Source organism: Melozone crissalis, unplaced genomic scaffold (assembly GCF_028551555.1).
Source record: "Melozone crissalis strain CALT ecotype California unplaced genomic scaffold, PUWL_Pcris_2 ptg000081l_1, whole genome shotgun sequence".
Classification (NCBI taxonomy): Eukaryota; Metazoa; Chordata; class Aves; order Passeriformes; family Passerellidae; genus Melozone; species Melozone crissalis.
The window spans coordinates 4,822,285-4,883,232 of NW_026535858.1; the positions used below are offsets into that span (position 1 = coordinate 4,822,285).

The 60,948-nt window shown below is 43.2% G+C and overlaps 1 protein-coding gene across 2 annotated transcripts; it reads left to right on the forward strand.

Annotated features, from left to right (window-relative positions):
- Nucleotides 1-15,152: 15,152 nt before the first annotated feature.
- Nucleotides 15,153-60,413, forward strand: EFEMP1 (EGF containing fibulin extracellular matrix protein 1). 2 transcript variants are annotated; one of them, XM_054290368.1, is made up of 11 exons: nucleotides 15,153-15,248; nucleotides 15,704-15,791; nucleotides 18,692-18,740; nucleotides 18,919-19,179; nucleotides 47,496-47,618; nucleotides 50,982-51,101; nucleotides 53,703-53,822; nucleotides 55,245-55,364; nucleotides 56,793-56,916; nucleotides 57,033-57,228; nucleotides 59,233-60,413. In XM_054290368.1, the coding sequence occupies exons 2-11, from the start codon at nucleotides 15,711-15,713 to the stop codon at nucleotides 59,389-59,391; spliced, it is 1,353 nt and encodes a 450-aa protein (XP_054146343.1). In that variant the 5' UTR covers nucleotides 15,153-15,248; nucleotides 15,704-15,710; the 3' UTR covers nucleotides 59,392-60,413. The 2 variants fall into 2 exon arrangements, with proteins under 2 accessions (XP_054146343.1, XP_054146344.1); XM_054290369.1 differs by lacking the exon at nucleotides 15,153-15,248 and adding an exon at nucleotides 15,515-15,588.
- Nucleotides 60,414-60,948: the final 535 nt, after the last annotated feature.

Consider the following 60,948-nt stretch of genomic DNA (forward strand, 5'->3'; position numbering starts at 1 on the left):
CACCCTGGCCACAGAAAATTGCTCTGACAGAAAGATGTATTGCCATGCTCCCTTTTTCAGGGAAAGGGGAGTGATTAACAACCCATGTGTCAGCTACCAAGGGAAGCATTTCCAGAATATGTGCTATGATTGATCAGCTTCTTTGACCTCCCCACCGTACTGAGATACCCTCGGAGCAAAGCTGCTTGTGTTTGCAAAGGGAACACAAAGGAAGGCACTGGAAATGCAGACCCAACTAGAAATCTCCTTTTCCATCATTACTGTTGTTTGCCTGACGACACAGACACAGTTTTGGGTGGTAATGTACACAGACATAAGTAATATCCCATCTGGATACATTTTTCTTACTCTGCTTATTTGGTATATACACCATATAAATACCAAATACAAACTTCTTTTTTTCCTCCTACCATTTTCCAATCCATTCTGGCAGCCATGTTATTTTTAAATGTATATCACATATTCTATTGGTTCTCATCAATGTATATTTTAGATGAACACTCACATTTACAACTACACCCCTAAAAAACAATGCTGAAAGAATGTTGAAGTTGTAAAGTCCAGGCTCCAAATGTCACGAAGTGGCAAGATTCAACTTGTACATTTTACACAATTAGGAAAAAAGTTGTTTCTACCTCAATGGTGTCCACAGAACATGAAGGGGAAAAACATCAAGGTTATTTAGAACCCTTTGATCCAAATAGCTGATATAATATAATATCTATTCACTAAAAAAAATGTTCATCACTTAAATATTTTTTTTCTAACAAATTCTCCCAATGCAAGATATTTTAAGAAAACTGAAGTGTTTTTTCTTTCTCAGTGCAGTACCTACAGTTCATAGGGTACTTGTAAATTCTGAGAGACAAAACATGATGGTAAGACATGGTTTTAGCCAATCTACCCAGACTTGATAAAACTAAAACCTTCCCTCTTTGCCATCTGAATACATCGTGTCTGATGTCTCACCAGAGGAAAACACAAACAGAATTTAGAAACTGTCATCTAAATATTTCTGCAGGAAAATCACAAAAAACATATTCTCATTATTTGATAACTTGACTTTACTTCCAATCTCCCTCCACATCAAGACACTTCAGAGAGGTTTCCAAACTCACTGGTTGAGAAGCAGAATTTATCATCTCCCCAAATCATTCTTTTTAGGCTCCAATAAACGTACAGGGTCATCAGTGATGTGCTAGATTATATCAGATCCCTGAAGCTGCTAAATCAACATGAGGGACAAGCTCCAAATGAGCCTGGCCAGAGAGCACCAGGTTTAGAAGCGGTGCTGAGAGCTCATGAGCACTGAAGGGCTCCAGGAGCTGCCTGTGCACTGTGCTGGCTGCAGCTGCAGCCAACGACAGCCCCGGCCGCCTGAGCCAAAGCCCTTACGCAGATGCACAACTGGAACTTGGAAATTACATGGAGAAACAGCTAAGGCTCATGAAACTCCAAAACATTTCTGCTTCGACCAGTGTGGTCAGCAGGGCTGTAATTTCTGTGAATCCAGTATTTGGGCTTCTTGGAATTTACCAGCCCTGCTGGCAGAGCAGTCACGTCTTGTAACTTCCATGTGGGCAGGAATGAGGCTCGAGGAACTTGCAAGCTCCCCAGGACAGCCGGAGGAGCTGGCAAATTCACTTCGACAGATACCTGGTGTTCGTGGGGATCTGCCAAGGCCGTGGGGAAACAGCTCCCGGCTCCTGTGCAGAGCTCTGCGCTGCTGGAGCGGCAGGGAGCTGCGCTGCAGGGGCTGCGCTCCCCCTGGGGCAGAGAGGGATTGGCTGTGCTGGGAGCAAAGCGATGTCCTTGGCTCTGTGGCTACGGGGCAGCAGAACTTCCTGAGAAACCCAACTGCAGGTAGTCTGGCAACATCCGTGACACAAATTGTAACGCACACAAAATAAAACAGACACCAGAGGAGCCGGCAACTACTTCACATTCCAGCCTCGGAGCGGTTCTGCAAGGCTTGATGAAAGGTGAAGATGGCCCTAGGCACAGAGCAGTTGTTTGCTCCTCTGTTGAGTGTTCTTCTGTTTGAGATATCCCACTCTACCTGCTGAACTAAAATCTAAATGAGAAGCACTGAACCAAAGTAACACAAGGGCAGCACTGAACCCTGGAGGGCCAGGTGGGGTTAGGGGGATGGGACAGATGGGAAAAGCAAGGAAAACAACATCTACTCCTGGATATGCTGTACCTTGTGATGTGGGACAAAATATCCCACATAAAGGGACAAATGTAACAAAATATTAACAGATTACTGTTTCACTGTTGTTTCATATGTAGCAGCTTCAGCTGTTGTGTGCTTCAGTCTAATCCTCTATGCTCAGAAGTCTGATAAGGTTTAAAGCCCCAGGCTGTCATTATAAGAATATCACATGTACATCAGTGTGGTGGATTATGAGCTAACATCTATATGAATTAACAACTACATGAATTGACATGATATTTTACTCGCTGCCTGTAACTGGGTAACTGGACTTAGTTATCCCTGGAAGTATCCCTGGAACTGGACTTAGTTATCCCTGGAAGTTTCCATCCAACTTGCCTCCAAGTGTCTATAAAATCACTAAGCAGCTTCTGCAGAGCATCTGCATCTCTCTCTACATCAAAATCCAGCATCAGACACTACAGTCAGCCTCTGAATTCAACCTGATTCAGGACAGACCAAAGAATACCCTGCCCAATGGAACAGAGCCACAATGTCTAATCTTACCTTAACAGCAGGGAGTATTCCTTAGAAAGGAACAGCCATGGAGGTGAGTCAAACATCAGCCCACCAAGGAGAAGACTTTGCCTCATTCACAGCAACCTAGAGAAGGCCAGGATTTTCTGGAGTGAGGTCTCTGACTGTGGACTCCAGCACCATACTCTGAGTTGCCGGCTCCATGTTCAGAGGGGCTCCTCCCACCTCCTAATCCCAGAAATAACCTGCAGCACCTGCTCTGTGCAGCTGACAGAGAAGCCTCTGCAGAAGCCATGGAAGCAAAGCAGGTGCCACCAGAAGGGCCCTCACACAGCTGCAATGGCTGTGTGTGTGTGTGTGTGTGTGTGTGTGTGTGTGTGTTCACAGGTCTGTCCACACTTCCAGGGCTTCTGCACCCTCCAGAACTGATTTTTGTCTTCCAAGCAGCAGTGCTTTCACTAAGAGCAGAACAAAAGAGACTGTAGGAAACATGAACAGGAAGGAGATGTGCCCCCACAAGCATGGATAAAGGGAAGCTTGATTCAGCAGTGCTCCTTAGACTCTGCCTATTACACTGACTTCCCCAGCAGAAGTCCAGCCTCTCATTTGGGTCTTTGAAGACTCAGCACAGGCAACAATCATTGATGAAAACTCTTTGCCATCAATGTTATCTGTACTTCTCCTTTTATCTGCACTGATATTAATAAACACAAAGAAACTTTTCAAGAGGAGCCTTCATACCCTTCCTCTCTGTATCTCACTCTTTCCCCTCACAATATCCATTGCCATCTCAAGACACACACTGGAGTAACACAGCCCCTCCCAGAGTCCCTTGTGGGGCACTCTGGGAATCTGAAACACTCTGGTATTCCCAGAACCTGAACCTTAAGACAAGTGGTTGTATTTAGGATTCCTAGTCTTGCCAGACTCAGATTCTTTTCTTGACTTTGTCTTACACAACTTTAACCAAATGGAAACAGAAACCATATTTTGCACAGAAGATGAAGATAGAGCAGCAGCCTCAGAAACACCACACCAGGACAGAAAAGTTTAACCCTCACTAAGTAGCCCTGTGCTGCTAATATCCCAAGGAAAGACCTCTGTAGTCATTCCCTAACATTGTGCTTCCTGTGCTCTCCCTAATATCAGAGAGGGACTGGTAATGCCTTTGGAAAGGCAGCTGCTGAAGCCTCACACAGACACACTGTTTGTAGGTAGCAGCTTGCTACATGACTTATACAACTTATTCTTTTCTCCTTCAAGCCATGTTAAAGAGGCAAACTGACTTAAGGGGTGTGGAGTTATTACCACAGTTTAAGCAAGAGGAAAATTAGTTTAATTGCATAGGTTAGACTCTGCTGGCACTCTCCACAAAGACATTATCCCCCTTTTTAAGATGAGCCTGCTCAGACAATTCATAATTTTAGCCCATTCCATCCATGAACTCCTTCCTTCACAAACTAGAGCAGAGGACTGCAAACTAGAAGTGAAGAGGATTAATGAATGCAGCCTGCAGGGAAGAGTTCTTTGCTCTGGCTGAGAATAACCTTGGACAAACCACCAATTGAGCAGTTCCAGACTAGGGCAACTTGGGCTGTGGCTCCCATCCCCTTCTCCACCGCTGCCCTGACATTTGAGCTGTAACTACGCAGTCCTTTCGGAAATATTTGCACGTTTCTGTTTGCCCTCCAGCCAACATCTGCGAGCACTGGAGACAGACCCGCTCCTGGCACCACTGGAGGGCAGCACCACATTTCCAGATCCTTTTCCTGATCTCCCAGAGGAATGAGTTTCATCGGATTCCAACACAATGGATCCACAATTTAACACTTCGGCTCAAGACTCTCATAAAAGTCTTCTTTGTTTTACAGCAAGCACGGTGATACCGTTTAATTCCCCACTTCGCTGTGCATTTTTCTTTGGGAAGTTTGGAGTATCCCTTCGTGCAGGGTTCATAGGGAACTCAGCTGAGCTTTTTAATGGGGCTCCATTGAGGAAACATCTCTTTATTTTGCCAGGGTGCTGTTTGTTTCCATGGTGCATTCCCAATCTCACAGGCTTATGGTATTTTCTGCTGCTTGTAAGTGTATATACAACAATAGCAAATCATCCAAACTCACGTTTTTAAAGGTCAGCATTCTTTTAATGTGCACGTTTACTTAAAACCACAAATCTAAGTTAAGCAATTTTCACCCGAAAATAACTGGATGGCTCAAATTTCCTCGTTTTTTTCTTCTTTTCCATTTTCCTGCTATCAACTCCCCTATCATTAGGATAAATCTCCACCAGTGTTAGATGTGAACATTTGCATTTAGATTTGTTTGTTTGCACGTTCTCCTGCCTGCTGCCAGGGGGGAGCCCAGTCCCACTCACCACATCCTCAGTGCCATTCCCAGACAAGGATCCAGGCATGGCAGCTCCACAGTGCCCTCACACATGGCTTGAAGTGCAATTTCCATGGGGGATTAGCCACAGATGTGCATGGACAGAGCCCAAAACATCCACCAAATAAACACCACACAGAGGTTTTGCCACCCCACCTTTTCTGCTGAAATGACTGAACAGACAATGCATCACTTACCACAACTCTCACTCAGTTTATCTGATAAGTTCCCCTAATTCTGCTCTGTTATTTCTCAGAAAACTCTGCCAGGCTACAAGGATTACTGGGGCTCCAAGGCCAGCTGTTGGTTTTATGCCACCACAGTCTTGGGAAGCATGGATTGAATTTCCAGCCTCACTCAGGGACCTGGTCCCACTTCTGTCCCCATGCACACCCACCTCACACAACTGCATGGCACTTGGTACAAGGCAAGAGGGAATTTTTTCTGGCACTGCCATATTAAATTTCTATGAGAACAACCCACTAATAAAAACAATATGTTGTACAAGTTCCTTTTCCTATTAGAAGCCCTACAAGTCAAGCCCCATAACTAAATACTTGTACTGGAAATCTTCCAACCATGACTGGAAAAACACGCTGACACCAAAGTTTATTTTATAAGACACCAGAGGGGTCACTTCCAGATTAGACCAGATTGAATTCTCCTCACATTTTGTGAAACTCTTCAGGAGATTTGTTGTGGCATTCCACAGTTCTCCAGGCAAAAAAAAAAAAAAAGGAAAAAAAAGGAAAAAAAAAAAACAAAACCAAGCATACTGTATAAAGGCTGCAGATGCAAGAGTTGAACACTTCTTTTTAGAAAATACCAACCTACAATAACAAATAATTTTGTTATTCACAAGAGAATCATTGAGTATTGCAAAACTTGATAATTACTGATTCATGACAGATTTAGGAAAAACATCAGCTTAAGTAATCAGGTCAGGGCACTGCTGTTGACCACAGTGTTGGCAAAAGAAACAGTTTCTGTCTTCATATCTTTCATCAAAGTTTAACATTTTACAGTATTTAGCTTTTAGCACTTCATTGGTCCAGACCAGTAAACAACTGATAGCTTGAGAAGCAGAAGTTAAATTGTGAGCAAACATCTCTAGTTAGTATTATCTTACACCATTCACATACTTTTAAATTCAGGCTAGTAAAATCATTGAGGATCCCTGAGAGCTCTAATTTATTACTGCTGTTAATAAATTCACCAGATGATTAATCCCTTTTGCAGCCTGTCACCAAAGGTATGCTCTGTCACACATTGCCAACTGGGAATAAGGATTTCATTCAGATCTCCAGGTGGACAAAAAAACAACCCTACCTTTTTGTGAAGGAAATGTGTGTGAGCTTCATTTCCTCCTGGAAAATTAGGAGTTTTTCTCTACTAAAGATTGCTGCAAATAAATCCATTCCCCTTCCATCCATGCCTCCATGATATTTTTGCCTGACACTGCAAGTCATTCTGGAAAGGCAGCAGTGCAGTGCAAGGAGGCCTCCTGACTCTAAGTGAAGCATTGGAACAGCTCTTCTTTCCCTTCTTCAGGTTCACACTAAAACCCCAAATTTCTAACAGTGAGAAACTGTTCATCCACACCAAGTAAAGATGTGTTTTGCAGAGGAGAGGATCCTGTCCCTCCCCTTAGCCTACCAATACTAAATAAAGTGTGTTCTAGCACTTGAAAGCCATTTTGAACATCACACCTTGCCACACTTCAGGCCTTGCTCACAGGTCCATTTCCTGCATTGTAGAAGGGTTTCACCAAATAATGACTGCCCTGCTGGAGGTGAAAGTCAATTAAATGAAGAATCTGGAGTAATTCTATCCAAAAATGCCACTGACATTCTCTACATGGCAGTGTTCTGTATACATGCCATGTGACTGTTAACTTTGAATCATTATTAGCTCTAAAGGAATGTTGCACACCCCCTCAATCCTCCACCTTCAGAGAAACAAAATTATATTTCTCTTTGTGCTTTTAGCTAATGTCCTTTTGAATCCACTGAAGGAAAGCATGGGGAAAACATGGAAAGGCCCTTCTTAACAACTGCAGGGCCACAGTCCTGAGGCCAAAGCCACCTCCTCTGGTTTTGTGCAATTCCTTTTAAAGCAGCAAGGAGGAATTTAGCAGCAGCTACAGGACCTGTCCCCAAAAGCCACAGGCACAGCTGCCCACAGAAATGGAACAGGCTCCCAACCCACTGCACTCAGACCACACAAGTTTTGATGCATCTCCAGTGCAAGGCAGAGAAAGAATCTGACCCTTAGTCCTACAGCAGCAAGTGCCAAAAAAGCTATTTTACAATCACACAATCTAACAATCTGCTTCAACAGACTTAAATCATCCATCTTCAGGATGACATATTTCTGTGTGTCCACAGCTTCCTCAGAGATACCAGGCAGGAGCTCCAGCTACATGTAGAGATTTGTATATTAAAGGCCTTCCTGAAAGATTTACAGATTCCAGGTACTTACAAACTGAGACAGATAATTAATAACTCAGCCACAATTTGCTGACAAAATGTTGAACCAAGGGCTCTCCTTTGATTTAAGCTCAATCAATTTTGCTGTTTCTGCCCCAGTGTTTTCTTGCAGAAGTGGAATTTCTATGGTAAAAGCTCTATTAAGAGTCTACATCTGAAAAATGAAGGATGAATGTGAGCAGAAATGACCAAGCCCTAAAACTCTGACACATTCTAAGTATTGCCTCTAGAAGTCAAATTTTTTTTCAACCACAGCTCACTGTTTAAAGTGCTGTCAAACATTACAGTGAGAAAGGCAATTTTTTTCCAAGAGTAAGGGAGCTGAAAATCAAAAGCCTTTTCTACATCAAATGGGATAGAAAGTAATAAATAGGAAGTCTGGAAGTAAAAACAGTGAGTAGGTAAATGCAGTCTTCACTCCCCTCCTCTGCACTGATGCATGTGGCTCTTGCCACACGCCTCTTGCTCTTCTAGTTGGGATTTTATAAATCCATGAAAATAAATAAATAAATAAATAAATGGAAAGCCATTAATTTGCACGGGCTTTGGGCTTGCAGAGAATGAGAACTTGAACCAATTAAAAGAATCCCTGTGTTACATGTGACATAAAATGAATATGCAGTAAGTGAAGTGTTAGTCTATGACACAAAGGACATGCTGGGGTTGTTCTGCAGCCTCTCCCCCTCAATGACTTGGAGATGTGGTGCTCCCACTGCCTCACTCCCAAAACTGAATTGTTCTCTGATGTGGGTAAACTCCTACAGAGCATATTTTGGGAGCATACAGGGTAATGGGCATTTCTGTGCCAGCTTTTTGTGGCATCATCTTCCAGAAGTTTGATCCCTTTCAACCACAGGTATCTGCAAAGAGGGGTGAGAGGATAACCCCATCAATCTCACAGAGAGGAAAATCCCCACTGGCATTTGCATTCTGCTTTCTGTGGGACAGCTTAAAGACAAGCACTAAGCCAAATATTCCAGGGAATTCAAATGCTCTGATATGCATCCTGTAGTATTAACATGCAGATATTGAGCAGAAAAGTTGTGTCTCTGGACAATAATTATAAGCAGGTTGTTTGCCAAGTTCACCCCCACACAATATAAACAAGGAATATTCCTGCTTTTCCCCTATTACTAACTTTTTTCCTCAAGAAAGGAAAATTCAGAAAGTTCAGAAGATGCTTATGGAACCAAATTATTGTTTAATATATCTACTGATCCTGATGTTCCTGAATTGTAAAAAGCAAAGTGGTCCTTAGCAAGAGCTCTGCCTCACAAATCTGTTACTGTGAGGCTCTCCTTCACCACAGCATTTCTGAGAGGTCTCAGTTTGGTTGTGCTGAAAGATCACAGCACTGTCACACTCGGGTTTAGGCCCACAAGGCTCTGCAGAAAGTTTTGTGTTAAGGGTTTCAAACATAAATGTCTGCCTTGAAGGCCTTTAGCACTTTCTGACCATCAGGAATACTCTAAATCCTCTTAAGAAAGGTTAAACTACTCACATAAATTCCCAAAATCTGCAGCTAAATACAGTGCTGGGAAATTGCAAAAATGAAAAGTAGGGCTTGAACAAGCTGCTGGAGCTGAGCTGCCAGTCAGAAATCCATGCTGGTCACACAAAGGTGTTCCACTCATATCAACCCACACTTGCCCCTCTCAGAAGTGACAGAGGAAGGGAAATGGATTTCCTGCATGGGGGAGGATAAACAGAGGGCACAGAGATTTTACTCATCCACAGCCATGAATGTTGCAGTGGGTGAGTTCTGCCTGATTCTCCTTTCAGCTGAGGGGATGCTGAGGTGCAACAACCTGGGAATGCTGGGAAATTGCAAAAATGAAAAGTAGGGCTTGAACAGGCTGCTGGAGCTGAGCTGCCAGTCAGGAATCCATGCTGATCAAAAAAGGTGTTCCACTCCTATCAACCCACACTTGCCCCTCTCAGAAGTGACAAAGGAAGGGGAATGGATTCCCTGCATGGAGGGAGGATAAAGAAAGGACACAGAGTTTTTACTTATCCACAGCCATGAATGTTGCAGTGGATGAGTTCTGCCTGATTCTCCTTTCAGCTGAGGGGATGCTGAGGTGCCCACAGCCTCAGAGACAAACATCCAAACTCCTGGACTGGGAATGGGATCTGTGCATCCAACACAATCACTGTTTTGGAAATCCTGGACAGGTAAGTGAATGCACCCACCCCACTTCCCTGGGCAAGAGTCCCAGTGACATCTTTTCCTCATCTTTTCCTCATTTCAGAGAGAGTGCACCAAGAAATAGATGAAATTATTTGTACAGAGCTTCACAGGAAGCCAAACCTAGAGCTGAAAGCTGTCTCCAGCATATTCTGGGTGATACTGGATTTGAATTCTGGCATTTCCATGTTGCCTCTTAGCCAGAGCAAGGAACTGCCCAGACACAGCTTCATCAGACAACAGTATACATTCAAGCTAGGATTTTGAGTATCAGAAAGGCTGTCTGCTCCTCAGCTGGGTTATATTTCTGGGAAAAAGTTCTCATTTTAACCAAATCAGTTGAAACCTAGTACAGATCAGACTTCAACTCCTATGTGCAGCAATGCTGGTTTTCCAAAAGAAAAAGGAGAAGAAATGACAACTCCAGTGTACAAAAACCACACATCAACACTGATGAATGCTTTCTGGGCTGCTGTTTCTCTTATCTGGCATGAGAAAGACAAAAAGAGAGAAAGAAAACCACTGCTAGAGAATGGAGAAGAGTTAAAAATGCGCAGTATAAAAATGGAATAAATCAGAAACACAAGCTAAAGAGAGGAGGAATATTTAAATTTCAGATCATCACAGTGCAATTTAAGCTACAGCCCAGATTTGCCATATCTGAAATTCCTACCACATCAAAGGGTAATTAACCTGTATGGTCAATCCATAAAAACAGATATTCTGGGGTTGTGAGTACACTTGTGTAAGATGGATCTCAAAGTTACAATTGAGAAAACACCCAGTAACCATATCCCAGGAGTGTCACCAGCAGAGGTTTGCAGGCCTGGGAAATCCTCATTCCTGAGATGCAAGAGGTGATGAACCTCACATGGAAAGTGAAATGGCCTCATCCTTCCCACACACCATCACCCCTCACTTCTTGTGCTGTTTTTTGCTGTATCTGCAAATCACTCATCCTTCCAAAGCCCTTCAATTACCAATTTATTAGGGCTGCACAACTGCACCAACAAAAAAGATGGAAAACCTCTGGGAAATGCCTTTCCCACTCCCTCACTCTCTCCCTCTTGTTTCTTTCACTGACAAAGGACTCCAGTGGGAATAGTCACCACCTTATCTGGCCATCCAGATTTCTGCTGGAGTCCACAGAAACACACAAAACACAGGATCACGTCCCCATAAAATGCAGCAGACAAACAAATTGCATGCTTGACAAATTGCATGCAGACCACAGGCTTGATCTTTAGCAAAAATCAAAATAAAAAATGGCAACAACATTATACTTTAATATCCTCAGAGCATTGTTAGACATTTAAAAATGAAACACTGGTTTGACCAAGTTAGCCAGAGGCCTCAGCATAACAAAATTCATGCAAGATCTCTCACACAGAAGAAAACTTGAAGAAAATAAAGGCTGGGATTCTACTGCTACATTTTTCTAATCCAGCTTTTGTATTTTTTCTCTGTCAGTTTTCTGTAATTCTGTGTTTGCATCATCTGTCACCTATGAACTCTACTGCAAAGCAATAAACAAAGAACAACAATAAATATACGTTTAGGTTGAATAGGAGGATTAAGCAGAGGGAGAGAATTTGTTCTCTGTCCCTTGCTACTGACATTTTGGTCCTTATTAAATTTTTGTCATTTCAACACCTGTGATAAGAAACTGATATGGTGAATTTTTACCATATGAAAAGTGAGAGCAATTCCCTAACACAGACCTTTCAAATTAAGTTTAGATTTCAGTAACACTTCATGGTACATACAATATACTCAGGATTCCTCCCTTGAAGATAAATAAACTTGTAAAATATTACCTCAAATAAAAGTTTACATTTGTCATGTTCAATCAGCAATAAAAAATCAGACACCTAATTCTTCACAGTTTATCCTTCACCAACATTATGTCACTTCCAAGCTGAAACATGGAAAAGAATTTGACATTTGCAGGCAGCGTGGCAGAAAGGCAGCCTGCCATGTTATCAAAATAATTTATGTTCTAAAATTCCTCTGAGTCCAACATGAAAATAGCATCTCCAGCACTCCAGCTTTGAGTTCAGACAACTCCAGTGTCACTGGATGTGACACACTCAGGGACAGAAACCTCTTCAATTGACACTGATGGTCCCCTGGGCTGACAAACACGAGTTGCTGAAACTCTCCATGTGCTTCATTTTCTGTTCTAGGGAGGGATGTTTGAAACAGGAAAAGGGGGTCAGATCTGGGAGTAGAGGAGATTAAACTGCAATTTTGTTTTCCTCCTTTTTGGGCTGGCCTCTAGTATCAATCTCAGCCTGCTCTAAATTATGTCCAGCTGTCTGCTGTCCCCAGGGACAATTCTAGCAGCCAGAATGAGTTGGGAGTGCAGTGACATTTTAACCACACACAGCTTTCCTTCAGCCTACCTATCCTTGGGTTTTTGAGGACAATGGGGGGTGGCAACACATCCTGCCAGGAAGAAAAAATGTGAACATTGAAGTTGTAAACACATTTGAGCTGAAGAATTTATGAAAACTGTGGGGTTTAAAGGAAGCAAAAACTGAGATGTGACAGAGTTCACCAAAACAGTAGGGAATAGAGTGCACCATTTTCAGGAGGAGCCAAAAGTAAGGAAAAATAGGAAAATTAGGAACCAGCCTGACAGGGCTTCTTCCATTGTTAGGGGTTGGCCTCAGCAGTGCCAAGCTGCTCGTGGGCAGCATGGAAGGAGGGAGGTGTGACCACAGGGACATCCTCAGACACCCCAGATCTGTAAATATCCGTCCCTCAGCTCGTTCACATACCTCACACTCCCATCAGCGTTTCCAAGTTCTGCTCTCCCACACCAGGCACGTTTCCAGCTGTCTCAGCAGGGAACAGCTGAACCACCAAACCATGGACTGAGTCTCCCACCTCCATCTGAAGGACTGACAGCCACCCTTGGCAGAACAGGGCATTTCAGCACATGTGTGACACTGGCTGAAGCCAAGGCAAGGGGGTCCCTGCTCAGCCAGTGCTCAGACCCCTCCAAAATGATGTTCCTGCTCTCCTCTGCTCTGCAGAACATCTTTCCAGAGGGAAAAAATCAACTGCAGTCCTGTAATACAGGCAGTGCTTTCCCATGTGGTAGATTAAGACAAGACTTTTTACATTTTTTACTTAATCCAGAACCCAACAACTTAAATTTTGTTCTCTTTGCATGGCATGGATGACAATGCCATAATTCAAATGGCAATTCAATACTCACCAAGTAGTGCTGCCAAGTAGATAAAAGAATTTATGATGTTAATTTGCATTCATTAGATTATTAGAAATACCTGCATTTCTTTCTATAAGCAAGAAACAGGAAAGTTTGAAATATATGAGGCAGCACATCAAACAGAAATCCAATTTAAACCAACAGAAGTGAACAACTCAGAGTCAATCTAACACTATGAGGCTGTATTCCTAAAAAATGGAATGTAGGCTTTAAAGGAATCATTTTGGAGCAGGAGAACACATGTCAAAAGACAGCCTGTTAAATATGAAATTAATATGCACACAAAAGTACACACAAAATGTCCTGTAATGCAGTCAACTTAGATTTTCTCTATTCCACCATGTTGTTTCTTCTGTTCTTTATTTACCAGTGAGGTGTGTGGATTGTAAGTACATTTTCAGGAGTTCCACTTACCTGCAAGCACAGAACCTGCAATGAGGGAGGGAAAATCCTACCTTCTCTCACCTAAAAAATAAAAGATGGGCAACATATGGTTGCAGCTCCAAGTATTCTAAAACTACCAGCTTGCCTGATTCTAGAACAGATAAGAAGTGATTTGATCCAGAGACAAAATTAATGAGCACTGTATGGCTGTCCAAAACAGAACTCATGCTTTATGTAAGATCAACTATAATTGAATGTTAAAAATTATGGGGTTGTATAGGAAAGCCATTCTCTAGGCCAGCAGTGTCAGAGGTCTGCAGCACAGTTAGACATTTTTTTTCAGATTTCCAGTTCTCCAGGCCCTTCATGGTCTACATTAAGGAGACAAAAATTTATTTTAAAACTAAAGACCTCCTGTTGAACTATAGGAAGAGAACAGAGGTGCTGTACTGTGCCACAGGCCCCGCAGAAGCCAAACTGGGGAATTAAATAAAGATCTAATGAACACATTTCTGGACACCTTCTCCTCACCCAAACCCTCCAAAGCTTCTAAACCCCTGCAAGGCCTCCTCATCCTTCCTTCTGTCCATGAGCTTTCCCTGGGTGGGGAAATAACAGCATTTCATAGCCTGGAATGATTTTTAGAAGTGATGATTGCTGAATTTGGGCCATGTCTGAGGAACAGGCACTGCCCTGTGGAGGGCTCCTCATGGCTTTTAACTACCAAATTTTTAACAGCCACAACACATCAATAGTCCTGATATTTTAAAATTCATGGGGAGGTTTAGAGTAGATATTACTGAAAAAAAATTCAAGGAAAAAGTTGCAAAGCACTGAAAGGGGCTGCCCAAAGCAGCGCTGGAGTCACCACCCATGGAAATGCTCAAAAATGTGTGGATGTGGGACGTGACGGCAAGAATATTGGAAGTAAGCTCTGTTTGCAACCAAGTGAAGTGTAGGAGGTCTAAAGGCCTTTTTGTGAGTTCATTTTCTTTTTTATCTGCTTGTGTTCAGTGTTTGCCTTGCATAATGCATGTCATGGATGGAGAGGAAATTACACAAGCTTGGACTGGGGAAAAACCCAGTTTTCCATTCTCATTTCCACATCTGGTTACGCTTGCAAATAAGACCATGGCAGTGATGGACCCGATAGCCTCAAAACTCTTTTTTCCCAACCTTAAGGATTCTACAGTTCCATGACTCACGACAGACACCAAAACGATGGCCGTGCTGCGCTTCCTCGAAGATCCCAACCGGGACACGGCTGGGGCACCGGAGCTTCGTGAGGGAGCGACTCCCGGGGCTGGGGTACCGGAGTGGCGTGAGGGAGCGGGGCTGGGGCACCAGAACAGTGTGAAGAAGCGGATCCCGGGCCCGAGGGAGCGGCTCCCAGGGCCACGGCCGCCCTCCCCTCACGGCTTCCCGCGCTCCCGCTGCCCGCGCCGGGGCCGCGCCCGGGGCTGCCCTCACGGCCCCAACATGGCGGCGGGGCCGCACCTGCCCCGCGCGCTCCCGCGGCGCCGGCAGGGGGCGCGCGCGGCGCCGGCGGGACAGGCGCCCGTTCTATTTAGCCCGGGGCCGGCACCGGGCACGCACCGACAGCGGTGAGGGAACGGACGGACAGACAGCGGCTGACGGCAGCGGGAGAACGGGCACCGCCGGCCGCCGGCGCCGCACGGCACCGGGGGGAAGGATAGCGAGCGGCCGCCGGCACCGCACCGACGCCGCGGGAAAGGGAACGAGCGGCAGCCGGCACCGCATCGGCACCGCACCGGCACCGCACGGGCAGCGGGGGAAGGGGAGCGAGCGGCCGCCGGCAGCGCAGCGGGGGCGGTGCACGGCAGCAGAGACCGGCGCTCGCCCGGTCCCGCAGGTAGGAGCGGGCAGCGCGGGCGGCTCCGTGCCCGCCGCCCCCCGGGCACGGCTCTGCCCCAGCGGGTCCCGCAGAGCCCGGCAGGTGGGGGGTGTCCCCCACGCCTCGCTTTGACCGAAAAATCACTTCTCTGCCCCAAAGCGTGCGGCGGGCGGGCAGTGCCGCTGCCCGCGCCTCGTCCGGCGCTGCTGCCGGTGAGCGCTGGGGTGTTTTAAACTCCATTGACTGGTTATTTCCGCCCCTCGCTCCCAGCTGGATAAAATCCCCGGGCTGGGAAGCGCGGCCAAGCCTCAGCCTCTCCTTGCGGGAGCGAGCGGGCAGCCCGGGCCGCCCGTCTCAGGTAGGGCTGGGTGGGCTCCCCCGGCAGGACCCGGTCCCAGGGGTGCCGCAGCCTCTCCCAGCAAAGCAGAGCGCTAAAAGCATTCCTGCTGGATTTGTTTTTCCTTTCTTTCAAGGTTCACGATGTTGACAGCTATGTTCTTGGCCGCGCTCGTTCTTACTACAGTACATTCGCAGGAAACTGAGGAAACCATAACGTACACGGTAAGGTTTAATAGACTCGGAGATAATTACTGCTTTGCGGGGATTCTTTGCTCAATGACCCTTAAGAAAAACCGAATTTCTTGCCAATGTATAGCATGTGCTACAGAGTTTGTATGTTAACCATAAAATAAGCTGTTCCTGCACTCTAACAGTGTTTAAAAGTTCAAGTTGACAAGATTGAGCAAAATGCATTACAACTGCTTGTTTGGAAAAGTTTATCTGTGTACTCAGTTTGAGGGATTGAACAAAATTAGGAGATTTTAATAATTTTTTAATCCATTTTCATAAAGGCAGGGTCCCTAGGACTTTCATTTGAAATGTATGGAGTTTGACAGATAATTAGGTCAAACATTCTTTTGTGTTTTCTTATGGATGTTTCAAGCTGTTTTTAACAAAATGTAAGTACTTCCAAATCTGGGGCTCTTAATGAAGCATCTGAATCCTGGAGTGATCATGGGACTGTTCTTTTCTGAGCTGGATTTGAGCAGTGGCTTTGCATGGCTTGATAAAATTGTTCAAGAATACTGGAAATAGGTTCTGCTTGCAAGCAAGTGGCAGGCTAAGAGATTTAAAGGTCTTTTTGTCAGGCTTTTTCTTTTCAATCTGCTTGTGTTCAGTGCTTGGCTTGCATAATGCATGTCATGGAAGGAGTGGCAATTACCCCAGCTTGGGCTGGGGAAAAACCCACATTTTCACATCTGATTACAGCTGTAATCCCTGCAACTTGCTTCATATGGGTGGACCTCTGGATATGTGCACACACATCAGCCCAATGCCACACAAGCAGAAAATTCTGCACACATGCAAAAAGTTAGAGAACCACAGCCAAAGCCCAGGATTGTGTCTTATACAAGTAATCCCACTGAAGTCAGTGGGATGGCTCAAGCAAGTAAATATTGCAGAGTTGGACCTTCTTGTAGAAGTCAGGGCTTAAAGAAGCCTCAAGTGAGCATCAGGAAGTCAGTAATAAAATACTTTAACACTGGGCTTTAGAAGCATTAGGGTTTTGAAGGCTGGGAGTAGTTTTATTTAGAGGCTTCTGTGATTTACTTTTGTTTTAAAGTCTCTGTATGTAAGTGGAAACTGAAGATGTAAGTACCTTTTGAAAATCTGGACTAAACAGGGATCCCACCCTCCTCCTTCCCCACAGTTATTATATGAGGGGGGGTTTAATTATGCAGCATTTCACATAATTCTGATTATACCAATTGAACATTTCTAGTAAGATTTCTATGTGACTTGGGCACCTATGCTCCCTTTTCAAGGAGGTCTTATCCCTTAGTTGCTTCACTGATGGTTAAATGCTGATCATGTAAAATGAAACAAAAAACCGCAGCTTTGGGAGATTTTTCTCGTGGGATGCTACTGTTTCTCATGCACACATTGTATCCATGGAGGGCCAAATCCTTTGCTATTGTAAAAGCCGTTGGCTGCAGTAATAGATGGACTTGGCTCCTTGCAGTTAAACAGACAGTACTTCTGTTGTGCATTAACAGGAATTGGGTGATTCAGTAAATGCATGAATTAGCTGTTTTCCTTTGGGTTTGCCTTTTCATAGCTACAGTAACTTTGGAGTTGTCAACTCAGCATGTAGTCAATCCTTTAGAGAGTGTCCACTTACCCCTTGGGGAGAAAAACTCTTCCAAGCTGCAACTCGCTGCCACATTTGACAAATCACTGGTGTCACCTGCAAGAGAAGAAAATATTTTCAATCCTCCTGCTGAGTCAGAGTCTGTCAGTAACAAGTCCCTTAAAATAACTTGAGGATAGGGCCTGCAACAAGTGGATCTTGGCATCAAAAAGTCAAGTTTGCCATTTGAAAGTCCCTCAGCAGCAGAGGAGTTGCAATGAGATTTAGCTTGCTTGACTGTGACTAATTACATTAGTCAACTCCATTCCTTTTTTGTATGGGGCCATTAAAGTAATACCCTGAGCAGCCCAAGATGCACCTACACAGCACAGTCTGGTTGATTCAATGATATTTTAATATTTTAAATGTTCCTGCTGCAGTTGGTAGCACCATGATCCTTTGCTAATCAGTCTCTGTAACTGTGACCTACGATTAAAGTGTCTGCCCTCTGGATAATTTAATGTTTTTGGGCAGAGGAATAATGAAGATGCAGAGCAGACTATTTAAAATCTTTCCTGAACTTGCTGGTGTGCATTGATATGAATAGCTGCTGAGTGTAGCCTTGTTTGAGTTCTGCAAAGTCTTGTATAAATAAGTAGTCCTGCTGTTATAAACTCTAACCGTTTATTGTGTGTCTCACAATATAAATTGTCCTTCCTAGACTGCAGTTCCTGGAGTCATATGATTAAAAAGCATGTGAATGAATTTCCAGCTGTCATGGGATCCCTCCCCATTGCTAGAGTGCTAATGGGAGAGAGGATGAAGTCCAGGGGCACAGAGTCCTCTTGGTCCCTCTGGCAAACAGAGCCTGAATATGAAAGAGGTTCACCTGTTGGAAGGCAGGGAATGAGATCCAAATTCAGAAAAACTTGTTGCTTTTCATAAAAAGATTTTCCTTCTGGTCAGCTTGGTCACACCAAGGATCATCCAAGGATTCAGCTAAGGAGAGATGGTATAGCACAGGAACAAGGGAAGGAGAAAGCAATGGTTTTCTCACTTTGCTCCCCAGCCTGCTCAAAACAAACAGTATTTTGGGAACTTCCCTAGACCAGAGGCACTCTCTGTGTGTCAATGGAGCATTCTGAGTGGAAAGGAACCACAAGTTTTGCTGCTCCTGCACAGCAGTGATGTACCAATGGCCATTTTTCTAGCCTACCAAAGTATTGCATTTCCCTTTGTGTCAAACTTTGAACTCACTGAATACACTCAACTGTTTTTCCAAAACAAAAAATCCCGAGTAACCAAATTATTATTATTTTTTTCTCCACAGCAATGCACAGATGGCTATGAATGGGATCCTGTTAGGCAACGGTGCAAAGGTACAGTAAATAATTTTCAAAGACAGACTTGTCACTGGTATTCTTTAAGTATTCACACTGCACACCCCTGTTTTGGACACGGAGGTGTGCGTGCATGTCTCGTCGTGTTCTTTGTGTTAATGGCTGTTGCAGAAGGTTCGACTGTTAAAAGCATGACTTGTGTTGTTGCTAACCACAGATATTGATGAATGTGAAATAGTCCCAGATGCATGTAAAGGTGGGATGAAATGTGTTAACCACTATGGAGGATACCTCTGTCTACCCAGAACAGCGCAAATTATTGTAAATGAGCGAGAAGAAGCAGCAGCAGAATCCACAAGCGGTCGGAACAGCGTCATTCGCCGGACCCCGGCCGACCCCCAGCGCGCCACTCCCAACCCAAGCCACCAAATCCAGTGTGCAGCTGGGTATGAGCAAAGTGACCACAACGTGTGCCAAGGTAAGCCAGGCCTGCCTGCCTCCTTCTGCTCCCGTGCAGCTGCAGTGGGGGTGACCACAGAGCCAGGGGAGGACAGCCTGCAGCACTTGTGCTGACTGCAAGGGGCTGGTGCTCCATGAACACCTTAAAGATATAAAAATAAAATACAGAAATGTCACTGTTGTTGTTGAAGGCATCAGAATGTGCAGTTTGTTGCAACTTTTACAAGTCCGTTCCAACTGCTTTTGGGCTAAAAAGTTTAATTAATTCCGTTGTCTGTAGCTCCTAAAAAAAGTCTCAAAATTACTCTAGTGAAGCATTTTGTGTTGTATTAAGTATGTCTAGGAAAGAAATGAGTGGGCAATGCAGCAAGGCATAAGCAATTTGGAAAGGTTTGCAGAACTCTGTATTTTTCAGTCAGTGAATGCTGAACGAACAAAAAAAAACCACAGGATGAACTTTTGCTTCGAGCAGGCTGCAGTGTAGAAGGGTCCTGTATTTTTACTGTGGATAAAGAATATTCCTCCAGCAGTAGGAACCCAACTTCTGAGCAGCCTGTGCTCTTGTGATCTCTGTGGAAGCAGCCCTAGGCAGACCCTGCCAGTTTGCTCCCAGTCCCAGCCTTGCCACTCTTTGAAACTATGGCAATGAGGAGCTTTCATCTGAGTGTACATACACCACACACAGTGCCAAAAATTCTCAGGGCATTAGCAATGTTAATTGTATGCATTCAGGAACCAGCCTCACAAGCACTTCTGTAAACTAAGACTGTTTCATTTATTATTTTATATAAACAGTTTACTCTTCTACTTGCTGAAGTAACAAATGTTTTGGCCATTGTTTTGTTTTCTTTCATAGAAATATATTCTACCCCTTGCTCACAAACTTGCTTTTCAAGCACATTGGAGAGACACCCGTGCAAAGAGAGGGCAAAACTTGACCTCATGGTTCATCTTTTCCACTTTGTGGCCTGTAGCAGTATAATCACAGAAAATAGTACTTTAGGGACTGTAATCAGGGCAGGCTGTAATACACAGTGGTAGTTTCCTTCTCCCTGGTATTCATGTACACAGGACATTATTTATCACTAGTAAGTAAATTCCCTGTCATTCTGGACCACAGTAATCATCATGGAGGCTGGAGGAGTTATTTTTGTAGGCAAAGCCTCAGAGTTGCATTTCTGGCTTATCTGCTCATGTCCAACATTTCTGTCACTCTGATTCAAGAATGTCAAGTACAGAACCTACCACAGCAGGTCAGATCTCCTTAACCCTGGGCGTTCACTGGGGGTCATCAGGGGAAAATCAAAATTTTCCTTAGATGGAAAATGGCTTTTTCCTTAGTTTAACTTGGCAAAGCAGCAGCAAAGCCAGGAGCAGAACTGCTGGGTTTGGCCTGGTACTCCCTCCTTCAGGTGATGCTGCTGGCACTGCTCTTGACTGGTGAACTGTAATAAGCTGTTCCAACTTCACATAACATTATTATTTTGATAAAAAATGCAAGTCATGCTAGAAAATGTCAAAACCATGACTGTCCCTTTTCTATGCTGGCTTTAGATGTGTAAATTTGGGATACAGTAGGGCAGTTTGACAGCATTTAGTACCCACAGTTTGTGCTCCAAACAAAGGCTGAGGTTTAACTGAGAGACTGACAACTGGTTAAGGTTTCTGTTTTGTTGAGAAGAGATTGGTGGTGATAGATTACTATTACTTTACTCCATGCTCTGGCTTCCTGGAACTTGCAACTAAATATTTCTGTTCAATTCCCAAGTCTTTGGTTAATTTATAACAACAACAAAATGTTGTTATAATACCAAAAGTTTTAACCAGCAGGCACACAAGCTATGGTGAAATCTTGGGCTTGACTGCATCAAGCTACTCATTTCCTCATGCCAGCATTTCAATCTAAATGCAGAAAGCATGGAAATATTAGTGTTTAAAAGCTGAAATGTATTGGATTGAATGCATTCCAGCTGGAAAAAGGGTAGTGGACAGTGTGCTTGAAATGAAGGATGAAAGAGTTTTGGAGCACTTAAAGCATGCATTCAGCTTCATGATCTTCATGCTTTTCACTGCTGAAAATATCTTATAAAAGATAATCTTGATCAGCAATGGTCCCGCTGCGGATTTATTTAATTATGGTTAAAAGACTTTGCTATGATAACTGCTCGAGGCTCCTAGGGAGTGTAACTTACAGATATAGTCACACTTAAGCTTGTTTTATTGTTTAGTAAATCAAATATGAAGTCCAGCTCCTTCTAATTGTTTGCAGATGTATGACATTTTCCTTCCAGTCCAGCAGCACTAAGTATTTTATAACCAATGTGAAAGTGTGGAGACCTCTGTTTCAAACAATAACATGCTCCAAGGAGCTGAATTACTGACATCATGCTGCAGTGTGAGGGGCCTTCTGTTTTAGCACAAGTGTCCACTCCCTTTTCAAGCATGGAACAGTGTGGGAATGACAGGCCAAACACACTCCTGGGCTTCCTGTGCTTGGAATAAATGCCCATAAACGACCTGGTCCTGGTGGATTTCACTCCAGTGATGTGCTGATACACATTTTTATAACTACTGGTGAGCAGAAAGACGTTCTAGTGTGTTAGAAATGGGGGTAGCAAACATTTCCTGGGACATTTTTAAGATAGTCTTTACAGCAGTGATGCCAGGAACCCCCAAAGTGAAGCAAAGATGAGGGAGGTTATTCTGGAGAAAGGTCTCTGATGTGGAAAAAGTTTTGCTTCAACATAAACACTTGAAGTGTGCTTTAAATTCTGAGTTTCTGACCTTACCTAATCCCCCCCCATCCCCAGCAGTTCCCACTTCACTGTCACTCCTAAATTTGGTCCCTAAGGGAGATTCCCATATGTGGCACCTGGTCCCACTTTCAGGAAGCCACTTGGATGTTCAGCCCTGTCCCTCTGAGGGTATCACTGTAATGGGGAAGAGCAAAAAACAGAGTAAGAAATAATTTAAAACAAATTACTGAATTAACTCAGGTTCCCAGATATTTTTTCCCTGCTAAAACCCATGAATAGCTGCACTCTGTGCCTGCACTCAGGCCTGAGTTTTATTTTACTTTGTTGTCAGGCTCTCTGTGATTTCAGTCTGCTCCTATTGAATTCAAAAGAAAATCACCCAATTAATTCAATTTTGTCAAACCTAGTCTGCAAGAAAGTACTGGCTTCTCCTAGAATGTTAATGACACTTGAATGCAAAAAGGGACCAAAAAAGGTACCAAATAACCTGTAAACTTGAGAAGGGAAAGGAACTCATTTTCCTTAATTCCTGTCATGTTGGCAACACAAGCAATAAAGTAAGCAAACATTTTTGCTCCTGAGCTAGATTAGCTTTTGCTGTTTCTCCAGTCTGTTTGTAACCCTTTGAGCTGCTGCAATGTCAGATTCAAGAGGCAGACAGATTGCAATATGAGAGATCAGTGCTTGCTTCTGTGGGAGAATGACATTTTTCCAGAGTTCTGTTCAGACTTGGAGGACATTGGTTGCTTTTTTCCTCCTCTGTGGAAGGAGGAAAAGAATGAATTTGTTTTCTGTGCTGTGGTTCTTCTTCCCCTTGTAAAATCACTTTAGATATCCTTATACTGATAGAGGTTAAGTGTTTTTTGTTTTGTTTTTTTGGTACTTTTCAAAGTAACTTACCATACCCAAGCTATGCTTTTGACTCAAGAAGTTAATTGTGAATAAGTCAAATAAGGCTAAATTTTGCATCTGTAGAATCCTTTTTGTTGTCCTGTTAAGGAGGGAGGACAAGGGGGAGCAGTTCATGATGTTTGCCATAGAAAAATCACTTTTTATTATATATATTTACATATGTCAGGGATGTGCAGCTGGCACATGAAGAACATTAAAGGTGTGGGAGTGCAGGTGCACTTGGCAGAGCCTGGCTGTGCCCTGGCAGGAGGCTCCTCCCTGGCATTTTGGCTGGGGCACTGCAGCTCCTAATGAGCTCCACTCACTGTGCTTTGATTCCCCTCCCTGAGAGCTCCTGGAACGTGCAGCCACATCCAGCCCAGCTGAAACACAACCTGAAATGCACCCCAGGGGTGCCACTAATGTGCCACAAGCACTAATGAGCACTCAGCCCTCAGGGCCAGACTCCAGGGAGCCTCAGAAGTGCATGGACTGGGATTTTGGAGCCTCTGCAGGAGGCTGGCATCTGCTCCTATGGGCTCAACCCATTTTCTGATACAGACACAGCCTAAATACAGCCATAGATGTTCCTCAGCCATGGAAATGTTTCTAAGAGCTTTTTGTAGTACCATCCTAAGTTTTCCCTCTTCCTGTAGGTAAGGAGTGCTTTTAAAAATGCTTCAGGGCTCCTTGTGCCTGCCCCATCCCTGGAAGTGTCCAGGGCCAGGCTGGATGGGGCTTGGAGCAACCTGGGACAGTGGAAAGTGAAAGGGGTGGAACAAGATGATCGTGAAGATCCCCATCCAACCCAATTTATTTTGTGATTCTGTGACACCACTAGGCCTGTTGAGTTTGAGGATAGGGTGAGGACAGAGCCTGTGGCAGGAGAAATGAGGCCTGGTTGGGTGGTTTAGGATGGCAGCAGCTCCAGGGCTCCCTCAGGCCGTGTGTTTGTGCAGCACTCCAGTGAGTGGGGAGCACTTGTTGCCAGCTGTAGCCACTCTGAGACTGGCCTGGTCACATGTGCCACTCCAATGCTCATTACTGGGACAAGCCATAGGAATTCTGCAGGTCTAAGAGGATCCACAGAAGGACACAAGCTGACACTTTCACAGCTCCCTGTTCATAGCCTCCAATTAATTCCTTGTACATTTGGATACATTGTGCAGAGATCATCTTTCATCAGCCCATCCCCAACCAACTGTTCAAGCTGTTAATCTGTGAAGCTGCTGCACTCTGCTGCAAAGCAGCATCTCTTTAGCAGCCCTCAGGGTCCACAGGGGCGTTCACAAAAACCCATCTTGTTTTGAGGGCCTGGTTCTGGGCATTTTTGAAATCAGGCCACTCTGAATCATCTTCCCATCTGTGCTATTTGCACAGCTGTGGGTGTCAAGTCAAGACCTTGGAGAGATATTCTCTGTTCTGTCTGACCATTTTACTGTGAACATCCATCACAAGCATAACTACTAGCAGCTGCTTTCCTTTCCTGAGTCAGTCAGTGCTTTCCCATTGTCCTGACCCCTGCAGGAATACACTCAGTGTGTTACAGTTACAGATTCCTCCCATTTGCTCATCGTGCTAAGTGTGCTAGAGGCAAGCAAGCTTCCCCAAATTGTATTTACCTTAGCTTCCTGAATTGGGATTATGCAGACAAGCACTGGACTTCAAGTTTAAGTAAACTCATTAGCAGTTCTCATGGCTTCCTGCAGCAGGAGAATGGGATCACACAGTAGTCACCTCGGCTGTCATCCTCGTGGGCTGCATTTGTTGATTTTAAAGCCTGTTGCCTTAGTAGCTCGGAGGAGGCTGATGTTTTGACAGACAAAACACAGCAAATGGATTCAGGAGGCACATGGCCTGAAGAAAGTCCAAACTCCAGCCATCTGTCCTCCTTCAGAATTCCTCTCTCTAAGCCGGAGGTCTTTTTCACAATGCAATCAGGAATAACACCAGATAGCAGAGGGGAAGAATGTGCTCATGCCTGGTCCTGACTTGGCACCCAGAGTACTTGGCACCCCTTTAAACAGCTCAGAGCACTTCTTTCTCTCTTGAGGAATTCCCTGTACCTGCTGCAGACACTGAGATCTGTGCATCCCACAAGGCAGGAAAGCCACACCAGGAGTGAGGGCTCTCCCCTGCTGCAGCAGGGGGCACAGAACAGCACTTGGGGCAGCACAGGCTGTGCTCCCTGTGCCAAAACCTGCTCTCAGAGGGATACATTCCACAGCATCACAGTGCCAAGGCACCCTGGCAGCTGCTTGTAGCACCTCCCAGGTAATTTTATGGTGACACTATTGCCACTGGGATTTCTCACTGTGCTTGCTCTGAGCAGTTGTTTCCTCCCAGTCTCCTGAGAAAGGCTCTGTGCTCCTCCTCTCCCCAGTTTTTTGTTCAGGAGGATTTTCTCTCAAGCACCACTTCTTTTCTCCATTTTCAAACCTGATTCCTATTTCAGGTTAATTAGTGTATAAAGGAAGTGCTCTTACCTGTGTTTTATTTTCACTCCTGTACTCTGGGTTACTGAGTCACATTTGCTAGAACGTTTCTGAAGGATCTCAGCATTGCAGACACATTTTTCAAAGGTCCAAGATTTTTCTTGAGCATCCCTAGTGATGGAACACAAATTTAGGAAGCTGGAAAACTAGTTCAAGAGCTGAAATTTGAAACTTATTTTCCTCATTTTATTCTCTTTCCAAGTGCTATCTCCCTTCTCATGCTGGCCAGGGCAGATGATAGCTGCTGTTTCTGTGTGCCAAAACAGCCCTGCAGGAAGAGCAAAGCTTCCTGCAAAGGCAGCAGAGGCCTGTTTGGTTCCTCCCTGCACCACCCAGGGATGCCTGTGCTGCTCTCCCTGTCCTTTGCTAGGGAATCCCAGCCAAGCCCAGAGTCTCCAGCACTGCAGGAATTCATTCAGGGTGGTCAGGCTTGCTGCTTTGCCATTTTCCTACTGTCAGAACCAGTGAGAGTGTTACAGGGCTCCCTCCTAGCTAGATATTTTTGGTCTGGTAGAAACCACAAGGAGAGTGTAATTTTTGAGTTCACCTACCAGGTTGCATCTAAAACATTCCACATTTTTTGTGGTGTAGTCAAGTCCTCTTGTGCAGCACTTTGTCATGGCAACCCCTTTGTGCTGTGTCTGTGTTAACTGGGATTAATGGAAGCTGAGCTTGACCACCTCCTTTCATTACTTAAAGAATATTTATTCTTTTCTTCCCCTCTGTGATGCTTTTTGAGCTGCTTTTTCTGGGCTATCATCATTTATGCATGGTCTAGAATAAGTCATGTGAACTGTAAGCCTCCTTTGGGCTGAAGGTTCTTATCAAAGGGAATTTTGCCACATACCTGTCAAAGGGTTTAGATGCTTCTGTCCACAAGGTTGGAAGATCTCAACTGGCCTTGTAAGATCTCTGTTCTCTGTAGGACAATGGAATAGGTAATCAGACATATGAAGTTCATTACTAAAAAGTACAAAATTTCACAAAGAAATTTCTGTTTCATCTTTAATTTGCTAAATTTTGTTTTCATAGCAGCCAGCTAGCAACAGTTTTGAAGAGAAAGTTATTTCCCATAATTCAATAGACAGCAAAATGTAACCTGAAAAAAACCAATACTGAATACACAGGAATGCTGTGTGTACCTTCTTTCATCTACCTGTTAACTTTACTAAAAATACAAGAGGGACTTGCAAATAACAGAGCTCTGAACTATTTTAGCACACATGTAGTTATTATAAAACACCTTTAATGCTCATTCCCATTTGTGTTTCATTTGTTAATCTGAAACCATGTTAAAGGTTGTAAGCAGAGTAGAGAAATGTCTAGTTTTTGTTAGGTATAATTATATGATCAAAGCTGAAAAGAGTGACTAAGAAAACATTTGTTACACACACTTTTATAAGTTACAGTGCTAAGAAAAAGTTCTTGAAGCTCAGGAATGAATTAGACCTTTCCTGGCAAAATATATCCCAAGCTCTTAATTAAGCATTTTTAAAATTAGATTTTCAGTAGCCCCTTGTCTGTTGCTATTACTGAAAGGCTTAAATAAATAACTCCAAAGGGAAATTCTTCAATGGAATGACAAAGGATTCAGTGTGTGAAGGTCTGGCTCCTGGGAAGAGATGTTTACTTTGGGAAACTCTCAATCTGGCTTTATTAACTCCTGATTTAAAAAAATCATGCCTTTGAGTGGACATTAATTAATTAAGCCTGTTTTGATGAGCTCTGAGCAGAAGATGATATTGCTGAGCCTTCCTTTACGAGCTGGATTTAACCAGAAGGAAACTCCTGGTCTGGTGCATGACCCAGTGTGAGATGATTTAAGCAAATGTGACCCTGCACTTGAGCATCTTATGGGATATAAACCCCCAGAATTCCAGAAAAGCAGTAATTTGGACAAGAAATTCCTGAATATTTCAGCTTTATAAATTTAGAAAGAAATCCTTATCAATACTGTGAGAGCTGATTGTTGTCAGAAGTACTTAGCATTGGGAAATACAAGGGCTTTTGTCAGGTAACAATGTTCTGTGTGGTTTTAAAGAGGCTGCCAACAAGTTAACATTTAATAACAATCTTACACAGAGCAAAGGAATCAAACAAGGCACAGTGAGCAGAAATTTAAGTGTGATTTTAGCTGATGTGACCTATCTTATAAAAATAAAAACCAGGAGAAACAATCTCCTGTCTAAACTTACTCTGGGAAGAATTTTAAGTGTCTGGAATACAGAGTAAGTAGAATTAAAAACACTTTTAGAAGCAACAAATACTTACTTGTAGTTTTTAAAGCACTTTCTTCATAAATGAATTTACTCTCAAGGGACTTTCTTATCGAGAGCCAGTTCTCCACAGAACTTGGAGATGATAAAACAGGGACTGGGTAAAATAAGGACTTGTGTGTCACTCCTTGGGTGAGTTAAAAGCAGGAATATAGAAATATCTCACAGGGAGTGAGCACAGAATCACATCAGAAATCAGCAGGGCTTTGGAGCAACCCCTGCTCTGCCCCTGGGGGCTGTGGATGACACCTGACTTCATTCCTCCCAGAAGTTGTTGGAGCCTAAATCAGGAAAGAGAGCAGAATCCAAAAGTCATTCCCACTTCCCAAGGGGAAAGAAAAATCATGTTCTTCCCTGACATCATCCTGCCTGTATGTGCTCTGCATGCAGACCTTCCTCAGTCTTATCTGGATTAACTTGAAGCATCAAGACAGATTTTCTTTCCCACTCTCTCCTTATGTGTTGCTGCAGTAGAAAATAATTTGGGGATGGTTGCAATACCCAAAGACATTTCCAGCACTTTTTCCCTGGAGCAGAAATCACTGTACAAGCAGATAAAAATTATAGACTTAAACCATTCAGCACCTCTTGGCTTTCTGGTGGTTTGCAGGAGCAGCAGAACTTTCCAGCTTGAATTAACCTGAGGTGGAAGAGAGTTAGAACCAAACTCCTGAGAGCATTGGTGCAGGAAAATTTGGCTGAAGGAAAAACACCCACCCATTTTCCTCATTGCAAACACTGACCATTATGTAAACAATCTAAAAACTGTATTCATAGATTTTAATCTTTTAATCAGCATATGAAAAAGGATGATTTTGGGGAAGGGAAAACTTTGTTCTGTGTGTTCCAAGACAAAGTATTCCTCTGTCAGAAACTGTGGCTCTCTATGCCTATAAAAAGGGAAAATTCCCCATTTCTAGACAAGACATTTTTACAAAAAAATTGCTTCATTATGTATTTAAATCCAAACATTCTCTCCATTCTGGTTACACTCAGAGTTCCGTATCCACTGTGAGGAGAATCTCTTCCTTACTATGTATGCAGATTTATAAGGCTCCAGGCACCTTTGAAATAAATTGAAAGCACAGCCATGTAATGGAGCCAAACCCCAAAACCAGCCAAGGGGATCCACCCAGCAACACCCTCGAACACCCTCAGCTCTTCCCCTGAGCACAGCTTCAGAGTGCTGGTCTTGATCTTGTCTCTGCTTTCTCCACCCTCCTAAAAGCTTCCTGGGGGATTCCCCAGCTCCAGAGCCATGCAGGGGCTGTTTGGGATGCAGGAATAGTTCACTTGCTTGGTTTCCTTCCCTCTCAAACAGCTCAGGAACAGGGCAGCTGTTTGCAGAGCCTGGGACAGGGGGACACTGAAAAACAGGAGCAGCAGGAGAGAGCAGCAGCTTGGGCATGAAGAGAGGCTTTAACAGTAGATCAAAGTGTAGCAAAACCATACAGAAATAATCGAGGCAGGTTTGTAGCTGCTTTTTCCCACTTGGAAATTGACAGTTTGAGTATTTGTGATGCTGGAAAGTGGCATGGTTGGAGAAGGAAATGCTTCCCAAAATCTCTGCCATGGAATGGGCATGAGGCCAACAGTTTAGGAACTTGATCAAACAAAGGTCTGGACATTTAATACAGTGAGAGCAGAAGTTAAAAAGCAGCAACTTTTGGAAGGTTAACAAACCTAATTTATGCTTAGGGCAGTCCTCAATTCTTAACAAATGTCAGGATGAGGTTGATTGTTGAGGAGCAGGTTGGTGATTTCTGTACTTTTCTGAGGTATCTCCCAGTGCCCACTTGGAGAAAGCACAGTCAGAATGTTTTCCATCTCTCTGGATTTGGTGGCTGTTATATGTGGTTGAGCACCCAGCCAATTCCCCAAAGCTCTGGATAATCAGCCTGGGGCACATCAGATATTCAGCCCTATAATGGAACCACTCCTGGCCCTACAGGCTGCAGAAGGCTGAGCCTTTTTTGTGAGAACACAGACCAGTGTAGTTTTGTTAAAAATTAAAGCCATTGGGAAATTCAGACATTTCTGTAATTCTGACAAAGTGGTGTATAAATAATCCTATTGTTAGCTGTCAAGTGGAATTTATATATAAAAAAGTCAGGTATTGATATCAGAACATTGTCATCACAGGAATCAGGGTTTGTTATTGTGGGGCAGAGCAAGCAATACTGAAATTCAGTGACCCTGAGTACTGACACAGCTTCCAGGGCCCTCCAAGGCCCCATTCTCCTGAACAAGATGTGCATGGAGAAGGAGTGTCCTTCACTAAAACAGCCTCATGGGGCATGCACCTCCTACCTTTAGGGCTGGGCTTGATGACCCCTTTTACCTCAGAGGATTCTGTGATGTGTGACTGAGCCAGCACATCACACCCCACACTTGCTGTGTTCAGTGGTGCATCTGGGACAAAAGCAGCAGCAGGAGCAGCTTGTATCATTCCTTGCATTTGATTCTTTGTTTTAGTATCTGTCACATCCAAGCCAGCCAAAAAGTGGCCTCAGCACGTTCTGGCTGGTGAGGCTGAGGAGCCCCGGGGGCTCCATTCACATGCCTCATGTGTGACCAGGCAGGGGCTGAGGAGCCACTGCACTGCTTGGTCCTCAGGGTGGGGTCCCACCCCTGCCACAGCCCCAGCAGGAAGCAAAGCATTAAACACACCAAAGGGACTGCTTGGATTTTCACATACTCAATGGCCATTGAGGGGTTCAGCCAGCAAGAAAAACCCCAAGTGTGTAAGAAGAGGAAAAACAGCAAAAAGGCAGCAGGAACCAAAAGTGGTTTTTCATCTGGCTGTAACATTGAGAGCAGGACAGCCGTGGGATGTGCCTGGACGGAGCCCATCCCCATGGAATGCACCATCACACACATGGCTGCTCCAGAGCTCCAGAGCTGCCTCTGTCACACACAGCCAGCTTCAGACAGCATTACTGTCCCGTTGGGATGCACTTGGGATGGGCTGCACACACAACAGCCCTTAAAAACTGGAATGACAATATGCAGGTTTTTCCATTCCTATCATTTGTCCTTAATTGAAAAATTAAATGCTTATGTCCCATTGTTAACTATTCTTAGCACTAATTTCACAGTTTAGCCCAGTGGTGACCAACTGGTTTCCTTACAGTTCTTCTCTTAATTCACAGCTGGGCTGAACTTGCTTGGTTTGAACTTACTTAGGTTGCATTAAAAAAAGTTGTGTGACAGTCCCCATATGATTTAATCAGAAACCTCACTGGACTCAATTCCTGCCCAAAAAACACTAGAAGAAGTCAGAGGAAAGAAAGGTAGCAAAGTTCTCCATTCTGGTTAATAGCTTAGAGCCTGTTTACAGCAGCCCAGTTCAGGTGAGAAAGAGTCTTGGGATGTCTCCAGCCTGGCATCTTGCTCTGCTCTGAGATCAGACCTGGGAGATTTATCCAGTCAGGGCTTGAAAAACCCCATGGAAGTAGAGTACAGAATTTTTCTGGGCACCTGTTCCACACCTTGACTGCCCTAATGGGGAAAAAAGTTTTCCCTGTACCTGGAATCCCTCCTTACAATTCATCCTGGATTGATACACACAAAAGAGATGTGCTAAAAATGCAGACTTGGGGGGAAACCACTTTTTTTGTTTTCTTACAAATGTGTAAGTGAAAAAGTGTTCTCCATAAGGGGAGGTAACAATTCTGGGCAGCCCTAAGCTTGAATGAAAACATTTTCCCGAGGAGCAGACTGGCTGAATGTCATTCCCAGCCTCCCATGACCCAACTCCCACTACAAGTGAATCTCTGCAGCTTTTTAATTTCCAGTTAAAAACAACCAAAAAAATAATAGTATCAATGTGTGTCCACAAACAAGGAAAGAAGGGAAGTTTCACTGATCCATGACTGTGCTTACTTGAACTCTGAATAACTGCAGATATTTTCATAGCTAGTGCCCACCAAGCTTCTCTAAGTACTGAGAGAATATCAAGAATGATTTTAACAAACAAAACCACTGTTTGTACTTTGAAGTGTCACATTAAGACACCTTCAGTTGCATTCCAGCATTTAAAGCACACATTCAGTTCCCAGTATTTTCCCTGACACCTTTGCACATGCCTCAGTTTACACAACTGCTCACTGCTGGCCTCAATCAGGTTGTTGCTAGGAACTTTTATTTTAAAACCCCTCACTAAACTTGCCAGAGCAAGCCTGCAATACCAGGCACACGCTGATCCTACTCATGGGTGGGTAGGAAATGCTTGAGAGTATGGGAGGGAGTAGCCTTGATGGGAGGAATTGCCTGTTTACTCAGCTTGCAGCTCCATTGCTGGGACACTTCAGATCCCTCTGCTGAATATCCCAGCTTGTCTGACATCTACCAATGCTGCCCTTTTAGATACCCTTCAATTCCTCACTCTCCCCTCCTCTTTTCTTTATTAAACTCTTGGCAATGAGGGCCAAAACCTGACTGAAAACAGCAGTTCACACTGTGGTCCTGGATAAATTATGGTACAATTAGCAACGTCACTTTCAAACAGTTAATGAAATAAAGCTGCTCCTTTAGGAAACCAGAGACTTTACAGCTGATGATTTATGGTGACTCAAACAGGACTGTGAATTTGCAGTGCCAGATGAGGCCATGCTGTCACTTCTACTCACTAAATACCTCGTGCCACTTCTCTAGGAAATGAGGCCTGGCTTGGTTACAAGAACCAACTCCTCAGTGTCTTCTCTGTAAAATCTTATCCCTTCTGGAAGTTGAATTTCCAGCTTGTTGATGATCTGCAAACCAGATCAGTTTTGTCCCTCCCGAGGAGCAGATGGATGCAGGGGCTGCTTTGGGACAGAGTGACACGTAACTGTGCATCCCCTGAGATCTTTCCAGGAACCTCTCAGATTGCTTTTCTGGCTCAAGAGCCTTGCTCTTCATCACTGGACATTTTGGGCAAGCACATGTACATGTAATATGTGTGGAGCCTTGTGGGGTAAATAAAAATTCCTGCACAAGTAAGGGGAATAATAAATCAAGCCCAAGAATTTTAAAGCAATATAAAGAATTAACCTGTTTGCTGAACCTTCTCTAGATAAGAGGCCATTGTTCTTTGCTTTGAAAAGATTTTTGTTTTTAATATGTATTTAGCCTTACTTATCTATTATACTTTGTTTCCTTTTTATTTTCCTTTCATTGAAAACAAGACCTAACTCCTTAAAAATTGTTTGGACTTGATCCTAAAACACACTGAACACTTCCCAGCCAAGAAAATAACAGGGTACAAGGACCTTCATGACTTGGATTTCATTTGTCAGAGGTGTTTTTGAACCTCTGAAATCCCTTCAGAAGACCCTCTGCTTACTGGCTGAGACATTATTTCTTTTCTTTCAGGCTGATTTTTTTTACCTGTCCATGAAATCTCCAAAGCAAACTAACAGTCTGTTAGATCCTAAATAAATTTAGATACGGATCTCACTACAGAGGATGTTCAATCAACTGCTAGAAACCAATCTTGTCATTAGTCTTCCACTGGTGCTTTGCATATTTATTGGTAGCATCTGATTCATTAAACCCAGCCTCTAAATCAGGGCAGTTAGTTAAATGCTATCTATGAAAGTTTTCAAGTTACCGAAGCCCACATGTTTTCAGTCTGCTAAAAAAACTTCCTCTCCTCTTCAGTAGAGCATTATAAAACCTTATATTGTGAAAAAGCTGTTAAAAAAAAATCTTTACAACCCACAACTTTCATTACCTGGTCCTTGCTGTCCCCTGAAATGTTCCCCTCTGTCCTCTCTGTTTGCTGCTTGAGCATCATCCTGGGGTTTGGTTCAGGTTTGGAGCAGCACAACAAGGGAATCCTTCTCCACAGACAGAGCTTCTGAAAGCCAAGAGCAGAGAGAAATCCAGGCTGGACCTCCCAAACTCACACAAGGAATTTGAGGTTGACTAGCTTGGGACAAGGCTTAATGCTGCCCACATTGGTTTGGGTTATTCCAGCTAACAACTGTAATTGCATAAATAACAGCATTAATAAATTACTTTTAAAAATTACTTTAAAACACTCCAACTTCAGAATTTTAAGCAATCCCCCCTTTATCCTATAGATAAGAAATGAATGTGCTCATAGATCATTTATTCTATCTTCCTAATACTCAGCTACATCTCTCCTTCCTTCACCTTTTCATGCTATCCCTTGCTCTTGGCATTAATTACTTGGATATAATTAGCCTCCCCTAGATTCATCTTTTGCCAGTTCACCTCTTGCCCCATCAGTTCCTGGAAGGCAGCACTTCCAGGAGGAAAGAGCCACCAGTCAATTCTGTTGCCATCCAGCAGCTCAGTGAGGGTGGCATGAACTTGTCCTTACCTGCTGCACTACAAAGCTGGGTGGGCAATCAATGGAATTAAATCCATCTGGAAGGCATTTGAGGCAGGCAGGCATCTCTGAGAACCCCAAGGGTCATTGACTGCTTTTTCCAATAGCTTTGATGAAAGTCTAAATCGAGAAATCTCTTCTCCCATCCTGCAAGAATTTATGAGCGGAATTTCTTTTGCCCATCTACCACTGGCCTGTGTTCAGCAGCATCTGAGGCCCTCATGTTTCCCTGTGGATCCTGCCCAGCCATGAGCCTCTGCAGTGGATTTTAATCACACATTTATGGCTGTCTGCTATGGGCTCCAGCCAGCCAGGCAGTGCCAAATAATGTACTGACAATGTCCCGGGCATCCCTCAGATGTGCCAGGATGCAGACAGGCATCCCTGGCACTTGGCTCATACATTCCATTTGCAAGAGCATAAAGATCTGGGATCTCATGCCTTTTAAAGAGGGGAACAGAATCCACAAAGAACCAAGTAAAAACCCTTTGGGGAAAGAAAAAAAAGAACTAAAAAGGTCCTCAGTGCTTTTACAGGAAGGATGGCTGGAAGAAAGATGGAGAGGAACTTTTTGCAATTAATTTCTTTGCATTGAGAGAGTCAGTTTACATCAGATATCAGGAAAAAAATTCTTGGCTTGAGGTGAGCCCTAGCACAGATTGTCCAGAGAAGCTGTGGCTGCCCCATCCCTGGAAGTGTCCAAGGCCAGGCTGGACAGGGAGCAAGCTGGGACAGTGGAAGGTGTCCCTGCCCGTGACATGGGGTTGGAATTGGATGAGCTTTAAGACTCCTTCCAACCCCAGCCATTCTATGGCTCTAAAGCTTCCCACTCATCTTTCTTCCTGGGGCCAGAAGCAAGAGAAACATCTCAAGCCACAAAGTATTCAAAAAACTTGTCCAGAGAATCTGTCAAGGCTTGTTCCTTCCCTTCCCCCTGGTAGCTGCAAAGCCAATTCCTTTTATTCCTGCTGTTCTCTGGAGGCAAAAGCTGGGTTTGGACAGGCACCAGTGCTAATGGTTGTCCCACAGATCTTCTCCCTGTGTCCTGGATCTGTGCTGCTGGAGCTTTCCAAGCCCTGCCAGAGATCCAGGGCTCTCCTGAGCTGGAGCAATGGCCCAGACCAATATTCCCTCCTTGGAGCCTGTCCTTGGCTCTGCTGCTCACGGAGCATCAACACGTTCTGGGGAGCACCCACACTTGGTCACAACCACAAATGGCTTCAAAAGCAACAATTTTCTCTCATTTGGTTCTAAAGTGCTCTTTCAGGAATTTCATCAACTTACAGGGACTAGCAGGGATTGTTGGAGGAGCTGCTTTTCCTCTCACAACCACCTTGCAAAAGCTGGTTTTCTCAGCAGGCTGTGTCCTGACAAAGCCTGGTTGTCTCTCCACGCTCCCTTACCTGTGTTCTGTACATTTTAAGATCATCTGGAGACTTGCACAGGGCTGTATCTATTTTAGAGTGTTTTTATTGGCAGCTGGTGCATACTACCATGCACCCACGTGAACAAAATTACAGAGCCCAACAACTTTTGTACAGAATTCCTTTGGCCACAGTTTCTCTGTGGGTTTCATTTCGCAGAAGTGATATCAAGCACAAGTCTTTCCCTCAGCTTCTGATGTCAACTAAAATGCACCTTATAAATAGAAAACTCAGGCATTAGGAGCAGTGCCTTTGGGCAATCAGCCACCTTTGGGCTATGGGAAAAATTCAGTTAGATATGATTCATAAATATAATGAATAGGGTGCCATAAACTCGCCTCGCTCTCCACAAACAAAGGCACATCCTCTGCCTTGAAAAATCACAAGGGCAGAACCCAAAGGAACAGGGAAAGAAAAACACAAGAGTGAGAGATTTAAGGGGGAGAAGGAAAGTATAATTTTGAAGCCCACCAAACAATGTGTGGAGCAAAACTCCACTGCATCCCCCCATGTCCTGCTCCTGCTGAGCTCCAGGCTGGCTTTCCAGAGCTCACCGTGGACGACATTTCCAAAGGCACTCAGTTTGTTCTTCAGGCTCTGCTTCAGCTGAAGGCTCCTATTGATTACAGCTGGAGCTGGATCAAGCTGGGGCTGCCTGTGTTCTGCTGGCAGCCTCTGCTTTGTAAATACCTTTCATCTCATCCAGCAGTGATGATGATGTGCTGGGATGATGTGGCAGCAATTATTTATCTGCTGCCTTGGGTTTTCTCCTCCATGCTTGCCAAGAGCCCTGAAGTCAGGCCATACGGAGGGATGCTGACATCTTTACATTTCCATTAAATCTTCCTGCTTCTTCTGAAGGAATTCTAACAGCTCTATTGTCATTTCAGCAGTCATTTCTTTCCTCACTCTCACACTGATAGATTTGGAAGCACTGAAGCTATCCCACCAGATTGAGCAAGTTTAAACTTGTCACAAATAACCTTGTTATCTGATAGCACTCCCCAAAGGAAAAGCCCTCCAAGCCTCCCTTGTCCCAGGTTTCTGAGCATCCTGTCCATACCCAAAGATGAAGCAGGAAAAGCAGGCAGGGTAGGCCTTGGTTACCCTCTGCATGGATTTACACACTTGCTTAATACCATGCAAATACTGACAAATAAAGCATGGATCTTGTCAAACTTAACAACTTAGCAAATAAGGAGCATTGGAAACAGCAAATAGAGCTGAAGTATCTACTGCCAAGTCAGTGAGAGATCCCACGTCCTGCCTGGCAATCACTCCAAATACATCCTTTCTCCCACTTCATGTGACCTTTCCAGGTCAGCAATGTTGTGTGTTAGTTTAATATTTTAAAACTGGAACTTTACTGGTATTTGGCCTACTTTTTGCTATTTATTTTCTAAACAAATGATAGCCACTCCCTCCTCAAGCTAACCTTTCAAGGTTCGCCAGGAGTCTGTGAAGATCACAAGGTATTAAAATAAAAAAAAAAAAGAAAAAGAAAAAAAATCACATGCTCAGGCAAACAAAGCAGGTTGCTGCACTTCCCCCTCCCTCCAGCCCTGCAGCTGGATGTTCAGAATGCTTCAGGAGTTCTCCACTTACTCTAGGAAACACTGCTGAAATCTCATTTGCAGTGAAAAGTGCCAGGATTATGGTAGCACAGCATCTATTCTGAGGCAAACCCATGCAACTTCCCAGCCAAACGCCAGGGGAAAAAAAATAAAAGAAAGAAAGGAGCAAAGCTGTCCCAATTGCTACTTCTACTTGATTGCTTAAAGGCAGCTGGGAAGGCAAATCCTCAGCCTGAGAGCAGAGCACATCCCAATTTTAAGGCAAAGGAAATTTGGAAGAAAAAATAGCTCTCTCTTCCCAAGGAAACTTCTGGTTTTTAGAATGTTCATTTTTATTTATTACTGACTCATTGAAAGAACAAAGTATTTTTGGTGTCTTTTTTTTTTTCTCCTTTTTTTTGTTCCCAAACACAGAAAAAAAAAATGTGGCTGAACCCCAGAAAAATCTTAGAGTGGGGCCAAAAATAATAATAATTTTCAGTTTTCAGATTTTTTTTGTCAGGTTTTTGAAAGAACAACAAATACTTCCCAAGCACTGCTGTAACTTACTAACTTCAGTGGACTGCACACCCTCAGTTTATTTCAGTTACCCCTCTCATCCATCTCCCCTTTTTCACAACCTCCCTTGGGCTCCTATCTTGCTTTTCCCATGTTCATTTTCTTTCTTTCATTAGTATCAATACTTTTTTTTTTTAATTTTACCTTCAAAGGATTGATTTCTTTTCCCCTGGTGCCTCTGCCTCACTTTCGATCCTTCCTGGCTTTGCCTCTTGTATCTATTCTCTTACAAACAAAGAATTTTTAAAACTTCAAACTCAATTTTAAGCTCTCTTCATGTGAAGAATTACAAGGAAAATTGAATTTTCCACTTAAGTTCTAAGGAGGAGGCAGTTAATAAGAATTCTTAAGGAAAAACAGACAAACAAATTTATAAGATCCAGTTCTTGATGATTTTGTTAGATCAGAACTGCTAACAGTGTTTGGTTTTGGCATAGTCAAATTTATATTACCACAGAAACCTTAACTTCTGCACACCCTTTCACTTCACTTGAACTGTGCAACCTGAACATTGTGTTTTTCTATCCCAGCTCTTCCAGTCCCCTCCCATCCCCAGAGTATATTTTGGACCAAATCAACTGAAGTATCTTTTTTTAAGTACTATTTCCATAGTTTGCTTTTACTCTTCTATCATTCAGAAGCTGTAGGAAGTGTGAAAGTGAGAATTTCTTTTAACCATTTCTATTTCACAGCCCAGTGCCTGCCAATTACACTTGAAATAGGTTTTAGATCCATTTCTTCAAAACAAGGCATCTGTGGGTACACCCAGCCACGTGCTAAAAGTATCACATAACCACATAGCAAAAATTCAGAACTAAATAATGCCTTCAAAGGCATTTCTGAAGCTGGAACAGCATCAGGAATCTGCTTATTTACGTGGGGAGCTGTGGAGATTGCAGCATGTTGGTACTGCCAACAGATAGGATGATTAGTGCTAAAAACAATATCATCATTTAGATAAGCCCTCTGCTTTGGAGAGCTGCTATTGAACTCAGCTTGAACTTCAATGTTCTCAGCTTGGAAACTGGAATTCCTAAAAAGGCTCATTCAGCCTGCAAAAGCTGAAGGGGAAGGAGATGGCATTGGTAAAATGGGGCTCATATCAAATATTCTAAGTCACTTGTCCTACATCTGAAGTTCCTTCTAAAGGTCCCTTGTTTCTTGTGTCAGCAACACATCCACTACCAAAAACCCCCAAAATCAGGTCCTGTACTTCTGCCTGGGACTAAACCACTGGAAGGCATGCCAACATACAAGATAAGCAACATTTTTTGCAGGAGCTGTTTTCTGAGCTGTCTCAGAATGAAAGTTGATTTTTGAAGTGTGCCCTGAATTCACTTTCTGGGTAGATATTTCTATTTTCCTTTGCAGAGGTCCAGCAGCTGCCAGTGTAAGTGCTGTAAAAATGCTTGCAAAGCTTTAATGAGCTTCAACTTCCTAATTAAAAACCACAATGAGCTTTCAGGCCTTGATTTCCCCAATATTACAGGTTGTAGCAGTGATATTTTGTTCAGTCAAGCCTAGCTAAAGGAAAATGCTTACGAGGTTTCCAAGGAGAGAAATAAACAAAATGGAAATGAAGAGGGAACTTGGAACTTTCAAGTGTACATAATTAAGAAAAAAATACATCCTTCAGATAATTCTGGAAAGTATTAGGAGATATTCATAATTCATAAGCAGTTGTTTGGTTTTCTTTCAAGCAAGGGGGCAGCTTTACATCAAACACTGACTAGCTTTTCCATTAACTTAAGTAAACAAACCAGTATGTTTCAAGTTAACTGAACATCCTTTTTTGTTTTTTACTTTTTTTAATAACTGTGTGAATTAGAAATAAGAACAAGACATTTGCTTTCCAATAGGAAATTAGTTTGCATGCTATTTCTTCATGTTAAAAATACTTTGGAACACTCACAAAAACAACGTTAAGCTGAATTTATGGAAGTGTTCCATATCAGTTTTGAAGATGATATGCCAGATGTCAGGGAGAACTCTTTCATCTGCAATAATGGAATAGTTTCATCCACCCTTGTTGTTTTTGAGCACAGTCCAAGTGTATTGGTCATCATGGGTGGGTGATCCCCACTTGGGCAGGCATGAACCAAAAAGCACAAGTTGTTAGACCTCTAGCATAAAATCACAAGAAAGCAACAGCAGGAAATACTCTACTGAAAGTAAAAATAAGCTATTGCAAAATGGAAATCAAAAAGTTTACCATTATGACAACTCATGTTTTGGAGCACTCAGAGGCTCACAGATATATTGCTCTGAATTAGTGGATTGTAATGACTCCATTCATGGCTCCAGCAAAAATAAAGAAAATAATACAAATTTTAAACTAATCTAGATCCATCAAAGGATGGAATACTTTTGCTTTCAATGAGTGGGAAGACTAATGGTTAACAATGTGGTCTTCTAATGGGGGATTAAAGTGTTTTTCCCTTTGAGAAACTTTAAACACAAGGACAGATTATTGTCCATGTTCTTATTTTAACAATAACATTGGAGTAACACTGGATAGGAAATCCTTTTGGGAACAGTTTGTGGCCTTGTGCCTCAGACTAACACCATATCAGCCACACCACTCTCACTTGCAGTGATCATTTTAATGTGTTACCAATGTTTTATGTGGCACATTAATTCACTGTGGCTGTAGTTAGATAATGAGATATCCATCCAATTCCAAAGGATCTCGGAATTAGGAGCCATTTCCTGTGTGCAATGCACCTCCCAGAGTGCTTGGTGTGTGCTGGAGAGGGAAGGACCATCTCACACAGAGGGAAAGAGCAGGAGAAAGGAAGAAAAGCATTTTTAAATGCATCAGTCCAAAGCTTCATTCATTTTTTCAATCCCTTCTCAGCTGCCTGCCTCTCACAAGCACATGGGAGATGTTCTAGTGCTGAAAGCCATGGTTCCCTCCTTTATTGAGCTGTTCTGGGTGATAAGTCAATTTGCTTTGGACATACCAGAGACAATAGATAATTGTGACAGAAAACTGCAGGGCAGGCTCACTTAGGGCAGCTTGTTAACTCCGGCCTGTTCATAGAAGGATGCTTTTCCTGTACCTTCCTATTCCTGGAATCTCCGTGCTTGAGTAACTTGCCCAAATCCACAGAGCTTGCTCTGGACACTTTTGCAGTGTGTCCAAATACCAAAATCACACAATGAGTTGTGGTGAATTCAATTCTCTTTTTGCACGTTTACCACATCAATTTACCAGACTTACCACATCAAGCTTTGCTTCTCTTGTGTTCTGCCATGACCCCCAGGAGCAGGAGGAGATGAATCCACCAGGAATTTGCTTTGCTGCACTCTCAAATGGGAGAGGGGAAATGTTTCAGCACACCAAATGGAGCACAGTTTTTCAGGAAAATCTCATTAATTTAAACATTCTACCTCACCTATTTGCTTTAAATGTAGGTCTTGGCTCCCACATCTCCTTTTCCTGTGCAAACAAGTATTTGTGCAGGTTACCTTCGCTCATCTGTGAAAACTTGTTACCAGGGCAATCGGGCCAATATACCTCACATGAAAGGGCAAAGGAAAATTTAAAAGGGAAAAAGAAAAACCAGCAAAAAAGGGGGAGGCTTTGGGCTGCTGCAGAGCTGTGCAGAATTAGAGAGGGCCCCTCATGACACCACTGGAAAGTGACAGCACTTAGAGTGAAGATCTCTGCATTAGCAGGTTTTGCCACTCCAAGAATGGGAAATTTCTCAAGATATTTCATCTCCTGCTGCCTCCTGCCCTGATGTTATGTAACAGATCCTATGCTGGGCTCTACCACCACAGAGCACAACCTCCCAACACCAATGAGTTAAAAGCTGTCTGGGCATCCAGCCCAGATGAATAACATTGCAAATGTTGAAGGAAGTAGCAAGGGAAATAGAAAAGCCTTTAACAGAAATTGTTGATAGCTTGCTAAGGCTGGGGAGGGAACCAGGGAATTTGGAGGTTGCTAATGTTGTTCCTATGTGTAAGAAAGGATCAGGGAGGATCCAGGAAACTACATAGCAGTGAGCCTGGCTTCAGTTGCAGGAACAATATAAGGAACATAAATAAGGGACAGAATACTTCATTTGGTCAAATAAAATAAGCTCATAGTCATGGATGAACTGTAGAGGTCTAATTTCTCCCAGTATGTTATCTTCAGGTGGTTCTTTCTGAAAGATGCCAGCATGAAGCATCTTACAGACAGAATAGAAGTTAATGAAGTGGTCAGAAAGGGAAAGTTTTGGCAGAAGCCTGAGGTTAAGTAAATTGTCAGTGATGCTGCAGCCCCGTGCAGATCGCTGTGAGGCTGATATCAGACTGCCTGGTGCCATTGCTGACGTGGGAGCTGATGTTTGTTCTTCAGATGAATCCATTGGAAAAATAGACCAAGTCACTTTCTGGCCTCACTCACACTGAGAACTCAAAGAATTTAGACCCATTAAGTAAAATATTTATGGTTTACATTCAAAACAAATTGAGAACAGGTTCACTGCAGCCCATAACAAGTGCAACACTGACATTGGTAGCACCATCACAGATTTGGATTTCTATGAACCATTCGGGAGCTGCTCCACTGATGCTCCTCAGTGGGGACAGAAATAAGAACTTCAATCCTATAAAATATTTTAAGAACCTTCTTTTTTTATGTGGTGGAATATTAAGGTTGCTATGGACCAGGATAGAGAAAAGCAACCTGGAAACATTTTGTTTGGACAGATGAGGATGTACACAGAGAGCAAGAAGATGCTGTAATATATTGCAATGTTTTAAGAGCCAGCAAGCTGAACACTTCAGTCACAGGAGCAAGATACACTTGAGTTAGTTAAGAAAACATTTCTCCAGCTCTGAGCACAACAGACAGGTATGTGCTGGAAAGGAGGAGAAAAGCTTCAAGTGGCCTAAATAAGATGAAGGTAGATGTGAACAGAACAGCATTTCTTCTCCAAAAGTCCAAAGCCCTGGTGAAATGCATCTCCTGGTTTTATGTGCTGCTTCTAATGATACGAAGCAAATTGCAGAGATTAAGCTGTTGCATAAGTGAGTGAGCAGCATGAGTCAGGGGGTTTGGGAAAAGTGAGTCACAGCGGGAAGGGAACGGAGCCAGGGCTGGAGCTGAGAAAGAGAGACTAGCAAGAAAATTTTAAGGATCTAGATAAGAGCCTGAGAGAATGGAGTGCAGGAGAGAAGCAGAAAAACTACGTCTAAAACAGGGAGCCATACATGAGAGTTAGGGAAAGCTATAGCTAAAAAGCAGGTCAGGCAAAATTTTTGTACACAACTGTGGTTGAAATGCAGAGCAGGCTGCCAAAGTCAGCAGCGCAGGGACAGAATTGTGCAAATCACTTCAAGAGGCAGTGTGGGCACATTTTTGGAAAATGAGGGAATCACTGGGTATAGCCATTAGTGAGGCTTGTGGAATTAAAACTATGAAATGCAAACTGATTTATATTTTGAAGGAATACAGGAGGGAGCTCTGCTGCCCTCCATGGCTCTCACACCATGGCTGTAGCACCCTGCAAACCTCAGACTCTTGCCTGTGCAACTCAGAGCATTCTCTTAACTCAGAGTTATGGGTGGCACAGATTTCCAAAAGGAGCTTTCTAGAACAGCCCTGGGAATTGCTGCAAAGGCAAAATTTACATCAGGGTGAGTCACTGGGGGCTGAAGGCCCTATTTACCACAGCACAGCTGAGGATTTACATTCGCATTTCTGGAGGAGCAGCGGAGCTCACATGTCACTTAATTGAGACATGGTGTCCTTAATTGTTGTGTTTCTGTCCCACTTCTCCTTAGACTGACCTTGACTTTAATTCAAAGATTTTATACATCAAGTTAATACAGGCTCACACCACCCAACCCATTCTGGGCACAGCCAGGATTGACAAAGCACAGGGCTGCAGGATAAACAGAGATTAAAGATTCTGTTGTGATGCTTTATGGATCTGAATTCTGGGCTTCTCAAATCCTCAACTTCAGAACTGTCACATCCTTCCAGTGCAGCATTCTGGATGTAATACTAACAAGCAACAGACAGAAATAAAGTGCTCAATCTGAACCCATTTTGCAAATAGTTTTTCCAATCAAAGTACAAATAAGTCCCTTAAGTTTCATTTTGGGTGGTCTAATGAAAGACCACATAATTCCCTCAGTTCAGTTATTACAGTGATCAAGACACTGAAGGTAGCCCAGCTCCATTTTTAAGATTGATCTGCAAAAGGACTGTTAAAGACACCCAGACTATTTCAAAAAGAATTTTTCCATCTACACAGGATGTAACTGTCCAGAGGAAAACTGTCTGGGAATGAAAATTTGAGAATCTCATCAATCAGACTCAGAGATACAGTGAGTTTAAGAACTAACCTGTATTTCACAGGTTGCATGCATCAATAATCAAACACCATTCAGGTTTTTTAACTAATACAAACTTACAGCCCTTGTTTATGTGTAGTGAACAGCACAACATATAGACATGTTAGCTGAGATTAGAAAACATAAAAAAAGAAAGAGCAGATCACTTTCATTACTAGTTACTGGTGTAATTTATATGGCTTACCTAGACAAACAAATGCTTGTACACCATCTAGAAATGAAATTTAAAGTGATGAGGAATGATTAGGGAGAGTTTTCAGGTGTTTTCTTATCAGGCAAGATAATTGCTTAAGGCAGAAGCCTTAGCTATGGAAAGAGCTGCTGAAACAGTTCTGGAGATGAACTTTATCATGATGACACTAAATTTGGAAAAGAGGATGTAGAGGAAAGATGCTCAAGAATGAGCTTGTAAAAGCCCCATATTTTCTTTCTAGGTCTGTTTCTTATACTGCACTCATCACTGTGGTATCTTGAGTGCTTTCCAGTAGTGCATTAAGCAACATGACAAACATCTGTCACATGTTTGTTCTCTCACCTCTCCCCAGAGGGACAAGTGTGTGCAGTGGAGAGCCTTGTTTTAATTTTTTTTAATTATTATAAATACACATGCACATAACACATTATTAAACATTCATGCTAGAGAGGAAAGGTCAGATAAAATTATCTTGCTCTCAGGATTAGAGCTGGTGAGCTCTGTGGTGTTCCTGTATCACACCCTTGCCCCAGATTGCAGTGACTTCTCAGAGACCAAATCATTGCCATGGGTGTCTGCACCAAGCAGAAACCAAAAGTTTGGATTCCCAATGCCTCATTTACTGTTCCTAAACAGGCCCAGGGATTCTGTCAAGAAACAGCAAATGGAATGAGGTGGTAGAATCTAGGGAAGGTCATGTGCTTCCCATACTTGATACAGACTAAAAGCAGGATTTGATGGAACCTCAAAATCACTGTCAGGTCAGAGGGCACTGTGAGAGTCATGGTAAATCTAGGAATTTCACAGGTTGGAAAAGTCTGATATCAACAATGAAACAAAGACCTGAGAGTGAATGATTTCCCTACAGGGGGGACGTAACTAGGAAAACACTCTGGAAACTTGAGTTTGGTCAGACCCTGAAGAACTGCAGATACACAACCTGCCCACTCAAGAGCCACAAACAAATTGTGGGAATCCCAAATTAATCCCCAGTCTCCAGTGTGGGATGGTGCCATTTGCCAAGGGCAGAGAAGTAGGTGTGCCTTGGTAAATTAATAACTCTGCCTCTACCCTGTCAGAGAGAAATGGAGCTGCTCTGCCCCATGCCAAGGAAACTCCAGTATTGCTGTTGCTTCCCTCTGATAACTCCCACACCTCCATTTCTCCAGTAACTCTCTGGACAGTTGGAAACAAACTATTTCTGTAATGGACAGTGATCTGGGTCACACTGAGTGCCAAGAGCTGGAGCCTCCTGTCTGGCCTCGCTCACAGGCAGAGCTGCAGCACCACTGCTAAATCCACCAGAGCTCCTTCCCATACTCCACAAGGGCTGGGGCTGCAGCATCACTGCTAAATCCACCAGAGCTCCTTCCCATACTCCACAAGGGCTGGGCTGCTCTGGGATTGCACCAACACAATCCACATTTGGCTCTGCTTTCAGCACAGAAATCCTCACTCACTTCCTCACCCCTGTATCAGTCCCAGCAGTAGGACACATCTGTAACTGCTGCAATACTGGAGATGCCAGCACTGAAACCTTCCCAGGTGCTGCCATTCTCCCACCCTGTTTCCCTCAAACACAGCCTTTAGGCCACCAGCCTTGCTCTGCCAGCACAGATTTCCCTGCTCAGGTGGGAGCAGACCCACTCCAAGCATGGCAACCTTACCACCTTCCCTGGAGAAGGCAGGAGGCTGCTTCACTCCCCACACCTTTTACAAATCCACAACTTGGCCAGAACATCAAAACCCTCCAAGGGTTTCCACATGGGGAAGCAGCAAGCAGGCAATAATTGTTTTCTGTCCTACTGAACTTACCGTCAGGAACAGCCAAAAACCATGAGTCCATAAGCAAATTTATGAATCATTTTAGTTTGAGTAGCTTATTATCCAATGCATTTTAGCTAATCCATCTTAAAAGGTAACTCCATGTTTACTCATATATGAAGCTCCAAAACATCAAATAAATCTGCTTTGTTCCAGCACAGTATACAACAAAAAGGACTGGAATTGTACAAGTATTTTATTTCCAGCTTTTGTAGGAACCAGGAGCACAAAGCTCATGAGCTTCCTGCAAAGACTTGTCTTGAGCTGCCTGGTGTTGGGGTGGCAGGAGGCAGCCAGACCCAAAAGTGTTCTTCACACCTGGGAATGTGCTTTGCAGTGTCAGGACACAACAGTGAGCTCAGCAAATCCTGCACCAGCACAGCAGCTTCAGGACTGACACTGGGCAGAAATGCAAAGAGCAGCCTAACTTCCCTGTAGAATAAAGGGAAGATGTATGGAAAATATTTGGACATTTGGGGAGAGGGCAAACGTTGAGAATTAATTCAAACTGTTGATGGTTTGTTTTCTATTGAATCTTGTGGTTGAAATTGTTTTCATTTGTTATGAGAAAGAATCCATCATTTTTTCCAAAGCACCACCCAGAATCTGCCACTGGTGATGTTCTAACATCCCCAGTGCCTATACAAATAGAGAGGTCAGCTGAGATTTGTAAACTAGAGATCATAAGTTTTAAGGAATTTGTTTATTCAGCCTAGAGTCTCCAAATTGTGTACGATGCCAAAATGAAAAAGTCATCTCACTGTACTTTGTCATGTTACAATAAAAAGCTCTTCAACATTTTGGATGTTCAGATGAGAAAGCAAATTGTAATTCGTTTGTCAGCACATGCAGTTTAATTATAATTAAGTACCTCCAGCAGTCATAATGAGCAGGCAAAATGAAAATGCTGTTTTTATACTTGTATAAACCTGCATTGAGCGCAAACTAAAAGCTGCCTGAATTACTCTGAAAAGCATCGGGCTAGAACTTGCAGTTTTAGCTGTACTGAGCAAATACAAACACACATCAACTGTTTCCAGAGACTTGGACAGATTGACTGAATTAGGAGAATTTTCATGGGAATGACAAGAGGCAGATCTCTTCCTGATGAGAAGGCCACCACATTCCCAGTTCCAAGTCCCTGTCCAAGGCATGGAGCACGGGAACCATGCAAGAGATCGGCAGAGTCCTTTTAGTACCAGCAAAACAACATATTTCTAACTCCTCTCCTCCTTGAGAAAGAGCTGAACTACATTTGCTGAAATTTTCTGGAGTAATTCAGCATGAAAATCCAACCAGCGTGGGAAAAAAACCAAAGCAAAACAAAACAGGCAAATGATTCAAATATTATGAAGCTGCAAGAAGTTCACAAAAAATTCTAGACTGACAAGTGCAAAATATTAATAGTATTTGACAAACAAATGTTTAAAATAGCCATATTGAAAATATCTACAAAGGCAGTGTATGAGAATTAAACATTACCAGATTCCTGATAGCTGCAAGTGTTGAGATGACATCTTGGGAGTGCACCTGAACTTTTCTGCTTGCACTCATAGGTAGCTTGAAGATGTGTAAAGTATTTAGCCTGTGGAAATACTCTAAGTAAATGTAATGACTAATACTGCACTTACTTTCTTTTTTATAAAGATATAGATGAATGTGCAACAGGAACCCACACTTGCAGAGCTGACCAAATGTGTGTCAATTTAAGAGGCTCCTTCAGCTGCCAGTGCCTTCCAGGCTACCAGAAACGAGGGGAGCAGTGTGTGGGTAAGTGCTGCTTTCCATTCAATGGTTTTCTTTCGTTATCCACAGTTACAAACTTCACATTGGTCATAAAGCAGATGGGTATGTGTGGTGTGAAACAGCTGTCTCACTTTGGAATGCAATGGAAGAGTCACTTTACCACAGTAATTAATCACTAAAACATGGGATGAGGCGCTATTTTGAGGATAATCAACACTTGGAGTTCACAAGCTGAGTTCTGCTAATAGTTCCCATTGTGTGATTGTTTGTGTTGGGGCATTGCCAGTGTCCCAGAGACTGCCACGAGTCCCTGATGGCAGCAAAGCACCTCCCCCTGAGATTCAGCTCCAGGTCCATGGGGCACAGCTATCCCTCCCCCAGCCCTGCTCCAGGACTGGCTTCCTGAGCACAAATGGCAGAGATGGAAGCTCTGAATGCAGGTACAGGAGAGCTGCAGCCTCTAAAACCACCAGGCTCTATTCTCCATGCCAAGACAAGCTGTTGGCACCCATGGGAGCTATGCAAGCATGGCATGGAATTAAATCCAAGTGCAGGGCAAGCACCACATCTCTCCTATCCCAGCCTCAGGTGGGGACATCACACCAAGGTGCCATCCCCCTGTCCCTGCATTTGACACTCTTTAATCACCATTATACTGGATAAAATACTTTTAGAACCACTCCAGCCATAAGCCTTGGGTTTGTCAGATAATAAAAACAACTATGAAGGAAGCAACTCACATCCACACATCAGGAGGTGATATTTGAGACAGCCTCCTCTAATACACTGCCCGCATTTTATGCGGCTTAGGAGAAAAGCGTTTGGGGTTGGGGTCTTTTCCTCTTTCAGGGATCCTGCATTTCAAAGTGTATAAGAATTCTAAAATTCTTATTCTTAATTTTTTTAGAATTTTTTATTCTTAATCTCTTCTCTTCTTGCTAAGGCCACAGGTAAGAAACTGAGAAGATTTTAGTACACACCTAGAATAACTTCAATTTCTGGGCATGGCCCTTTCTTCAGGACTCCAATCCAAGAGCTGTAGAAATAAGAATAAAAATTCTTATCTCTTTCCTAAGAGACATAGATCAGGCCTCAAACTGTCAGATTGGTGTAAACACAGGTGTATCTGATTTCTCTCAGTTCTCTGTGCAGGAGTAGGATGACTAATTTGGAATGTAGGTAAATGAATAGTGTTGGAAGGTCATGCATTTGTTTTTTTTAATATCTGAGGTTTGTTTGGATTTTCTATATAGCAGGTAAATTACATTACTGACATGCAACAGCATTTCTGATATCAAGATCCTTGGTCCTAAATGACAGGAAGCAGGACAGAAGTGAGAAGAAATGGGAGTGATAGACCCTTATACCTAAATGTGGACACATTTATGCATCTAAATCCATCCATGAAGAGGTCTGGAAAGTGAAATTTCCCTTCTCCTATTTAGGTCAAAACCAAGAATAACACCTGTGTTACATATTACACACTGACCTAAATTACAAGTACATCCCAACAGTTAGTAGTGTCAGCATTTCAGAATAAAGCCTGTCTTTAGGGATTTTATAACAGCTTAGCCAGAAAATGTTCTTGGGGCCAGATCTTGATAGAGGTTCTCCATATGGGAGGAAATGTTTCTCAAATTTGAAAGAAATTTTTCCAGACTCTTTTGGCTTGAAGGTAGAAGGAGAAAAAGAGACATTTTTAACAATTGGTTGATTTTAAACTAAATTCACTAACAATTTCTGACTTTTTTTAATTTTTTCTTTTTAATTTGCTTGTTCACATACTGCCAAATGAGTGTTTTCTGAAATGCATGACTGCAGGGAGAATGAATTGTTTTCCAGCATCACTTCAAACAGATTTGGCCCAATTGATCAGATGAATCTCAGCCCTTAGATCTGCCCTTGTGCCTAATCCCACAAGGAAAACTCCCACTGAATAAGAGCCAGATCCTGAAAGCATTTATGTGTATAAATGTACCAATGCATTGCTCATATGTACAATCCTATTTTTTTAAAGTTACTTATAAGAGCTTAGTCCTGTAAAAGTCAAGCATGGAAATCTACTGTGCCTCCTTAATTTATTCCATTTCCACTTCCAAATTTCTCTCTGCAACAAGAGTTCCAGTGACAATTGCTACTGTATGGATAGCCAGGAATTTTCCAGCAGAAGTCTTTTCATTCAGAATCATCCGAAACACTCCACTAAGTTCAGCCCTAAATTTGACAAAGAAAGGGTTAACTTGTAAAGATTATTTTTTTCACTTGATATTAAAACAAACACTTTCCTCATTATATTTAAAAAAAAAAAAATCTTGGCCTCTTTTTAAACACATCTATGGTGGAAACAGCTGGAGGTAGGAAATGCAAGATCTGGCATGGATGTGGGAAGTGCCTTTCTTTGTTCCAGTGAATACTGCTCTGATTTGTGTGAGTGTTGATCCTTTGAAATGTCCCATTGTGTACATGCCCAGAGCACAGCATTGGGTTTCTTCACCGAGCTCCAGCTACCAGAGCTCAAGGCAGCCACCACACACACACAAAAATGGAATAATAAAACATGTTTTCCAGGCAAAACCAGAGCCACTGTCTCCTCCAGAAGCCTTTTAAAATGCAGAGGGGTGAGGGAATGGGGTGGCGCAGGCAGGTGAAAGCCCTGCTCGGATGCACAGCAGGAATGCTGACTCTTGGAAAGGCAGACTGCTCCACCTCAAAAGCAGGGCTGACCTGCAAGGAGAGGCTCTGCAAGGCTCTCAGTGCCTGGGATGCACAGCCAGGTGTGCTGCTGGGTGGGAAGGGATCCAGGACAGGCAGCCAGGGGAATGGGAGCAATGGGAAACCCTTGGAGAGCAAGGCAGGATCTGGGGATCCCCGTGGAAGCACAACCACCTGTTTCCTTTTCAGGCCCATTAATTCTCTATCCTTGCCATTCCACTGCACTTGCACAGAAAATCTGGACTGTTCCTACTGGAGCTGAAAAGATTTAGTACGTGCCAGAAGTTGTGCATGCGAGTTTTTGGGAAAATGAGCTCCAAGCCGCATTGGCTGTGTTGGTCAGCACCGTGCCTGATCCTGAGGGATCAGAGAAAGCTGAACAAAACACTGAGTTTTACCTCCACAAAATAAACCAGACCAAGCACTACTGCAGGACTGAGTCAATAAAATAAAGTGGGAATGCACAGTGAAGACAAGGAGCATAAAAGCTTGTTACAAAACAGTCACTCACAGGAAAAGTTCAAGTGTATCTTGTAATATCCAGGGAAGCAGTGCCCAGCTCACATAAGCTTTCCTCCTGCTTTTAACCAAGTGCAATTAAGTTTCCTCAGACACAAGAATAGCAGGGAGGTGCTGTGCTTCCATGTGAACTAACTGGTGTTTTTGGTGCCCCAGACATCGACGAGTGCACCCTGCCCCCGTACTGCCACCACCGCTGCGTGAACACGCCCGGCTCCTACTACTGCCAGTGCAACGCTGGCTTCCAGCTGGCATCCAACAACCACACCTGCGTGGGTAAGCACTGCTGGGCACTCCCCAACAGCCCCCAGACACACAGACACCAGCACACACCTGCGTGGCACACACCAAAACAAAATCAACACCAACCAGGAAAAGGCTGCACTGAGAGGCTCCTCTGCGAGTCAGCCAAGAGTTACAGGGGGGCCGGAGAAAAATTTAGAGTTTTCTTGAATGTCTGTTATTTTGTTGGCATAGCAGATTTCCAAGGAATATCTAAAACCTTATATTCAGTATTTAATCCTAGAATTGTTCTTTCAGTTCTGCTTTATTATTTCCTGGTATTATTCCCAGTTCACACGACACAGGCCAGAACTGGGAATCAAAGCAATCAATGCTGTACCTCTTCAGTTAAGGGTAATTGCCAAAGAAACATTTTACAAAAAATCCTTTCTTTAGGATTTTTGCTCCTGAGAAGCTAAGAGGCCTCAGGAACAAAATGTAAACATTGATTATCTGCTGCTGTGGAATGCAACAGGTGCATCTGGGATTAGTCTCATGTGGTTGTTTCTCATTAATGGCCAATCACAGTCAGCTGGCTCAGACTGTCTCAGTCAGTCACAAGCCTTTGTTGTCATTCCCTTTCTATTCTTAGCCAGTCTTCTGCTGAAATCCTTTCTATTCTTTTAGTATCGTTTTAATATAATATATATCATAAAATAATAAATCAAGCCTCCTAAAATATAGGGTCAACATTCTCATCTCTTCCCTCATCCTAACACCCCTACGAACACTGTCACAGGTAATTTACCTCAGCACATGGTAAAGAAAGCCTTTAGGTCACATTTGAATATCTAGAAAAAGTTAAAAACTGAAACAAGTGTTGCTAAGAGTGATCTTTCAGCTGTGATGTTGCCCTTAGAAATAAAATACTAAGGGAAGCTGCACAGTAAAGCTTTAAGACTGATGTTCAGTTTGAAATCATAACATCTGTTCTAGAAGGATGAAAGCCATAATAAAAGGTAACTCTGTCTGCAGAAGCACAAAGAGAATGGCTATAAAATCAAGAGGGTGGTGATGGAGATGGTCAGCTCTTTTTGCGTCTGTAAAATCTATATTTTTATATATTATATAATTTTATATTTTATATAATACATTTTTCTATGTATTATATACATAGAGAAATCAGGCTGTGTTTTCCAGCTTCCACCATCCCTTCCAAGCATTGCCAACCCTCACCAAGCACCCTGGCACACTGCACAGCTGTGCACTGAGACAGGAATTGCTTGCTTCTCACCAAATCACAGGATTTTAAAAACTGCCCACGGACACAACAGAACCAGGTGACAAAAGTCACTGCCTTGTCCCTTTCCATGGCTCAAATGGAAGGTGGATTCTTTCAGCACTTCACCAAACACCACTTTCCTGGCTTTCCAGCCTCCCAGCCTCATTTCTACCAGGTAAAGGGGAGGAAAGCTTAAGGAGAAGATTTATGAATGGATGATTGCTGCATCAAGACAAACTCCCATCTGCTCCAGCAGCACTTGACAGCTGTAGCTATTACATTTGTGTCACGACTTCTGCCTCTATTGAAAATGGGTCAATATTTCCTGGGAAATGAACAGAACTGGGGCTTTGGCCACCAAATTTATTCCTCCTAGTAGTGTTGGAGGAGGAATGATGTACATCCTTTGCACTGCTGCCAGAAATGAACTCGGAGGGAAAAAAAAGACTTCGGGATGAGTTTTCCCTGTTATCATTCATTTTCAGGACAAGGAGGTTGATTATGCAGAGAATTCATACCCTCTTCATTGGTTGCAGTTTTCTGAGTGCCTCATTTTTGTCAGTTTGTAGGTGCATCTGTAAATTTACAGTGTTGCTGACATTTATAAGCCATGAACTCAAAGGTTTTTCTCCAAGCACTGCTCTCTGCTCATGGAGATATCTGATAAACACAAACATGAATTGAAAATATTCAGGATGGAAATAAAAGGGAAAACACTAAAATCCACAGACTGACAGGAGCAGCAGTTAATCAACAGTCTGTGCCAAACAAGGGCTATAGATTCCAGAAGTGATTAGACTTACATAAACTTCCCATTAAAAATTGCTTCTCTTCTCATACCAGTGTCCTCAAAATGTTCTTGGGATGGGCAACACCATGGAAAATGTAGCACAGAAAAATACCTTCCCCCAATATGGTCTAGGCCTTAGAGCTCTGCAGAACTCTACTGGCCTCAGAGGCTCATGTTATAATTGCAATGGAATTTAAAAGAACAAATTTCAGAGTAATAAATAGCTCAAATAAATCTTAACCACTGCATGCTGAGAGGTCTTATCAGTATGTGTTCCTTATATCAATTATTTATAGAGACTTGGCATTTCATACCTGAAAAAAAGGCACTGGAATGTGCAGCTTAATAGCCACATTAAACATTTTTGGGAGAATTCATCACACATTAGAATAACTCTCATTCCTGGAAAAATACTGGTTTTTACATAGAATGTAAAGCACAGATCTAACATTGCTCCAGTGTCTGCAGATCTACATTGGCTGAGCCAACTGAGCTTCTGCTGAGCAACAGGCCCAGCCTAAGGACTAATGCACCAAGCCTAATTACCACCCACACAAGAAAAATATCTCCTTTTTCCTTTCAGACATAAATGAATGTGATGCCAACAACCCATGTGCACAGCAGTGCTACAATATCCTGGGTTCTTTCATTTGCCAGTGTAATCCAGGCTTTGAGCTAAGCAGTGACAGAATCAACTGTGAAGGTGAGACTTTTCTTTGTCTTGGAAAAGCAAATTGTTGTTTTTATTTGCACTGAAGCCTTTCTGTGAACTAAGGGACAGAATAGAAATGGAGACAATCTGTGGGTAGAGTTTGTAGTCAAAACCCTAAGGATATTTATTTTTTATGGTACAAAGGAGGCTAATTTACACTTGAGTAGCTGCAGCTGCTCTCAGGTACAGGTAGGAATGGGTCTCTCCATAGCAAGTGCAAAACAGGACACAGATTGCTGAACTTCAGATCCCAAGTGGGAAGAAAGATTTCTGAACCCTGATTGCACAAACTCCCTGGAATTGTGGATGGTCTAATGCTGATGATCATTAAATGAATTGGAAAGGAATGCACAGCAAAAACAAGGGCAATTTTGTGTGTTGTTAGGCTCCTCTGAAAACAAAACCTCCAATTCCTGATTTAAGGGGGCCACAAGTGTGCTTTTGAGGTGCTTTGCAGCCTGTGTACACAAACAGCATGCCTCCTGTACAATTACACAATCAACACTTTATTTCCTGTGCCAGAGGCTCCACAGGGGTGCCCTAATCTCCTCTTGGACACATGATGACCTCACCCTTAGAGCCCACAGCCTTTCTACCAGCCTTGCAGGCAGAGAGGTCCCTGCTTCAGCACCGCCCTCCCCAGTGAGCTGGGAGAGCTGCTACAGATCCTCCCTCTGCTTAACCTAATCTTGGGTTAATAATTATAATAATAATAGGTTAACCAAGCTGCTTACCCTAATCCCATTTGAACAGAGCAGGGAACAGAACAGGAGCAGCCTCCAAGGACACCCCTGAGCCCAGCCCAAGAGCTGGGCTCAGCTCAGAGGTAGGAGGAGGGAGGTCTCTGCTTGCCAAGCCAAGCCCTCCTCTTGATGGGTTTAAACTCATTTCCTGTTGATGGCATGCACTGTTCAGTTCTGTTTCACACCAGGCCTCCCTCACGAGAGACTGATGGATACACAAGGATAAAGAAGCAGGAGAATGGTATCCACTGATTATTATTATTAGAAGGCAAAAAAAAAGACTTTTCCCTCTTTCCCAGAGAGCTACTCCATGAGTGTAGGGCACAAGTACAAAGGCAACATTTTTGCCTTGCTAACTAATCTCGCAGCTGTGGGTTTTTTCCTCAAAGTCATCACATTTTGGAATACTGCAAGTATACACAATTTCAAGAGTTATTTTCCCAAATCTGTTCTGAAGTCTAATTTAGCTTCTGCTTCCTCAAATCCAAACTACTTCTTTTGGAGGATTACTGACAAAATCCCAGCAGAGCTCACCCTTCCATTCTCAAAGTATTAAGCAGCACATTTCAGGTTTTGGATAGCTCTTTTTAGCTATTTTTTTTTCCCATTTAGTTCTGCAACAAGGTACATTTCAAAAGCCAATAACACAGAGCTCTTTTGCTCTCTGCAGACACTGACGAATGCAGAACCTCAAGTTACTTATGTCAGTACCAGTGTGTCAACGAGCCAGGGAAGTTCTCCTGCGTGTGCCCTGAAGGGTACCAGGTAGTGGGAGGCAGGACATGCCAAGGTAAGTGCCCTTCCCTTGGCAGGCTCAGCCCTGAGTTTTTTACACCACTTCAGGCTAAGGGTGATTGCTGGATAAATGGTTGTACTGCCTGACAGGATTACTGTGCTGATAGCAGAAGATATGTTGATAAAGCACTTGATGATTCATTAAATATCTTTTAATCTCATTTGAATCCTTGAGCTCAAACTCCAAGTCCTTTGGATTCCTAAGACAAAATTTCAGTTTTTGCAGCCCTCAGGTAAAGCTCGTCTTGGATGTCAAGGTAGTGGCTCTAAATTTGAGATCAACATCCCTGAATAAATCCAGGTCATGAAACATGGATTTATATCATGTTTCTTTTCAGAGAGATTCCTAAATCCAGTCACAGTAAAAATTAAAGATATGTTTCTTCTGATAAAGGAGAAAAAAATGCAAGCCTTCAGCAGCTTAGATAATTTGTGTGTAGAAAAATAAATGTTCTGGCCAGGTGCCACCAAATGCTAGGATTTTCAAGTTTCTGGTTTTTTCTCAGTGATGCTAAAAGTCTCTGCATCTTTTTAGAATATATTGTTCTGCAATATTCTAAATGCAAGAACTATTGCTTCTGTAATGCAGAACCAGATTGAACAGAAAATATTTTTAGAAATAAAGAGGTGTGATAATTAGGGCCAGAAAACATGAGAAAATAATTCTTCTTTATGAGCATTTTGTCTTACAAAATCCTCCTTAACTTCTTTTCCTTCTGAAGAACAGCAGCTGACACTGAGTGTTGCAGGATGGTTGCTTTAAGCATATAAAAACCTGTTTGTGCCTTCCAAGAGATTACATTTGGATAAAGCCTTTCTGTGCCTGAATGAAATTTAGGAGACCTTGTGGGTAGACAGTGGGGCTCTGGCACTGACAGGAAATAGAGCATTAATGCAGTGCAAGGCTCACAGTCTCCACCTCCCTTCAGGGGTCTTTTCTCAGGCAAAAGAAACTCTGCTTTGCACAATAAATGAGTTTTCACTATTTCTTCTAAAGCTATTTTGGTGAAAATGTAGCCATTAATGAAGCACTTTAGACCATGAAACCCAGGTTATAATAACTGAGAAGCCAGAAAAGGCAGGTAATCACAATTCTTCCTTGAGACCTTTTTCCTCTGTCTCCGGGACACCTTTGGCTGTAAAATCATTCTTTGCTAATTATAAACTTGACAGCACTTCCACAGTTGCATTATATATGATTAATGTGCATCTCCAGTCAGCTAAAAACATTCAGTCTTGCTTAACAGCCAATAAGCAAGTTTATTCCACTTCTGCACAGAGAAACCCTTTATAGCCAGGTCCCAGAAAACAAGACAAGGACATGGAAAGCTGATGGGTTTCAACAGACAAACAGGTTTTTCTGTAGTACCTTTGTAGCAACCCTGTTTCCATCTGCTTTGACACAGCATCTCCTTCCTCCTAGATATAAATGAGTGTGAGACCACTAATGAATGCAGAGAGGATGAAATCTGCTGGAATTACCACGGAGGGTTCCGTTGTTACCCCAGAAATCCTTGTCAAGAGCCCTACATCCTTACCTCAGAGAAGTAAGGGAAAAACGAAATCTTGTGTTTTAGGCTCATCCTGAAGAAGGGCCACGAAGGAATGAAGAGAACCTTGTGTTTTAATGCCTTTTGCTGTGCTCTCCCCTGTCTGCATGCAGCCGCTGCGTGTGCCCGGTGTCCAACGCCATTTGCCGGGAGCTGCCCTACTCGGTGGTGTACAAGTACATGAGCATCCGCTCCGACAGGACCGTGCCCTCCGACATCTTCCAGATCCAGGCCACCAGCATCTACCCCAACACCATCAACACCTTCAGGATCAAGTCTGGCAATGAGAACGGAGAGTTCTACCTGAGGGTGAGTACTGGGGCACTCAGACCCTGCCTCCACACTGCCCCATCCTTGTGACAACCCCAAAGGTCCCCAGAAGGCTTCCACAACACCCCTAAGTTCAGCAGCTTTTTGGTGCTTCCTTACCAAGTGTGCTTGGTTTCCAGTTTTTAACAAGCCTGTAACTCTCCTACCTGAAAACCCTAAACGGTGACTCCAACTCTCAGGGATATTTAGCAATCCTGGGACAGCCATGCCAGATTCACACAAAACAACTCCCTGCCTTCCCCTCTCTGTACCAACACGTCAGATAAATCTGAGGACTCAGATAAATCTAGGACACAATTACAGAAAGATTCCTTTTACAATTACATGAATTACAATTCTTATTTTACAAAATGAGAAATCAATAACAGCATTCTAGAAATCCATGCCCCATCCCAAGGTAAGCTCAGGCCAACTTACAGTGCTGTTGAGACATAATTAAACCTTCATTTCCCATAGGAAAAACCAAGGAAGTTCAAAATACTTGGGATGGCAGTATTTTCTGTTAGTGGGATACATTCAAGTAGATACACATGAATGGAAGCATCTAGAATATCTGCTTTCTAAGCAGATGTTTTTTGGGTTTTTGGGAAGAAATCTCATTTTCTTGAACTCCTATAATATTTACAAATTCCTGGCAAGTCCTTTCTCCATATATGGCTTTACACTCAGTAAAACAGATTCAGCACAAAAGCCTTCTATCAGAAATACAGTAATTGGGAAGTTTTCATGTCTCATTTTCCTTTCAATCAGGAGATTATGGGCTTCTGACAGTACAAGTGTACCAAGCTGTAGTATTGCCATTTACACCATGTTTACCCAAGGTGGGAAAAGGGAACTACTCATCCATACATCATTTGTTGTGACATAACAAATCCAGGGGAAAACACTGGATTACAGCTTACACATCAAAACCCCTAACTACCCCCAAAATACAAACAGCTACTTGCTTAAAACAAAAACAAGATCACTGCAGGTCCCACTTGGGTTAGACCCAGTGTGGCCCTCAGACTGACCCTTGGAGTAACAGTTCCCACCTCCTGTTGCCACCCAACAAGAAATCACAGGCCTTAAATAGGGAAGCACCTGTTTATTCCTGCCAGGGGACTGTGGTAAACAAAAGCTTACTTGGAAGTTATTCCTACTGTTGTAGTAAAATGCTGAGCTAGCTCCTGGATGCAGCACATGGGTTGGATTCATCTGTGCACCCAACTCACGTGACACAGGGAGAAAACATTTTTAGAAGGCAAAGAGAGAGATGGAGCTGACCCATCTGGAAAAGACAAAACTGTTGGACAAACCAGCAACATAACCCCAGATTGGGAAAAGAGCTTTGAAGCAAAACAAGATGGGGATAGCAATAGGCACACACCAGTAACAAAAACTCCCAGTGTTTACAAGGACAGCACAACTTCTGGAGCATGAGCCACAAGACAGTTTTGAGTTTCCCTCCACTGAACGAACTACCTCACTGTTAAAGACATTAGAGCTCTTATTTCACTTGCTCTCTTCTCTATTTTAAAACCTGGTAGATGGGGTTAAAACAAAAACCATCTTGGGATAGATTACCACTTTCCACATCCTCTGGGGTAGTCAGCATAACCAGGAACAGATTTTGCAGCACAGTTTATTCCTGAGGGGCTCAGTCAGGTGGAGCTTTCCCTTCAGCACAGCCAGGTGTGAGATTAGCCGTGGCCCTTTGGAAGTGTTAAAAGTGCCCTTGCCTGGTACAGGCCAGGGCTGAGGCAGAGCCGTGAGGGAGGGGGGGACCCACGGAGCCGTGAGGGGAGGGGGGGGGGGGGACCCACGGAGCCGTGAGGGGAGGGGGGGGGGGACCCATGGAGCCGTGAGGAAGGGGATGGGAGGGGGGGGGGGGGACCCACGGAGCCGTGAGGGATGGGGGGGGGGACCCACGGAGCCGTGGCACAGCAGCAGGAGTTGCTGTGGGCTGGGCTGAGCCGGGCTGTGCTGTTGCTGTTGTTGCAGCAAACCAGCACGGTGAGCGCCATGCTGGTGCTGGTGAAGTCGCTGTCGGGCCCCAGGGAGCACATCGTGGACCTGGAGATGCTGACAGTGAACAGCCTGAACTATCGCACGAGCTCGGTGCTGCGGCTAACCATCATCGTGGGCCCCTACGCCTTCTAGCGCCCGCAGCCACCCCACACCAAAGAATAGTACCCAAAACAAAGCACTTACTATTGTTATTTATAGATTTTTCCTCTCTTTTTTAAAAGAATTTGTTTAGTAAGTTGATCTCTCCTATTCGCACGTTACACCTGTAATTCCGAATTAGTAGATGTGTTCCATAGTATAACATGGGCATTGTCACTTTCTGTATAAAGATTTAAATCTTTTATTACCTTCCTTGGACTAGATACATACTACGCTTTTATATGAGAACTGTATGTTCATACTATCCTGTAAAGCTTCACACACCCTTCCTAGCCAAATAGGTCATGCAATTTAAAAGTGATCTTCTGTTTTGTTTTTATTTTAAATTCTAATGCAGCTACACTGAATCTCAAAAAAGAAAAAAATTATGTAGTACAAATGATACACAAAGTAACGGTTATCTGATAAGCTAAAATATATTTCTTATTTTTAACTACTTTGTAACAAAAGGTAACAGTAAATAAAAATTTATTTCTGTAGACATTTATGCGCTATCACAGTTGGTTTTTCTAATCTGGGTTGGAGGTAAAGTGACATTGTGAGAAATGCTTTGCATCAGGTTTTTGTATGCAGATTGTGTTAACCATACCATGGAATAACATTACACTCTCTCCAAGAAAAACAGACCATAGGAAGAAAATGTCTCCAACAAAGAAAGAAACTCCAAAGGAGAAATCACCAGGCAGGGCACAAATGTCCATGAGAACACTGTTGGTAGTTACGGCTCAGAGGGAGGCAGCATTTTCAGACTGAAGTTAACATACTATTTTCCAGAAATATTATGTTGCATACTAAGAACTGAGTGCATTTTCTTATTAAGTTATATCATTTTCAAGCACTCGGTCCTGTTCTTGCTCTTACAACTCAGATGTATCATGTACAGTGTTCATAAAATTTATTTCTAATTCAAGAACTAATAACATCTTTTGTAATATGTAAAATCTTATTTCTTGTTTAAAATGTAGTAGTTAATCCTTTGATGTACAAAATTTTTAATAAAGATCTCTTTCCATATTGTACTTGGTCTCTTTTGAGGTAGTTTGTTACTACTGCTGTTATTGTCACATACTGTGGGAGTTGGCAAAGTTGTTTTGAGGTCTGAACAGTCAGAGGGATCCAGATCTCAGCCTGTACAGGATGAGTTCTTGGAGGACTCGCAACACAATTCCTTTGTAGAAGAACAAGCCTGCTGCCTACTGAGATTTAGTTTTACTCACAGCAAAAGTTCAGAACAAAACTTTGAGCAGGCCACAACCACTGGGGCTGAAGGCAACACATCCCCCTGCCCGGGCAGACTGCAGAGCAGGACCCCATTATCCAATGATCATTCCTGCAGGAAGTCATTTGTGGCTTTAAACAAACATTTCATCTGCCAAAAGGCTCAGAGGACGTGGCTGCAGCACAGGCCAGGAATTGGTGCTGGTGCTGGGTCACGTTCTCTGCCTGGGGCCCAAAGCAGTGGGGTGAGACCCCCAGCACTCCTCACCCCTTCCAGCAGGGAGGGGCTCCCCAGGACAAGTCCAGTTGCTC

Bases quoted from the DNA above. Each gene is read 5' to 3' on its own strand.
- EFEMP1 (XM_054290368.1), top strand. From the start codon at position 15,711: ATGTTGACAGCTATGTTCTTGGCCGCGCTCGTTCTTACTACAGTACAT. The intron at 47,619-50,981 runs GTAAGTGCTGCT...TTGGTGCCCCAG, and splicing joins ACGAGGGGAGCAGTGTGTGG to ACATCGACGAGTGCACCCTG. The intron at 56,917-57,032 runs GTAAGGGAAAAA...GTCTGCATGCAG, and splicing joins TACATCCTTACCTCAGAGAA to CCGCTGCGTGTGCCCGGTGT.